Source organism: Cervus canadensis, chromosome 25, assembly GCF_019320065.1.
Source record: "Cervus canadensis isolate Bull #8, Minnesota chromosome 25, ASM1932006v1, whole genome shotgun sequence".
Taxonomy (NCBI): Eukaryota; Metazoa; Chordata; class Mammalia; order Artiodactyla; family Cervidae; genus Cervus; species Cervus canadensis.
Window position 1 is genome coordinate 39,851,339 of NC_057410.1, and position 72,089 is coordinate 39,923,427.

At 37.4% G+C, this 72,089-nt stretch overlaps 1 long non-coding RNA gene across 1 annotated transcript; it reads right to left on the minus strand.

Annotated features, from left to right (window-relative positions):
• Positions 1–7,785: 7,785 nt before the first annotated feature.
• Positions 7,786–39,944, minus strand: LOC122427140. Its single transcript, XR_006265364.1, has 3 exons — positions 39,839–39,944; positions 39,483–39,545; positions 7,786–8,897 (listed from the first exon to the last, which is right to left on the minus strand). It is a non-coding gene; the product is annotated as an uncharacterized LOC122427140 (long non-coding RNA).
• Between the last annotated feature and the right edge of the window lie 32,145 nt (positions 39,945–72,089).

The following is a 72,089-nucleotide window of genomic DNA, read 5'->3' on the forward strand; positions in this document are numbered from 1 at the left end:
TATAGCACTGCACATGGGCATCTCAAAGTACTCACTTGGACATGGGTTACTTTTGTTCTGTAAACATATATAAGCTCCCCCTGAAAAGGCCCCTGTGGCTATATTATGGCCATTAGGCTGAGTTATGGCTATGTCCGCTGGGTCAACCACAAGAGGCGAGCATACAGCCTGTCTGCTGCTACAGCGGCTGTGCCAGTCTGGAGAGAATAAACATGTTTGCAGTTTCTACGGTTCCTCCTGTCTTTTCCCAGCTTTTCTGCCTGTGCCTGGCCTACCATGGGTTCTACAGACTGTGCACCATGAGATACAGCAAGACAACCTCAAAGTGATACAATGTTAGGTCAATTATATCTTAGTTTTTTTAAATTGAAATTGACTCACATATACCTGAAGAGTTCATGAGAGGAATCCAAAGCTGTGACTAGATCCAGGTATCTGACAATGTAAGCAAACATCTGTCTCCTGTCTACTTTTTTCTCTGCTGGTTTCATTCTCAGTCAGGGCTCACTGCCCTCAGAATGGCAAAGATGGTAGATGGAAACTCCAGGTTCCCTTGGCTCTTAATGCTCCTCATCTCAACAAATAGAGATGACCTTTCCCCTACAGAGTGTGTGTGGGGCGGGGCGCGGGAGAGCCCTGGGGAAAGATCTCATTGGTCAATTTGGGATTATGTGTCATCCCTGGACCAATTATTATAGCCCCTCATTGGCAGAGCCTGGGTCTGGAACCTACACTTAGAACTGGAGATGTGGATGAGTCCCAATGAACCACAAAGACTTAATTGGAAAGGAGTGGGTTTTAAGGAAGAAAAAGGACCACAGAGAAGTTAAAACCTCAATTTGTACATAGTTGACACCTCAAACCTAACTAGCCTACTCCAACTTCACATTTCTGAAGAAAAACAAGTAATAAAAATAAAATGAGAATATCATTGGTTAATCCAACTGCCCATGGTGTCATATTTATTTTCTGCTAGTATTTATTTACTTTTTCTTTTGTATAAAGAGGAGATAGAAATACATCCAAATTCTTAAGAACTTACTTTATGGGATTTGAAACCTCGGCTTTTTTTTCCTCTTTAAACAGAGTGATTAAAATTCCTTGTTTTTAAACAGTATTTGCATAAAATCACCTGAGTTATCCTGTTAAAGAGCATATTATGATTCAATAAGTCTGGGATTTGCTGCCTGAGATTCTGCATCTCTAACAAGTCCCCACTGATGCTAGTGTATGTGGTTGACCAGTCACATGAGAGCATCAAGACTTTAAACAAATGAACAAGCAGATGACACCACCCTTATGGCAGAAAGCAAAGAGGAAATAAAGAGCCTCTTCTTGAAAGTGAAAGAGGAGAGTGAAAAAGCTGACTTAAAACTCAACATTCAAAAAATAAAGATTATGGCATCCAGTCTCATCACTTCATGACAAATGGATGGGGAAACAATGGAAACCGTGAGAGACTTCATTTTCTTGGGCTCCAAAATCAGAGCAGATGGTGCCTCTAGCCATGAAATTAAGACACTTCCTCCTTGGAAGAAAAGTTATGACCAAACTAGCAGCATATTAAAAAGCAGAGACATTACTTTGCCAACGAAGGTCCGTCTAGTCAAGGCTATGGTTTTTCCAGTAGTCATGTATGGATGTGAGAGTTGAACCATAAATAAAGCTGAGTGAGGAGAACTGATGCTTTTGAACTGTGGGGTGTTGGAGAAGACTCTTGAGAGTCCCTTGGACTGCAAAGAGATCAAACTAGTCAATCCTAAAGGATATCAGTCCTGAATACTCATTGGAAGGACTGTTGCTGAAGCTGAAGCTCCAATTTTTGGCCACCTGATGCAAAGAACTGACTCACTGGAAAAGACCCTGATGCTGGCTGGGAAAGATTGAAGGCAGGAGGAGAAGGGCACGACAGAGGATGAGATGGTTTGGTTGGATGGCATCACCAATTCGATGTACATGAGTTTGAGCAAGCTCCGGGAGTTGGTGATGGACAGGGAAGCCTGGTGTGCTACAGTCCATGGGGTCGCAAAGAGTCAGACACGACTGAGCGACTGAACTGAACTTAACTGAGGCTTTGACTAAACTTGCGGCACTATTTAAACTGATTACACTAATATAATACCTGAAAGAGTTAATGATACTTTCAAAAGTTTTTAATTTGTGGTCTAAGAATACTTTAGGGAACAGGAGATTCTAGCTGTGAAGCATGTTGATAGCCATACTGAGAAACAGATGAGGTGTTCATTCATTGTGTACTTAGATTTCATTTATTTCTCCCAATAAATTACTTTAATCAAAGCTGTGCCTTGACTTACAAACTACGGTTCTAGACTCATGAACCCCTCTCCTGGATGACACTTAAGACCTAGGAAGCTTGCATGAAAGATCTTTTTAGCAGAAATATTTGATTTATTTATCTAAAATGGAACAGTAGTTAAACTTTTATTTGTATCTTTATTTTTAGTGGAAAAGGCAAACCACAGACCCCAAACAGATAGCTTTAGCCTGGATTCAAATGTCACCTCCACTGCTTCGTAGTTGTGATGCTTAGGAGAAGCTCCTATAAAGCCACAGTTTCCTCAACCGTAAAGAGGGAATAATATTAGTATCTACTGCAAATGTATTCTGTGAAGATTCAATGAGTTTAAAAAAAAAAAAGGGAAGTGTCTGACAGTCTAGCACTTTATCACTACTATATGTTTTGTTATTTTTCTTCTTGCAATTAAAAAATAGTTTCAATATACTTGATACTAGCTGGTAATTAGGAAATCATTGATTGGTATAGACTCAGTTTAAGAATACATAGTAACATTGACTAGAATTAGCCCTTATCTTCTGCCAATTATAAATCATAGCTGAGGTTACAGCTTAAAACACTAGACACTAACTATTCCTCACAGCAGGGGAGAATAGTTAGCAAAATCTGCAATTAGGGCTTTGTTTATACTTCCACTGGGAGGGATGATTTGTTAGTTTAAAAGAGATCTTTTGTGTTGATTACAGGTGTCAGCACATCCAAGTTTTGGCTGTGCTTGAATACCTGCTGTGAGATGCAAGATGCAAGAAAATCAAATCTAATTGTTTTAATTCAAACATATCTTCATTTACAGCATGTTGATTGCTTTAACCTAGGCTGAGCAATTTATGTGAAACCAAATTTTAAAAATCTATGTTTTTAGGTGGCTCCATGGCACAATGGATAGTGCATTGAACTTCTAAAATCTATATTTTTTTTAAATCTATATTTTTAACAACATGAATAATTTGACCTTAATCAATGAATTTTCTTGTTGCTTTCTCTGCTCTTAAAAAATCTCTGCTTCTAAGAAAATCATCTTTAGTAATTAAATGCCAACAGATTATTATATCACTCTTATGTAAATAAAGTATAAGTTTAATTGTACCTTTGGAAAGGACCAGAATATATTTGCGCTTGTCGATATGATCAAAATATTTTCAAAGTCAAAGAATTCAGGAATTAATAAATCAGGCTCTGGCAGAAGTACATTCAAAAATATTGCCAAAGATGGACTAAGAAACTGATATCATCTTACATTCACTCACATGTAGTCTCTACTCTCAGATAGGAGTGCAGAGACAGATTTGAGGGGAAAATGGGTACTTACTTTCATGAAAAAGGAAGCTAGATTTCAAATGAAATCCTGATTTCTATGAAATCGCCAAAAGTCATTATAGGGGAATAAATGTCCTTAAAGTGACCTTACAAATATATACACAGTTATGTTCCCATTATAATTTCACAATATGCTTAAGGTATTTAATATATTAGTTTTTTGTCACAAGCTCCTCAAGATTTAACTTCAAATAACAAAATCACCCAAACATTTTGGACTTCATGACACTGATACAAACTATCAGTTACTGCTACTATTTATTGAATGATTAGAAACAAAATATTAGATAAGTGAAAAATGGAAGAAAACTAACATTTTTTTAACTTTCCAAAAAAAAAAAAATGTCTGTTTTATCAACTGTAAAACTTTGGGACTCTTAGCTCAGGCTATAATAAAATAAACAGCCTAAGACTGTCGTCCCTGTCGAAGTTAATTTGAATCAGACAGACTATTTACCTCTTCTTCAAATTCGTGTGACTCAAGGTTAGCCTATTTTGGAAAGCTGAGTGAGGCAAACCTAATCCTTTTCTGAAGCTCATTAATTGGAAGCAGGACCACACTCAGCAATAGCCTTTTCAAAACTGAAGGGACAAATTAAGAATTTAAATAAGGTGAAAACTCTAAAACAAGATTCTCGCAGTGGCTTCTGTTTATACAGTTACACTCTAAATATAAAGCTGCCACCATTCGTGTTAAATTTCACTAATTCACTGATAAGCTAGAACAGAGAGGAAACTCAGCACTCTGGGTAGTCTTGTCAGTCACTCTGAGAGAGCTCGTAAATAACGCAGGGGGATTTCTACTTTATTGGCAAAACCCTTTCTTTTCAAATCCATGGATAAATGCATAGCGGAGAGTAACATAGATAAATACATGGGCTATTTCCTTGAATTATTCTTCAGTATTACTATCAGATCTTGAAGATTTTAAATATTATTTAAACTTCTCCAAGTGAAAGACATTTTTTACTCTTTCTACAGAGATCTGGAATGTGTAACATTGCTCACAATTGTGTGACTGACCACAATGTCACAATCTTCCACTCTTTCATCTGTCTCCACAATGAAAACCAAATTGCATAATAAAGTGGGTTGGATAATGAAATTCTTGCACTAGTATTTTAAGCCTTGTCTAGATTTTTAAAGTTGCCATTAACCATCAGACATTCTTTCATCAGTTATAACCACCCACTAAATTGCTCAAAGGTTGAATTAGTTACAAAATGACTTTTTGACATGTTTCAACTATAGAAAAGAATAATTCCAGTGCAAATCTTTGTCCATCCTCAGGACTCAATATGCATTTTGATACTGAGAAACACCAATATCCTGTATGCTGAAGTACCTTGAGAAGGACCCAGAAGCAAAGGACAACCTACTTCTGAGGAAGCAGCATGGTATAGCAGAAGGAGCTTTGGCCTTAGTCGTGATACCTGGAATCTAGTCCCTGTTCTGCTATGAGCCAGTTGGACGTACACAGGCAATCAACTGGGCCATCCGCCCTGCCTCCCTGCAAAATGATGGTGTTAAATGATCTCTTTTGTCCCTTCTATCTTGACTCTATGAGATCATGATGTTTGAATGACTTTGGCATAAACAAAAGTCATAGCCTTCAGATCTGGAAGGCCCACCTGCCCTCTCTTCACATTTACTCTCAAAATTCCCAAAAGACCAGTCTGCACACACTATCTCCAAAACCACCCTCTCTTCCCATCTTCAGTCCCTTTCATCTGCAGAATAAGATAGAGGTTATAAATTACATGCAATATTATGCAAGACTGTGGTAAATGCTTACATGTGGTTTAGGGAACAAGGGCCAAAGAGTATCATTAGATTTTCAGAGGAATTCATGGCCTGAAAAAGAATAAGAATTTCTACCCTAGTGTCTCTCCTCAGTCCATCTATATAATCTACCACTATACAATTCCATCTCCTCCTACAGTTTCAAATATCTCTCTTTAAAGAAGATTTGCATGTATTCAAATATTCATATTTTAAATACCCATAAAATAACTGAGGTTTTGGAGTTAAAAAGAATTTGATTCAAATTCCAGCCCTAAAACCCTTTGAGAAATTTATTTAAGCTGCAAGGTATTCATTTTCAACATAGAGATGAATCTTTATGATTCTTTGAAATATTGAATATTCATTAAAAGATGTTTGAGCACCTACTATGTGTCAGTGATGAAAATGAGAGGCTTAGTTTTGTTTGCTTTGTTTTTATATAGGATGGTTAAGCATGATCACTTTGATCAAGTGAACATTTAAGCAGAGACCTAGAAGTAGACAAGGGGTGACCCTTAGAAGTGTAAATTCAGGGCAGAAAAAACAGCAAGTATAAATTTCTCGAGGGTAAATTCTGCTCAGGAGTTCCAGGAATAGCAAGAAATGAACTCGGGGTAGAGAAGTTACAGGGAGTAAGAAGGCTCACTGGGTATCTTGGTAAGGATTTTGGCTTTTTTTTTATTCTGAGGATTATTAGCAAAGGAGTGGCATAATATGACATATGCTTTAAAGGAACAATTCTGACAATTATATGGAATGATAGGCTAAAAGGGGGCAAAAGTGGAAAAAGGCCATTTAGGAGGCAATTGTATTACTACAGTGAGGCATGATGTTTCTTTATACCAGTGTAAAGGTAATGACAAATAGATGAATTCTGGATATATTTTGAATGTAGAGTTTACTGGATTTATTGTGGATTGGCTGTGAAGTATAAGAGGAAAATCAGAGGGGCTCCTGTTTTGTTTGCCTCAGTAACTGGATGAATATGAAAGAGCAGAAGGAAATGAGGGTGAGAAAAGTGAAATCAAGACTTCACCTTTGGCTATACTAACTTCAAGATATCCATACAAATTTCAGGGAATGTCTAGTCCAGTACATTTAACTTAATGAAGACTGTGCTTCAAGACAAGAATGGATGCAAGATCACTTAGGGAACAATTGTAATTAGAAGAGAAAAGAGGGTCAAAGATTGAGACTTGGAGCATTCTTTCTCATGTTTAGAGGTCAGGGATGTGAATTAAAATCAGTCAAGGGGAAAAAAAATTAGTCAAGCAAACCAAAAGGTGTCTCAGTGGGATATTGTGAGAATTTACATAAGCTAAAGGGTATATAAAATTATGAAGCCTGTTTTTTTTTTTTCTTCCAACAATGCCTTGTATACCATAAGCCATCAATAAATAAAACACGTTTCATTCATTGTAACCTCTCTGACCTTAGGCTTATTCTAAACATTTATTTTAATTCATTTAATTTTTATTGAAGGATAATTGCTTTATAGAATTTTGCTGTTTCCTGTCAAACCTCAACATGAGTCAGCCACAGGTATCCACATATCCCCTCCCTTTTGACCCTCCCTCCCATCTCCCTCCCCACCCCACCCCTCTAGGTTGGTACAGAGTTTGAGTTTCCTGAGCCTCACAGCAAATTCCCATTAGTATCAATTGCCCAATGGCCGTTTGTATTTGAATGTTTCACTAGCACCTTAAATTCAACATGTGTGAAACTGGGTTTAATTGCTTTCCCTGTCAACCAAATAATCCAATCGTGTCCCTGACCTTGCCTTCAGTCTCGGCGTTCTCCAGGCTAGGTAGAGTAAAATTAACTTCCAAAGAAGATTTTTCATATTTACTCCGTCGCTCATGCTTAAGTGAAGAGTTTCATAAAGTTGCTTTCTGAAATGTGATTCTATAACACAAACCCAAACTTCTTAACAATGGCATTCAAGACCGTCTGGAATTTACGCTGAATCTTTCCAAACCCTCCCTTGTTTTTAATAGTTTGCTCCAGTCAAACCCACTCTGTGTACAGTTGCCAGGTCACCTCTGTTTAGATTATCTTTTCCGCATCTGTTTGGGCCCTTTATCTTTAGACTATGTGTTGCCACAACAGCAGGCCCAACCTTAGTGGAAGCCAACCCACCCCTCAAGGGCTGAATCCAATAAGACACTCTTCTCAAGCTTCTCATTCTCCAGTCAGCAGGGATCTCCCTGGCCTCTCAGAGTATTTGGCTCCTGTACTGCTGGTGGCTCAGACGGTAAAGCGTGTGCCTACAACGTGGGAGACCCAGGTTCAATCCCTGGGTCGGGAAGATCTCCTGGAGAAGGAAATGGCAACCCACTCCAGTATTCTTGCCTGGAAAATCCCATGGACGGAGAAGCCTGGTAAGCTATAGTCCACCGGGTCGCAAAGAGTCAGACACGACTGAGTGGCTACACTTACTTACTTACTGCATATAGTAGGTCCTACTTGTACCTAGCATGCTTTTAAAATGATTTATGCATGCCCTCATCTCCCTTCCAGAGTTTAAACTTCTTGAGAGACCCTGAATTTCATCTACTGTTTAACTAATTAAACAAATAGGCCACTAGACTGAGTCTGAAGCTTTGGTACCCTCATGAGCAACGGAAACTAAGCCAGAGCCAATTCCTCTGAAGGCAGCGGCACTGGAGAGGACAAAATTTAAGAATAACCAAGCACAAAGAACCAATTAGGCCTTCCAAATAAGGCAACCACTTAAGCTACAGCCAATCAAATAATTTCCTTGTTTTGCTCCTGCATTTACTTGTAGGGGGTGATGTAGAGCCGCAGGTTCCCAATCTTTTTGGCACCACCAGGGACAGGTGTCCCAGAAGATCATTTTTAAAGGGAGGATTGGGGGAGGACGATGGGATGTTTTCTGGAAGATTAAAGTGCATTACATTTATTGTGCCCTATAATTCCATTACCACAGCATCAGCTCCACCTCAGATCCCGGAGGGTGGGGATCCCTGATCTAGAGGATGTGATTCAGAGTTGACCGGGGAACTAGACCCAAGCAGGGTGCTGGGACCCCTCCCCTGTCCTTGGAACGCACCTTCTGCTCACCATTGCAGTGGCTGGAGCCATTTTCAAAGTCTCAGCCTTGAGAGAGCATTGCGTTCTGAGATCACGTGGCTGGTACAGACTGAACCTCTGTATAAAATTCTAAGACACGGTGGGCAGGTGGGAAGGAAGCAGAGATCCACACCCTCAGCTTGCAGCGCCAAGACAAGCCTCCTAGGTAAGTTCCCTCGCTTATTAAACCAGCCACTTACCAGTCTGGAGTGGCTGCCTCTCTCTCTCCTTGCCCTCCTTGTGCTGCGGTCCGCTTTAGATTTCACCTGGGAAGCTGCCAGAGATTTCCCGCCAACAGCGCTCCGTAAAAGCCTTTGCTGGCTGCGACCGGAAGAGTGCGCGCCCAGGCCCAGCCACTTCCGGCTTGCTCCTGCGGGATTTCTACCTGTGTATATATTCAAATAAACTTGAACATGTTAATTTCCCTCAGTTTATCTTTTAACACTTCCACCACTTTCCTAAGGGTCTTTGTAAAAAGTAACCTTTCTGGGGCTTCCCTGGCAAGCCAGTGGTTAAACCTCCAGGCTTCCACGGCAGAGGCGTGCCAAGTTTGGTCTCTAGCGGGAGAACTAAGATCCCACATGCTGAACAGTGGGACCTAAAAAAGAAAAAAAAATTTTTTTAACTGCCTTTTCTAAGTGTTTTTGTAACCTCAATATTTGTTGAACGGTAATCCCCGATGGCTCAGCGGTAAAGAATTTGCCTGCAATGCACAAGATGCAGACTATGGTTGGGATCCTTGGGGAGAGAAGATACCCTGAGTCAGGAAGATCCCCTGCAGGAGAGCTCCGCAACCCACTCCAGTATTTTTGCCTGAGAAATTCCATGGACAGAGGATCCTGGCTGGCTACAGCCCATGGGGTCACAAAGAGTCAGACAGACCTGAACAATTAAGCACACGCAACACACACATTCACAGTACACCAACAGCCTTATTTTACAAAATGAAGTGATGCCCAGTGAGTTTAGATACATACTGAAGGGCACACAATGGTCTTAGCAGAACTATTAGACTTATGCTCAGTTTATTTTTTTTCTACCATGACATCACAGTAAATATAGATATTAAATAATCATATATTTTATTAACAGAGAAGAATTTAAAATTTTTTAATGGAGAAGAACAGAAGAACAGGGCTTGATTATATACTATCCCAAATCAATAATTCTGTCTGTTCTTGAAAAAAGGAAATATGTATTGTCAAATTATGTGTGTGTGTATATATATATATATATATATCTGGTAGCTCAGCTGGTAAAGAATCCACCTAAAATGCAAGAGACCCTGGTTCGATTCCTGGGTCAGGAAGCTCCCCTGGAGAAGGGATAAACTGCCCGTTCCAGGATTCTTGGGCTTCTCTGGTGGCTCAGACAGTGAAGAATCTGCCTGCAGTGTGGGAGACCTGGGTTTGATCACTGGGTTAGGAAGATCCCCCACAGGAGGACACGGCAACCCATCCCAGTTTTCTTGCCTGGAGAATCCCCATGGACAGAGTAGCCTGGTGGGCTATGGTCCATGCGGTTGTAAAAAGTCGGACACGGCTGAGCGACTAAGCACAGCCCAGATACATCCTAAGAAAACCAGTAGCATCTACCTTGTAAAGTCCTTGCAAAATGTCTTTTCATCAAGATTTGCCTTCTTATTCTTTGACTTGTTTAAAAAAAAAAAAAAGCTTTATTGAGCTATAATTGACTCTGAACATACAGCATATATTTAGAATACAAGTCTTTACATATGTTTACAAACATCAAACCATCACCAAAATCAAGATAGTGAATATATGCATCACACTCAGAGTTTTCCTCAACCCTTCCTTCCCGACCCTTTCCTCAACTCTTCAGTACTCACCCCAACCCCAGCCATGCAACCATAAGGCTAGTTTCTGTCACTGTAGGAGAATTTGCATTTTAACAGCAAATTAATATTGACTCAAGCATGTATGTTTTTATCTGGCTGCATGATTATTTTGAGATTTATTCACATTATTGCATTTCTCCATAGTTCACTCATATTGCTGTAAGTAGTATTCCATTGTATGGATATACCAGTTTATCAATTCACCTGCTGATGTAAATTGGGCTTGTTTCTACTTGGGGGGTATTAAAGCTGCTATGAACATTGATGTACAAGTTTTTGTATGGACATTCCATCTAGGAATGGAATGGCCAGGTTGTATGGAAGTATGTGTTTAATTATTTAAGAAACTGCCAAACCATTCTCCAAACTATTTTCCATCCTTATCAGCAGTGTATGGGAGTTCTAGTTCTTTTGCATCTTTGCCTTGACTAACTTGATTTGGTTAGTTTTTAAATTTCATCCATTCTCATAGGTGGTTCACCTTTGAATTTTTAAAAATTTATGTGCCAGGCATTGGCAGCAGGGGTACAAAGATTGATGATATATACCCCTTCTTTCATAGATGTGGCAGCCAATGAGAAAATAAATAAACATAATTTTAGTATGTGGTAAATCCTTTAATATAAGTTTGTAGAAATTCTTTCAGGAACACAGGGAAGAGAAATCAAAGACAGTTTAGGGAAGACTTTTAGAGATTTGCTATTTGAAAGATACCTTGACATTACCCAGCTAGAAAAGAAGAAAAAACAGACATAAAAGCACAGAAGATCACGGCATTTATAGAGACAGGTAAAGGCATGTATGCATAGTGCATGAGTGGTGGGATCAGGGTTGGAAAGAAGAGTAAGGGGTGAATTTTAAAAGAACTTTTCTGCCATGTTAAGGCGGTCAAGTATCTTGAGTCTGGGGACAGGCACCTACAGATCTGTGCTTTTGAAAACATAAAACAGACAAAGCTCTGAAGAATGGGCTGGATGGAAAAGAGGCTGAGCAAGACGACACCGAGGAGGCTAATCAAAAGAAAATGATGAGGGTCTACATTTATGTTTTACTTTCCAAATAAAGAAAAATTCAACCTGATATATTTTTGAGAACTATAATAAAAATTAAAAGTCTTTCTCCCTCCCTCTCTCTCTTCCTCTCTCTTTCTCATAAAGACATTGATTTCCCAAAGGACCGTATTCTTTATTATTCACTTACAGTGGAATCCTCTGAGAGGGAAAGTTTTTGAATCCTTAGCATCCATTTATTCTCCTAGAGATTTCAACTGCTATTTAGTCTTTTAATAAGAGAAAACCCACAAAACTCAAAACTCCTAGCACACGCCCTTAGAGAGTTTACAGAGGGTTTTCATTAGATTACGTACGTCTTACCATCCAGCACCACATTCTCTTCTGTAACTCCATTAAGTAGGAATAATTATTCTTGCAGTATATTTGAAAGTTCCATAGGGCAAAAGCCACAGCATATGGTTTTGACTCTGATCACTCCTCTTAATAAAAAAAAAAAGTTTAAGTGGTGTATGGTATAAATTTATAAGTAATATTACTGCCTGGGGTATATAAAAATTCTCATTTATGACTAAAAATTGCAAAAAGGCCCTTTTCACAAATTTTATTTTTCCATAAGAATGAGCAGTAATTTCACAGTCTAATAAAATGGCTACATGTATGTATTTCCAAATCCATCTTAATATGTCCTGTATACTAGAAAGAGCAAAACATATTTCAACTCTTCATTTACATGCATTCTGAAGTATGTCATAAACATAATCCTAAATATGTTTCCCATATATTAAATAAGATATGTTGCCCTTCAGCAATGATTACTAACCAGTTTTGGTGTAGAAAGGAATAACTACGCGTGTCCTTTTATATACAAAAAAAAACAAAGGAGGCTTCAGGAACAATTGTTGCATTTTACCTGTTTGTTAATGTATCTACTCAACGAATATTTACCAAGGTTCTACAATGTATAAGACAATTAATGGGACTTCCCTGGTGGCTCAGATGGTCAAGAATCTGCCTGCAATGCAAAAGACCCAGGTTCGATTCCTGGGCCAGGAAGATGCTCTGAAGAAGGGAATGGCTACCCACGCCAATGTATACTCTTCTGATGAATTCCATGGACAGAGGAGCTTATGGGCTACAGTCCATGGGGGTCTCAAAGAGTCAGACGCAACTGAGCAACTAACACTGTTGTTTGTTAATGTATTTATTCAACAAATATTTACTAAGTTCTACAATGTATAAGACAATTAGTCGCCGGATAGACCCAGGCCCCAACTTCTTAATGCTTAACTTATTTCATCTTTAAAGCACTCTCTCATATTAAGGTTCCTTAATACTTCTATACTGCAGAATTTCTCAAATTTGTACTATGGACAACCACCAAAATGTCTCCAGATGGTACCACGCATTCCCTTGGGGACAAAATCAACTCACAATGAAAATCATTGCTCTATTAAAACAAAGAGAACTGTGCTTTTCACTTTAAATAATGCTGGCTGGTTGTTTGGTTTTTTTTTTTTTTTTTTCAGGAAATTAATATATGATACAGTATTATTAACTAAGGCACAGATTTTGCTCAAATTTCACAAAATTTTATGCTAGAGTCCATAGTTTTCACACCTTATTCAAGATTCCACATTGTATTTAGTTATATTGAACAGCTTCAGCTCCATGCAACAAATTCTGATAAATCTTTTTTCATTTTTATTCTGCTACAAATATTTTCTAATTTTCCTCATTAGGGCTTCTTAGATACACCCATCATTTAAAACTGTACATTTAATTTTCAAATACATGAGGTGTTTAAAGCATCTTTGATATTAATTTATCATTTTGAGAAGTTTCTTGAAAAATTTGATAAATTTAACTTCTCACTTAAATGCTTTCTTCTCTTCAATCACCCTCTGTGATTTTTCAGTCTTTTAACTTTATTGAGGCTTTCAAAGGCTAAGTCAAAGATCTCTCTTGGTAAATGTCACACTGCACTTGAAAATATGTAGGTTATTTTCAAATATCTTTTGATACTGATTCCTAACATAATTCGACAGAACCAATTCTGTATGATCTCAAAACCTTTACAGCATGAAATTTTTACACCTTATTTTATGTCCCTATGTTCCAGTGTCTCCTGGTTTACAGTCTATGGGAACATTGGAATAGAATTTGTATTCTGCTTTTGTGTGAAAACTGCATAAATCTTAATTATGTTGAATTGATTCATAGTGCTTTTCAGGTCTACTATATCCTTCTACTTTTCTCTTTATTCATTCTATTAATTTTCAAGAGCTTAATATTGAAACTCCAACTAAAAATCTTTATTTACTTAAAAAAAATTGAAATATATAGTAGAACTATATGTAACTTTTTTTGGTATTTTCCAAGTCTCCTGTAAATGTGTTATCATAATTTCAAGATATAAAAAATTAAAAATAAATAATGCTGTTTAAAAAAATATTTAGCTGAATTTGAATTTAATACTATTTCTAAAGATAACCAAAATCTGAGTAAAAAGTAAAATAAAATTCTATCATTTTGATACTTCGTAAAATGTCCATGTTACTTAATAGCTTGATATTTGTTATATAGTCCAAATACTTAGATGACTGAATATTCCATTTTTATGTAGAAAAGTAGTAAGTTTTCTTTTGAAATGTAATGTTTCACATAATTGCTTAAAAAGATACATCTATTTAATTTATTTTCCAAAATCCCACAGTAGCTTAACTGTTGTAAATCAAAGTATGTATATCATAAACATGAACTGCTCTATAATGCAAAATCCCTACACTGCATTCAAATTATTTTATTCAATTTATTTGAATCTGGACAGACTGTGAGTAATCATATCATAAAGATTTGTCAGTTATGATTGAGTAACCAACCCATCTTTCCAAATGTGAACCCAGCTTTATAGTGGTGGAAAAATATAGCTTTCAGATTTTGCATAACATGTATCAAAAAGCTCATAAGATTTTTTAAACATCAGATAAGTGTTTCTGAAAACTGAATGTAAGTTATTTAACTGAATCTAAGGTATATAACTTTCTAGTAACAAAAGTGGGAAGTTAATAAAAATAAAATTTTAAGAAAATAGAAATTACATCCTGCAATTCAAAACAAAGCATAATTTTTCATCCACTTTTTCCCATCCTTTTAAAGGTTAATTACAATGTAATCTTTTTTTTTTATATAGACAAAGTATTATATTTTTAATTTTACCTTTAGTATTAGTCACTCAGTTGTGTCTGACTCTTTGTGACCCCATGGTGGGTAGCTCTCCAGGCTCCTCTGTCCATGGAATCTCCAGGCAAAAAATACTGGAGTGAGTTGCCATGCTCTTCTCCAGGGGATCTTCCCCACCCAGGAATCAAACCCAGGCCTCCTACATTGCAGGTGATTTCTTTATCATCTGAGCCACCAGGGAAGCCCAATTTTTTCTTTTTTTCCTTAAGCTATCTAAAGTGGTTATACTCTTCAGCCTTTCTCTGTTTAAAGTGAAATCTGTTTTGAAATCAGGCATTGTTTAATTCTTCCACTACATGCTAATACAAAACAAAGTTAACCTCTTAGTAGGCAACTCAGTTTTATAAATGTATTGGCTGATGAGCATCCTTACAACTTCCCTATGAAAATCAATCTCAAATTATTGATTTAGAAGCAATGTCTATTTACCTCAGTGAGATAAGATCGTAATTAGAATCTAACCAGCCAAAAGGATAATTAGATATCATAATTTATTTCTTTTAACTTAAAAGTGATTCCTGGCATAATGCAACAAAGAAAATCCACAATGGATTTTCAAGAACTCTAATTTCAGGATGTGTGTTGAAATTGGTCTTCGTAGATAATTTATGTGCATTATTTTCTTATGCGCTTATTATCTTATGTAGCCAAGGAGGGACAGGTGATCAAGAGGGATATTGTTAAACAGGATCAGTTCATTATCTGATCCATTCTGCTTTGGCAGTTGTATGATTCTATGACTATCATTTACTGTAAATTAGGGAGATAATAACTACCACAAACCACACTGTATTCACAAACTGGGTACAAAGCTCTTATGTATAAACTTATACTATTTGAGAAGGCGCTAACATAAATTGCATGTTATTAAGCATGTAGCATCCATGGTACATGAGAAGAGAAGCAAAAGGCAAAGAAGAAAAGGAAAGATATTCCCATTTGAATGCAGAGTTCCAAAAAATAGCATGGAGACATAAGAAAGCCTTCCTCAGTGATCAATGCAAAGAAATAGAGGAAAACGATAGAATGGAAAAGACTAGAGATCTTTTCAAGAAAATTAGTGCTACTAAGGGAACATTTCATGCAAAGGTGAGCACAATAAAGGATAGAAATGGTATGGACCTAACAGAAGCCGAAGATATTAAGAAGAGGTGGCAAGAATACACAGAAGAACTATACAAAAAAGATCTTCATAACCCAGATAACTACGATGGTATGATCACTCACCTAGAGGTAAACATCCTGGAATGTGAAATCAAGTGGGCTTTGACTTCAAGGCCTCCAAGTTCGTAAGAAGCACCACTATGAACAAAGCTAATGGAGGTGATGGAATTCCAGTTAAGCTATTGCAAATCCTAAAAGATGATGCTGTGAAAGTGCTGCACTCAATATGCCAGTGAATTTGGAAAACTCAGCAGTGGCCACAGGATTGGAAAAGGTCAGTTTTCATTCCAATCCCAAAAAAAGGCAATGTCAAAGAATGTTTAAAGTACTACACAGTTGCACTCATATCACACGCTATCAAAGTAATGCTCAAAATTCTCCAAGCCAGGCTTCAACAGTATATGAACCAAGAACTTCCAGATGTTCAAGCTGGATTTAGAAAAGGCAGAGGAACCAGAGATCAAATTGCCACCATCCGCTGGATCATCAAAAATGATAGACAGTTCCAGAAAAACATCTACCTCTGCTTTATTGACTATGCCAAAGCCTTTGACTGTGTGGATCACAACAAACTGTGGAAAATTCTTCAAAAGATGGGAATACCAGACCACCAGCCTGCCTCCTGAGAAATCTGTATGCAGTTCAAGAAGCAACAGTTAGAACTGGACGTGGAACAGACTGGTTCCAAATAGGAAACGGAGTTTGTCAAGGTTATATATTGTCACCCTGCTTATTTAATTTATATGCAGATTATATCATGCGAATTGCTGGGTTGGATGAAGCACAAGCTGGAAACAAGATTTCTGGGAGAAATATCAATAACCTCAGATGTGCAGATGATACCACTCTTATGGCAGAAAGTGAAGAACTAAAGAGCCTCTTGATGAAAGTGAAAGAAGAGAGTGAAAAAGTTGGCTTAAAACTCAACATTCAGAAAACTAAGATCATGGTATCCAGTCCCATCACTTCATGGCAAATAGATGGGGAAACAATGGAAACAGTGACAGACTTTATTTTCTTGGGCTCCAAAATCACTGCAGATGGTGACTGCAGCCATGAAATTAACAGATGCTTGCTCCTTGGAAGAAAAGCTGTGACTAACCTAGACAGCCTATTAGCAGAGACATTACTTTGTCAACAAAAGTCCATCTAGTCAAAGCTATGGTTTTTCCAGTAGTCATGTATGGCTGTAAGAGTTGGACTATAAAGAAAGCTGAGCACTGAAGAATTGATGCTTTTGAACTGTGGTGTTGGAGAAGACTCTTAAAGAGTCCCTTGGACTGCAAGGAGATCCAACCAGTCCATCCAAAAGGAAATCAGTCTTGAATATTCATTGGAAGGACTGATGCTGAAGCTGAAACCCCAATACTTTGGCCACCTAATGTGATGAATTGACTCATTGGAAAAGACCCTGATGCTGGGAAAGACAGGAGGAGAAGGGTCAACAGAGGATAAGATGGTTGGATAGTATCACCGACTCAATGGACACGAGTTTGAACAAGCTTCGGGAGTTGGTAAAGGACAGGGAAGCCTGGTGTGATGCAGTCCAGGGGATTGCAAAGAGTCGGACACCACTGAGTGACTGAACTGACTGAGCTGCTCCATGGTACAAACGGACAGGAACACAACGGCATGTTCTTAACCATCATGCTGTGTTTCTTTCTTTCCTGGTCTCTTGAAGTAAGATTCTGATATTTTATGTTCATATTTTACGCATTTTTTAAGAGTGAGGATGTCAGCACTGGTTACAATAGTAACATTTACCTATTGATATTTCTGTCTGCCTTTGGAAGCATATACAGAGTATTCTTGTCTTTGATGTTGGTGTCTGCAAAGATCCCTAGTAACTGGCAAAAAGAATAACTTCTTGGCTAAAAGGACAGTTTAGAGTAATAAAACAGAAACTTTTTTGTTAGAAAGGCTGTGATTCAATCTTGGCTTCCTTACTTAGCAGATGGTCAACTTATTGACTCCATGGAGACTTCCTTTTATTATTTGTAAATGAGAACATTCTACTTTGCTTCATCCTTTGGTTAAGATGAATTGAATCTGCCCCAATTATTATTATAATATTATTATGGCTATTAACAGTTCTTTCTCTAGCTATTATTATTACTGCTGTTTTTGTTCAGTTGCTAACTCATGCCCTACTCTTTGTCACCCCATGGACTGCAGCACACCAGGCTTCCCTGTCCTTCACCATCTCCTGGAGCTTGCTCAAACTCTTGTCCATTGTGTGGGTGATGCCATCCAACCATTTCATCCAAGTTAAGATTTATTATTGAAGGTGTATTTATTTCCATAAATATTTATTATGATAAAGAAAGATTTCATAAAGGAGATACATATAGCTTGTAGCTACAGAAGATTAGGGAGTAGGGGAAAAATAGCATCTTAGGGACCAGAGGCAAGGCAGTGTTCACAGCACACATGGAAGACAGATTACAAAAAAAAACAAAAACAGAAGTTTATCCGCATTCCATCAGATACACAAACCACTTTCCTATTCAAGGTTGCCTGACATAGTCTCCCCTCCAGCTGCAAGAGTGATTAGGAATCGACCTCAAGTGTTGTTCCCTTACAATATGTTCTCTTCAAGAACAGATAGAGGGATCTTTTTAAAAACATAAATCCAATTATATTACTCCTGAGTTAAAATCTTCTAATGGTTTTCTATCACAGTTAAAGAAACTCCAACCTCCATGCCCTGCCTGTGAGGCAGTATGTGATCTAGCGCCACTATTTTTTCCCGTCTCCTCTCACTCCTCTGGGACTTCCCTGGTGTTCCAGTGATGAAGAACTTCGCTTCCCCTGCAGGGGGCATGGGTTTGCTCCCTAGTTGAGGAACTAAGACCCCCACATGCCACACAGCACGGCCCTCCCCCCAAAAAATGGCCTTCTCACACCTCTTCTGCCCCCTCACACTAGAATCTAGCCATGAGTATCTTTATTTCAGCTTCTCAAGCATCAAGTTTATTCCCTCAGAGCCTCTGCACTCTCCGCCTGGAATTTTCTGTACAGATAATTATATAACACATATGATCATTCAGATCTCAACTAAAAAGTCACCTTCACAGGGAGACTTATCATTTCCTAATGTTTTTCATTATTTCTAATGTACTTGTTTATAATCCATTTCACATCACTATAAAGTCAGGAGGGCATAGGGACTTTTTAAAAACCACATTCCTTTGTAGTGGGAGGGGACAAAGTATGTTGCTGATTCACTTTGTAGGTCTGGGACAATTTCAAAACACAGCAAAATATTTTACATTTCTATTATTTGTTTCAAACTTTTTTGACCCACAAAATGCAAAGAAGAAACACAACAACCTCTTTGAGCCAATTATTTGTATTTTCCAGTTCTTGGAGCTTAACCAACATTTTTAGATATCACATCCAGAACATTTCGGTTTAGTTACAATGTACAGTATTTTGAAAATTATTGGTCAAATACTGAAGGTATGGATACAAGGATAGGTCATATAATTAAAATAAACAACCAAAAAAAAAAAAAAATCCACAAATTGAGGACTGCTTTTCCTGTAGTAGAAAGCAACATTATAGCTTATTACTTAGAGAGAAAGGTGTCTTATTACAAAACCTATAACTCACTTCCTTTGCAACATTAACTGCAAAGAGTTTTATTTCAGCACATGTTACAACACCCTCTAATTCACAAATCCTGTTCAGGTTAATAGAAAAGAAGGTTTGAAATTCCATGATTATGACTGAGCACTCTTTCTTCAGATATTGCCTGTTTGACTATCTTAAATTGGATTTACTGTAACGACTGAAAATATGACATGGTAGGATCTTTGTTCTTATGGTCCAGGACTTTAATTTAACTGTGTAGCTTTGACACGTCATTTTACTGCTTTGAAGCAAAGAGGACAAGTGAAGCCATTTAAAAAGAAAGAGAAGAAGAAAAAAAACCCTAGAAGTTAACTTGTAGTAATAAAGTGAGGAAGAAATTTTTTCGTTTATTCTGTCCTTAGGCCTGTCTATCCTCACATCATCACATTTTCAGGAAGGAAGATTGGCTGAAAGCTGGCTCCAACTAAATCCTTTTTAGTGCTGTTTCATTGAAGGACTGGAAAGTGACAATTCCTATCAAGCAGCTGGTTTTTTCTTCCCCTGCCAGACTCCAGGGCATTCATATTAAACTGAGAAAAACCACAACTCAATCCTCGGTCTTCCACTTAATTTTTCATACAAATTTAAGGTCAGACTGTGGCCTAGCAACCAGTGAGGTGCTTGTAACACGTGAAAAGTTACACACCAGACCGCTCCTCTGAATATGGTCACCACATTACCTGACAACTAGAGAATGTTTTTAAGATGCTAGTAGAGAAATTATTTGGTTCAAAGATGAGTTTTGAATGCTGCACTAATTCTTCTAAGTTAGTTTTTACTTCCTGTGGATTGTGAAGTTTTGCCAGTAAGCAGAGTTGAAAAGTTTAAATTTATTTTTGTAAAAGCATGCATTTCTTTTTCAAACATAAATAATTACAATTAAATAACCTATCATAGATAATTATAGGCAAGTTATGAAGCCTGGTGGGCTACAGTCCATGGGGTCTCAAAGAATCAGACACAACTGAGTAACCAACATTTACTTATAGATATTTAGTGAATAAGAAAATAGCAGGAGAACTATGTATGTTCTTGAACCTGGAATTTCCATTTAAAAGCAAACTATTGTGTTGTTTCTGTTCCTTTTATTTGCTGATGCACATGCTTATTATTTTTCATTAATTGAATAAAAATGGTCCGTGTGTTGTATGACATTTTTCTTCAAGAAACATTCATTATTTGCTTACGTTTTTGATAGAACCTCAAATACTTTATTTTTCAACTTGATAATTCTTGTTCCAATTACTCATCCGAAGGGAAACGCAAATATTAAACTACGTTCGTTATGAGTCAGCTCTTAAGTTGCTCTCAAGTCTTTCGGTTAACATCTTCTATGAATTGACCATGTGATGCCTTAGAAAGTCCTGAACTCTATGTTTTTCTGATGACTAGATTGGCCCCTCAGTAACATTTGCTCATCATCAATATTCTATGAATGAGGTGGCATTTCATTGGAAGAAGCAGATTGAAAACTTGTGTCTCCTATTCTGTCACATCTGGGTAAAGCTCCCAATGCTATTGTTTTTACTTTCTTTTAATCTCACAAAGAAATATTAAAATTGAAGGACTGACCCTGTGTTCAAAGTTATTGTCAGAAACAGTGAAGTCATAGGTTTCTGTTTTTAATAATCCCTCACAAAACACAGAACGTCGTTAATCATAAATGACTGCAGATTCCCTAGATCCTGGCATTGCTATGGGGCCTGAGCATTTTTAAGTGTCTTATAAATTTGATCAGACAACAGCCTCATGACATTGCATAAAAATCTGGCTGTGATGGAAAGATGAAACAACAGTTGAAAGCATTAAAATACTTAGAAACCGAAGATAGTTTTATTACATTTCAATAAAATATGTCTAATTTTCAAGTACTCTTCAACTTTCATGTTTCACTAACATATCAATCAACAACTATTTATTGAGTGAATACAATGTGTTCAGCACCATTAAGCACTGTAGGGAATACAGAGACTTATGAGAAATTTATTCATTCATGAAACACTATTTTCAGCATCTGAGTGCAAGGCTCTATCCTGAGTGCTTTGGAAATACAAATACTCTGTGCTTCTTGAAGATAGTGAAGTGAAGTCACTGTCGTGTCTGACTCTTTGCGACCCCATGGACTGTAGCCTACTAGGCTCCTCCGTCTACGGGATTTTCCAGGCAAGAATACTGAAGGGGGTTGCCATTTCCTTCTCCAGGAGATCTTCCCCACCCAGGGATTGAACCCGGGTCTTCCACATTGTAGGCAGATGCGTTACCATCTAAGCCACCAGGAAAGTCCCGATAAAGTAGACATAATTCCTTTCTTCAAGAAACCTCCCTCCTACCTTTTGTGTGTAAAATTCTTACACATAAGATTTAGAAAGATTACAGGAGAAGTGAAACATGCTGAAGTTCTGATAAAGAAACTCTCTTTCTGCTTTTGTTTTGAGGGAATATTACCTACTTGAGATGGAAACCAACTTGGGTCTTCAACTTGGAAGTCAGGTAAGAGAGAAAACAATGAATGCTATGCTCTGAGTGTTCATGTCTCCACAACATTCCTGTGTTGAAATTTTAATCCCCAAAGTGATAGTATTAGGAGGTGGAGCTAGACTCATCTTCTTCCCTATTAGCTTTAGCTGCTTTTCAGCTTCAATGGCCAACCCCTGATTTTCTTAAAGGGCGAGAGAGTAAATATTTTATGCTTGGGAGCCAACCATCTCTGTCAATACCAGTCTCAATTTCAGTGCAACAGCAGTCATAGGCAATACACAGAAGAACAAGCAAGGCCCACATCTAATACAGAACCTGAAAGCTGGTCCACAGCCTATGTTTTGCTGACCTTGGCTCTAGACAATCAACAAAACTCTACATTTTGACCCCTGCTTTGTACTGTTTTCCAATTTTCAGGGTGTAAATATTCCCACAATGGTGATTTCAATCTACCAAGTCCACATTCTCGCTTGCACAGTTAATAAGAGATGCAACGTAGCATTATCAGTATTTCCACCATTTAGATACAATATGTGCAAATAACCTCAAGAGCATAATGGTAATATACAGTAAAATGATTATGATGTGATGAATTTTGAGTATTTATTACCTTTGTTTTTTAATAAGACTTTTAATTATAAGTTTATAATTTATTTTTAATGGCTGTTTGACAATTTGCTAACAAAATTGTTGAAAGATTAATATTCACTCTTGGGAGTTGGAATAAGCTTTCTCTGTTGGTTGCAAAACTGGCAGAAGGTCTTGAATGTCAAACTGAAGGGATAAGGATGTAATCCAATAGGTAAGATAGAGTTTTAGAAGAGTTTTGAAATTGTGAATTGCATGATTGTGGCTGTGCTTCAAGAAGATTTATCTGAAAGCATTGTTACAGATGAATTAAACTGGGGACAAATTGAAAAACAGAACACTAATTAGGAAGTTTTTAGAGTGGTTAAAAAATATTATAAGAAAGTAACTATAATGGAGACAATAGGAATAAAAAGGAAGACACTAAGGTTAAAGACTACAGGGAAGTAAAACCAATATATCTTGGCTATTGATTGGATCTGTAGTAGAAGGCAATGGGTGGAGTTAAAGATGACTTCAATTCCAAGATTTTTTAACTTGTGTGATTATAAGTATGTAAATTGCATTGATGAAATTAGGATAGTCAAATGTTTATGTGCAATTTACTTTAAGATAACTAAGGTTACATACAGCAAAAAAAAAAATCCTATATAAAAGAAAAAATTATTTTCTCACATAAATTGATGATCAAAAAATTTTCGTTACTGCCTCCCCATTATGAAGTAACTAGAGCCTCTTGATGAAAGTGAAAGACGAGAGTGAAAAAGTTGGCTTAAAGCTCAACATTCAGAAAACTAAGATCATGGCATCCAGTTCAATCACTTCATGGCAAATAGATGGGGAAACAGTGGAAACAGTGGCTGACTTTATTTTTTTGGGCTCCAAAATCACTGCAGATGGTAATTGCAGCCATGAAATTAAAGAACACTTGCTCCTTGGAAGGAAAGTTATGACCAACCTAGATAGCATATTAAAAAGCAGAGACATTACTTTGCCAACAAAGGTCAGTCTAGTCAAAGGTATGGTTTTTCCAGTGGTCATGTATGGATGTGAGAGTTGGACTTATAAAGAAAGCTGAGCATCGAAGAATTGATGCTTTTGAACTGTGGTGTTGGAGAAGACTGTTAAGAGTCCCTTGGACTGCAAGGAGATCCAACCAGTCCATCCTAAAGGAGATCAGCCCTGGGTGTTCATTGGAGGGACTGATGTTGAAGCTGAAACTCCAATACTTTGGCCACCTGATGCAAAGAGCTGACTCATTGGAAAAGACCCTGATGCTGGGAAAGATTGAGGGCAGGAAGAGCAGGGGATAACAGAGGATGAGATGGCTGGATGGCATCACCGACTCAATGGACATGGGTTTGCGTGGACTCTGGGAGTTCGTAATGGACAGGGAGGACTGGCGCGCTGTGGTTCATGGGGTCACAAAGAGTCGGACACGACTGAGCGACTGAACTGAACTGAACTGAACTGAAATTAATTTGAGCAAGGTACTTACTCTTTCTGGACTATAGCTTTCTCAAATTGTAAAATAAAAATTATAATAGTAACCCACCAATAATATTCCCAATAGGTTGTGAATTTTAAATGAAACTGTTCAAATAAAGTACCTAGAACAGTGCTTGGCACAAAATAAGTGGTAAATAACATGTATAAATGACTATTTTTTTATTAGTAGAAGTAAACACTAATGGAATATTCAAGACATATGCCATCTTGAAATTTTTGCAATTCATAGTGTATCTCTGCTCTGCCTGTTCACTTGGTTGGTTCCTCATTCTTCATCTTTCACCTTTAATTTCCACCTCTGAGAAAAATTCTCTGACTACCCAGTCAAAAGTAGGTCTTCTGTTACTTTCTTTGTTCTCACTTTATTCTGTGATAGCATTTATCACAATGTTTAACTCTTATTTATTTGACTACTGTTTTAGTCTATCATTTCTAAGTGACTGAACTTCCATGAAGGAAGAACCAATCTCTTTCTAACTGACCATCTCTCTGGGGTATCTAGGCCTAGACTAAGCACAAATTGGAGAAAAGCTGTAAAACAAGAACACAGATTTTTGCAATAATGTCCTGTGTAGTTTCAGCAATACACAATAAGAATTTTAAAATAAAATGTTTTCAAATGCTCTTTATTAGACTTCGAAGCTGAAATCTAAGTCTTACAGGTCAGCATCGCTTTCTATGGAATCCACAGGTTCATGTATATTGTGTGATTGGCACCATATTAGGAATTGAGATAAGTTAAAAAAAAATTACACATGGTCAAGATCTTATTGTTGGATCAGAAGATAGACTTATAGAAAACGAATTGCAAATAATATGGATAAAAATCACAGGGGCAAATGAATGGCATTCATTCAGCAGTTGTTGAGATAAGCTTAAGTGCCAAAACAATAAGAGCTGTGAGTCATCATCTCCACTCAGTGAGGAATGGCAAATTCCCAGATGGCTTTAGTTTGGTGTGGCTCTGAAACACAAATATTGTACTCTTAAAGGGAAAATGATATTTCAGCATTTCTGTTCCCATGGGGGGGAAAAAAATGAAGAATTGTAAATCTTTGACGAGGAAGTTCATTTTCACCACGCTTTTAACCTCAGTTTCAAATGGCAAAAATAAATCCACTTTGTGTTTGGACAAATATTTATGTTTCTATTTCTAACAAATGACAATGAATTTAGATTTTAAGTTTGCCTCCTTGAAAAATTATTTAAATAAAATAGCTATTACTTAAGCAAGTTACTGAAATACAGTAGCCAGGGAACATAAATTTTGGCTTTCTTTCCGTCTTGTGAGCTGCCAAGTTCAATTTCATAAATTACCCAAGTTTTCTAAAGTGTACACTGAAAGATATTTCCTAAAAGTGTGTATAGATTATTAATAAAGTTTATTAACAAATGTCTTATTTCTTAATGTAGCAAGATGACACACTTCTACATGATGAACTAAACAGGTACATAAAATATTTTCACATGGTTATATATGTGAGTTAGAATGAAGTTAGATATATTTCAAAATCTATTTTTCAATAAAGAAAAGTAACTTTTTCCACTATGGTGTACATATGGTGTACAAATCACTATGGTGATTTATGTTTACATGTATTTTAAAATTTACAGTTGTAATTTATATTTCCTTTATTTTTGTTGGTGTAACTAAGATATTTGAACATCAAATATTTAAAAAATCCTTTTATCTATTAAATGTATGCAAATATGTTTTTAACTTCAGGTATACATTTGAATGATTAATGATTTCATACATTAGTCAAAAATGTGTAATCTTTAATCTCATGATAACTGTACTAATATTGTCCCCTAGGCTGTCATAGTAAAAAGACAACACATGATCAATAACTCTTCCCTAAAAGGGCTCAGCATCAAAAGAATTGTTCATTACTTAAAGCCAAGGGTCTTGTTTGTGCTATCTCTGATGATTGATATTTTTAAGATGATATTCCTCCATCTCTCTTCTAGCATCTGTAAATTTCCATTCTTTAAGATTAACAAATATAAAAGAATTTCCTTATGGAGTAAGACAAAATTGCTATCTGCTTTCTGTTCAAGTCAATGAAGTTGATGCCAAGAAAAGTGCACAGAATTATCGAGGCAAGGTTTTAGCTATTCAAACTGCAACATTTATTTGCTTTCTGTGTTTATATGTATGCAACAAGAGAAGCCATCCATTTTCTAACTTCTATAGAACAGTCAAATCAGGTCAGAGGAAAGCTAGAAAGAGAATTTCCATACTCTGTATGTTCATTATATAAGCAGAACTGTGCTTGACTTTTTCTTTACAACAAACCAGTGAAATAATAAAAATTATACAGAGACCATCGATTTTAAATGAGTTACGGAAAGAATCCTGCAATACTTAAAGGGACAAGGATCCAAGACTAAATTTGAAAGCTATTCTGGCTCTTTCCTTACATTCCCATCCCAGCAACAACCCACCACCACCACACACACACACAGACAGAAATCATCTTATAGTTAACCAGATAAATCCGTCTCTCTTAAATAAAAAGTTAAGTGGTAATCTTAAAAAATACGAAGTTACAAGAAAAAGTTAAAATTACAAAAAAGTTAAAACTAAACATGAGAAAAATTCACTGGAATAAAATCCTCTGGGGGAAAAAAATAGCTTTGACTAGATGGACCTTTATTAGCGATGTGATGTCTCTTTTTAATACACTGTCTAGGTTTGTCATAGCTTTTCTTCCAAGGAGCAAGCATCTTTTAATTTCATGGCTGCAGTCACCGACTGCAGTGATTTTGGAGCCCAAGAAAATAAAATATATCACTGCTTCTGCTTTTTTCCCTTCTATTTGCCATGAAGTGATGGGACCGGATGCCATGATCTTAGTGTTTTGAATGTTGAGTTTTAAGCCAGTTCTACAATCTTGGGTATAAGAAATGTCAAACTCATAGTCATGAGTTGAACCGTGTCCCCCCACCTTCAATTCACTAATCCTCAGTATCTCAGAATATGACTGTGTTTGGAGATATGTCCTTCATAAGAAGAAATTAGGGTTAAATGAGTCATAGGAGTGGGCACTAAACCAATATAAATGGTCTCCTTATAAGAAGAGGAAATTAGGACAAAGACCATATGAAGAGAGAGAAAGAATACAGTCATCTACAAGCCAAGGAGAGGGGCCTTAGAGGAGATCAGTCCTGCCAACACCATCTAACTTCTACCCTCCAGAATTGTAAAACAATAAATTTCTACTGTTGAAGCCACCCAGCCTGTGGCACTTTATTATAGCTGCCCTAGCAAACTAATGCAGTAATATTGTAAGAAGAGTGTGTGGAATGGAAGATCTTGTGATCATTTAGGAAAATACAATCTTCCAGAAAAAGTATTCTGAAACAAATAAGCAGCAACAAAATGAAAGAAAGAAGATTAAACATTTTTGAGTAAAGAAATACTAAGAATTTCTACATGGTTAAAAAAAATTATCAGAAGCAAAAGCAGGAGATAAATGTCAAGCAGAGAGTATAATTGGAGCTCTCATTACACACAAAGGACTATCTCATAGATACTATCTCATTAATAATAAATCTCAAAAAGAAAATAGACTAAGGATGTGAATTGATATTTCCTGAAAAAATTAATACACGTGATCCTTAAACATGTGAAATGATGCTCTACCTAAATAATAGTAAGAGAAAATATAAATTAAATTCTCATTTTCCAACTATAACTTTAACAAAATTCAAAGTTTGAGAGCACTTTCTGTTGTCAAATCTACAGTGAAACAGGTTGTGGGAGAGGAGAATGAGATTTCTATAAGGAGTAAGTTAGGAATTTCTACTAGTTACAAATGTATTCACTCTTTGACCTACTAATCTTTGGAATTTATCCTATAGATTTACTAGCACCCATATGAAATGATGCACAAGCTTATTCATTGTGGCATTTTTTTGTAACAGCTTAAGTTTTAAAACAGTATCTTTATCCATATTTAGAGAAGTGATTAAATAAGCTACTACATGCACATTCAATGGAACATTATACAACTGTAAAAAGAATAAAAAAGCCCTTTATATACTAACGTAGAAAGAACTCCATGATATATTTAAGTGAAAAAATTAATTATAGAACAATGTAATATATTGTGTTAACTTTAATCTTAAAAAGATAAAATATATATCTGTGTTTTATTTGCCTTGTGTTTGAAGAAACACTGGAGGAACATGCAAGAATCTAAAAAAGTGGCTAATCATGACAGTAATGGACAGAAACAGACAGAAAAGATAAATACAAATGTATTATTTCTGTACTGTTCTGATGTTTGAGCCACATGGATATTTACACAAAAATTACACTAAATTTTAAGAAGAATGATGGAAAGTACCATAAGAATTTTCTACTCTAAATGAAATGAAATTTAAGAATTTTGGAAGAAAAATATGTTCTGTTGGCAAAAAAAGTATGGAAAAGACTCGCTTAAACAATTGAGAAATTCTTTACTCCCAGGTATTTCAAAGAATTCTGCAGGCTACTTATTGTTGTTAGTAACCAATAAGGTAGTTAATATTTGACAGCATGTGCCCAATGTATCCAAATTTAGTTTCCTCTTTTTCTTTCTTTCTAAAAGCACCTATTACTACCTTAAAGAGCAAAGTTTGATAAACCTTATTCTATGTATTAAAATGGCATGTTAATAAAGTGTTCAACCAAGGCAGCAACCTTGGAATACTACATTTTTGTGGTGATTTACTTAAATTGAAGCTTAAATATTGTGGCATTCTTCTACAGACGATCTGCTCTTTTAAAGACTAGGTAAGGGGCTTTCCTGTTGGCTGAGCAGATAAACAATCCACTTGCAATGCATGAGAAGAAAGTAGCTGTGGGTTCGATGAAGGGAATGCAACCCACTCCATTATTCTTGCCTGACAAATCCCATGGACAGAAGAGACTGGAGAGTTTCAGCCCATGGGGTCACCAAGAGTCAGACACGGCTGAGCTGCTCAGCACAAGGAAGTGTTACAGAGGTGCAGAGAAGGTAGTGCCCTTTTTGGTTAAGGTGATTAGAAAAAGATTATTTGTAGGAGTGTGAATCAGCCCTTGAACTAAGGTAATTGATTGATTGAACCAGTAGGTAGGTAATTGATTGAACCAGTGTAATGAATGAAAGTTTCAAAAATGTCACTCTAAGCAGTAAACTGTGGGAAACACTGTCACAAAATGGGTGTCTTTCTGGGATCTTACAAAAAAATCTGTTGGCCATTTTTTTCTTTCTCTGCATGAACCAGTACTATACCGTCTTATTTACTATAGATTCATACTAAGTTCTGACATTTGCTATTACAAATCCTTATTTCCTGGTCTTCCTTAGAAGTCTCCTAACTGATCTTAGACATTCTATCAAATTCCATGAAATTTTTTTTTTCAGTTTATTCAGCTGAGTAACTTTTAACCAGATTTATCTGGGACTTCTAAGAGCCTGTTTTTAGTAATAACCAATATGCCATGCAGTATGGCATGGTGGAAAGAGTCATGGGTCTTCTCACCCTCTATATTTTCTACCCAGCTGAAACCAAGTGATGTTATCTTTAAACTCCATGAACCTCTGATTTTTCATTTATAAAATATACATAGTAGCATTTATCCCATAAAGTTGCTTTGTGAATTAAAAGTTATATAAATGGTAAACTTATATACCCATGGAAGCTTTGGTTATTTATTTTTTTATATCCAATATGTTTAGAAAAAAAAATCACGGAAAGATAATACAAAGCCTCAAGGTAGTTCTTGATTCGGAAGTGTGTGTGTGTGTGTGTGTGTGTGTGTGTGTGTGTGTGTAATTCGATTAAGAACTAAAGCATAGATTAAAAAACAAAACTAAATTCTAATATAGTAACTGAATGGTAAAATGATTTCAGAAAAAACTATTTCTCATTTGAGTAATATACAAAATGAGTTATACTTTTAAATTAGTATTTGTAATTAAAGTGTGTGTGTGTGTGTGAGTGATAGTTGCTCAGTCGTGTCCAACTCTTGGTGACCCCATGGACTGTCGCCTGCCAGTCTCCTCTGTCCATGGAATTCTCCAGGTAGTTGTGCATAAATTTTTATTTATCTAGAAATAGATGTCCATAGCATTTGCTGCTGCTACTAAGTCACTTCAGTCGTGTCCGACTCTGTGCGACCCCAGAGACGGGAGCCCACCAGGCTCCCCCGTCCCTGGGATTCTCCAGGCAAGAACACTGGAGTGGGTTGCCATTTCCTTCTCCAATGCATGAAAGTGAAAATTGAAAGTGAAGTCGCTCAGTCACGTCCAACTCTTAGCGACCCCATGGACTGCAGCCTACCAGGCTCCTCCATCCACATAGCGTTTAAAACCTAGAAAATTGACTCTTCAATCTCAGGCAGTAATTCACCAGAGAAAAATATACAATTCTGCTTTCAGAGAGCCGTGATTGATTGTTAAGCCCAATCGAACCTATCATTTAGTCAATTTTCAGAATCGCTGCTCTGAGTATAACTTTATAGTCATGTCTAAATTTGAAGTAAAATAAATTATTGTTGAATTAACTGACAATTTTTCCCAGAATGATTTGAATTTAATGCTTATACTGATTGAATTAATGAATCCCTTGGCACAGCCAGAATATAGCCAAAGAATAAACTCAGAAGAAATTATTATTCTTTAATCGAAGTGTTTTTCAAAATAGCAGGTCATAGCTTCAAAGGTTCCCACCACTTTCATTTTCTCAAAAGGTTAACAGTCAATGGGATGCTGACTAACCAGAAAAACTGTAGGCTTTAACTTATATCTTATATTGTGAGGGGTTCATCATATTGTCCTGGGCACCCTGGCAAAGACAGGGGAGTCAAATATTTGTCTTTCGCCTAATGCTAGGCTCAACAGTCCTAAAGTTCTTGAATTCCCTAGCAGGGTTAGTTAGAGAGTGTCTATCATAGATTGTTAATTCTCTAAGAAAACATTTTAAAGTGGCTTCTAATTGGCCTCATGCAAGGGTATAAGATTAGTGAGAAGAAGTCTACTTAGACAGAAAGGGGTTAAATTAGACCTGGAAACTTCCTGTAGCAATTTATGTAAAATTCTACATAAAATTCTTCTAAATGGAGTATGGAGTTTAAACCTAACAGTATTTTAGATACACAGAGCTTACCTCTGTGCACCCACACTCACGAAAGTTTTACTAATTATTTTAAATACACACAGAATAACAGCAACATTTTTTCAAGACTCTATTTAATAAATGTAATAACATGATGACCATGAAACTTTAGGCTTTGTATGACATCATGCATGCATATGTGTGTGCGAAGTCTCTTCAGTTGTGTCCAAATCTGTGTGACCCTATGGACTACAGCCTGCCAGGCTCCTCTGTCCAAGGGATTCTCCAGGCAAGAATACTGGACTGGGTGGCCATGCCATCCTCCAGGAGATCTCCGACTCAGGGATCAAACCCGCGATTCTTATGTCTCCTGCATTGGCAGGCATGTTCTTTACCTCTAGCAGCACTCGGGAAGCCCCCATTACATCATAGTTCTAAACAAAGGAGCATTCATTCATTATATTGTTTAACAAAGATTTATATTTTAGCTTTATGCCAAGCACTAAAAATAGAAATATCCAAAAGATATTCTTGTTCCCCTTATGAATATTGGTCAAGTAGGGCAGCATACAAAAAATATGAATAGAATATGGAGTAGATTAAAAAAAAGCTTGGAGGGATAGCACAGGGAACTCTTCTCAAACTCTGTAATGACTTATGTGGGAAAATAATCGAAAAAAGAGTGGATATGTGTGTATGTATAACTGATTCATCTTGCTGTACAACAGAAACTAACACAGTATTTTATTTTCTTTTTTGTCTTGTTTTGAACTTTTTATTTCGTATTGGGAATAGCCAATTAACAATGTTGGTGACAATTTCAGGTGAGCAGTGAAGGGACTCAACCATACATATACACATATCCATTCTCCCCCCAGAACACTGTCCCACCCAGGCTGCCTCATCATATTGAGCAGAGTTCCCTGTACTATACAGTAGGTCCTTGTTGGCTATCCATTTTAAATACAGCACTGTGTACCTGTCCATCCCCAACTCCCTAACTATCCCTTCCCCTCAGCAACCATAAGTTCATTCTCTAGGTCAGTGAATCTCTTTCTGTTTTACAAGTTCATTTGTATCATTTGACTTTAGAGTCTGCATATGAAGGATGTCATATATTTCTCCTTCTCTGCCTTACTTCACTCAGAATGACTCTCTGAGTCCTTCCATGGTGCTGTCAATGGCATTACATCATTCTTTTTAATAGCTGAGTAATATTCTATTGTATATATGTACCACAGTTTATCTGTTCCTCTGTCAATGAATATTTATGTTGCTTCCATGTCTCGGCTATTGTAAATAGTACTGCAATGTATATCGGGGTGCATATATCCTTTTGGATGTTTTTCTCCAGACATTTCCCCAGGAGTGGGATTCCAGTATCTCTCTATTTTTAGTTTTTTAAGGAATCTTCATCCTGTTCTCCATAGCGGCTCTTCAATTTACATTCCCACCAACAGTGAAGGAAGGTCCCTTTCTCTCCATACCCCCTCTAGCATTTATTGTTCGTGAATTTTTTGATGATAGCCATTCTGGCTGGGGTGAGGTGATATCTCACTGTAGTTTGGATTTGCATTTCTCAAATAATAATTAGCAATGTTAGTCTCCAAAATTTACAAACAGCTCAAGACACTTAACGGCATCAAAACAAACAACCCACTCAAAAAATGGGCAGAAGACCTAAACAGACATTTCTCTGAAGAAAACATACAGATGACCAATAGGCACATGAAAAGATGTTCAACACATTTTAAATTGACTATACTCCAATAAAAATTAAAAAAAAAACAAACCTGTAGGTTCACTAAAGTGGCAGAGCAAAGCATAAATTAAGATGGGCTGATGGCAGAAAAGGAAATATTGAGGAGTCTTTAGCTTAATGGTCCAAGGTGGAGATTATGAAGCCCCAGAAGGTACTAGCAGTGAATCGGGAGCTATCACCTGAAAGTAACAACAATGGTGATAATCACGACAGTAAAAGCTAATACTGAGTGCTGACTCTTTGCCAGGTAACATTCTAAGATCTTTATATATAGCACATTTAGTGTTCAGAATAACCTCAAGATGTTTATTCAATTTTTATTTCCATTTTACAGATGTGGAAACTAAGGCAATGAGCAGTCAAGTATCTTCCCCAAGCTCACACCAATAGTAAGTAGAAGCCCTGTCAAGCTGAAATTCAAATTCAAACGAGGACTCTAGAGTCTTGTCTTCATAACTAAGAATTCCATGGAAAATAAAGAGTAACATGAGTGCTAGATGTTTCTCTTAGATGATTCCATGGATGGTGTGCAAGTATTAAAAGTATAACTTGAGGAGAAAGAGCGTGATGGGAGTGAAGAGATAATTAAGTTTAATTCTTGTTCAATTTGGGGGTCTTGTCAGAGATAAACGGAGTAGACTGCTCTTAGAAACAGGAGTTTTAACCAGAAAGAGGGTTGAAAATGAGATAGATATTTGGAGGGCATTGTACTGACGTCATAAACTCACCCAAGAGTGAGTGGAGTCAGAAAAGATTCCAGAATGAAGTTAGGGATTTAAATCAGTGTTGCGGAGACAAAGGAAGATGACTGTTGGACTGCACCCTGAAGGCCTACGAGCCTTGTAGTCACCCAGCCTGGAGAGCAAAGAAACGACCTAGAAACAGCAACATCCATGGTTTACTGGACAGAGGGTCTTACATGTCTGAAGCAAAGCGTCTTGAAACAACACCCTGCTGTGTAAGCAGGCAGTGGGAAGGACATGGCAGCATCTCTTCTCCAGGGAGAAAGAGGATACCATTTACAAGGGGAATTCACGGCCCCTGGCTCATCAGTTACCAGGGAAACCAGTGGCTGGGGTAAACACAAAGGTACTTACTGATTAACCCCTATAATTAAGATGAGTGGAGAGTCAAGTAAGTGACTGGTCAAGCAGGGCTGTAAAGAGAGCAAGATAGCCATCTTGAGTGGCCTGACCATATGATGAGCTGGCAAAGAATTCTAAATCGAAATGGTCAGAGAAGAGTTTTCAAATGAGGAGGCAGTGAAGATGCTGAGGGATTCAAGGGAGTGTGAATATCATGCATAGATCAAGTAAAATGAGGAATGAAAGGTGATGCTTCTTCTTCTTGCATCTCCTGCATTGGCAGGTGGATTTTTTTTTTACCACTGCATCACCTGCCTGTCAGTGAAGGAGATGCAAGAGATTTGGGTTCAATCCCTGGATCAGGAAGATCCACTGGAGAAGGAAATGACAACCCACTCCAGTATTCTTGCCTGGAGAATTCCATGGACAGAGGAGCCTGGTGGGCTACAGTCCTTGGTGTCCCAGAGTTGGACATGACTGAGCTGCTGAGCAGCACAGGGCAGCAAGAGCAATTTCAGGACAAAATTAAGATTTTAGTTAGCTAAATAGTAATCCTAAGTATCTGAATAAGTAACTAAATGCTTGAAATAGCACAGACGACAGACTAATTACTTTACATGGTGATAAAGAGGTTAAAAAATGAACACAATATCTTTTCAGTGCTCTACTTTGAGCACACAATCCTGATCATGGGTTTCTATGCTCATCTTTGCTACCTCTATCAGTACTTTGTACCTGTCCTGAATCAAAATATGTTATGTAACCAAGTACCTATGCCAAATTATAGAAAGCAGTTAAACAATCACATGTGAAGAACTGATTCACTGGAAAAGACCCTGATCCTGGGAAAGATGGAAGGCAGGAGGAGAAGAGGACGACAGAGGGTGAGATGGTTGGATGGCTTCACCAACTCAATGGACATGAGTTTGAGCAAGCTCCAGGAATTGGTGATGGACAGGGAAGCCTGGTGTGCTGCAGTCCATGGGGTCGCAAAGAGTCATACGTGACTGAGCGACTGAACTGAGCCGAAACAATCAGAAGCAGTGATGCTATGAAAAACAAAACAAAACAAATAAACAAAAATGTTAAATTCATGAACGGAATTGCAAGGGTAAAGTTAAGCAAGTCAGGTAATCATTTAAAGCCATCACATTTATTCAAACCAGATTATTTATCTCTCCATAGGCTCTCAACCTTAAGAAATCACTGAATGTTAGAAACTGAAGAGATAGGGAAATCAGGGCCTTTGGAACTAAAATAATCTGCCAAAAGTCACAGAGCTTTTCCTGGCAGAATATAAATTGGAACACATCGCCTGAGTTGTGTTGGTGACACTATACCAAGTCCTTACAGACTTTGTAGTCTAAATCATTTGAACTTGTACCTGAAAACTCCATATACCTCAGTAAGTCTGCTACGTTAAATATTTATACATAGACTGATACAGAAATTGAAACATTTGATCATGCTTATGACTAAATATATTACTGAATATGCTACAACTCTTTATTATTATTCATGTACCTAGTAGGTAAAATCAACTTGAGGCAGGAAGCAAATGGGCCCACCAGGGTAAAGCAATTGGAGGTTAATTCTCTTCTGACCAAAACTCCAAGATTAATGGAATCTAGAAAGAGGGTACTAATCAATTTATTTGCAGGGCAGCAATAAACAGACATAGAGAACAGATCTATGGACAAGGGGGAAGGGGAGGAGGGAGAGGGTGAGATGTATGGAGAAAACATGGAAACCTGCAATACCATATGTAAAATAGATAGCCCATGAGAATTTGCTATAGGGCTCAGGCAACTCAAACAGGGGCTCTGTGACAATCTAGAAGGGTCGGATGGGGAGGGAGATGGGAGGCAGGTTCAGAGGGAGGGCACATGGGTATACCTATGGCTGATTCTTGTTGATGTTTGACAGAAAACAACAATTCTGTAAAGCAATTACCATTCAATTAAAAATAAAGAAAGTGGCACACACACACACACACACACACACACAAAATAGCAGGGAGGAGGCTGGACCCTGCACAGACCACATATTTCTTGTTCCCAAAGTCAGGAGACATCCTCGACCATACATGTGCAGAAAATGCTCCTTGGAGGCCAAAGGGGCGTCATGTCAAGGGATGTTCTACCCAGACACCTTTTCACTAGGATCTCTCTTGGCTAAGAGATATGTGTGCACACATGGGAGGATCCTGAAGTGAAGTGAAGGGAAAGTTGTTCAGTCGTGTCTGAGTCTTTGTGACCCCATGGACTATATAGAATGGGGTCTATTCTAGACCCCATAGAATTGGACTATATAGTCCATGGAATTCTCCAGGCAAGAATACTAGAGTGGGTAGCCTTTCCCTTCTCCAGGGGATCTTCCCAACCCAGGAATCGAACCGGGATCTCCTGCATTGGAGGTGCATTCTTTACCAGCTGAGCTATCAGGGAAGCCCTGGGAGGATCCTGAGATACACCAGATGACTGTGAACCAGGTAAATCAGAATGATTGGCCAAAGGAAACCCAGAAGAAATACCCTATAAAAGTGATTCAAACTACTACTATGAGGGTGTGACTTAGCAACTCAGGGACTCTCCCTCTGAGTCTATCCACAACTACTGTACTCTTTTTCCTCCTAATAAATACTTCACTTGCTTCACTACTTTCTGTCTTTGTGGAATTTCTTTCTGCAAAGCCAAAGGGCTGGGGCCCTTGTCACTAGCCACTGATCGAGTGGCCAGGATCTGGTTCTTTCACCACCACGACCCAGCCCAATCTCTGGTTGGGAACCAAGCCCTGCTCCAAGCTGTTGCAGGCCAAGGCCACCTGAGTTCAATCTGTTAATTAATGATTATTCTCAAAGAAGATGTCTATTTCCAAGGAGTGTTCAAAAAGATAAATCCTCATGACTGATTACCATTAGTTTCTTCACATTTTGGCACAGTGTTTATCCTCTATAAATAGCTGAGGAAAACCTGCAAAAGAAGAATGCTCTCAAGGACTGGAAATTTTCCTCCTTAGCAGTGTAAATATGTCTATGGGTAGGCCTTATATTCCTTCATAATGTATCATCCAAGAGTGCTTCTGAATTCTCTAAAAAAAAAGAAAGTGTACCTCAAATTTAGGGAAACTAGGTTATTTGACCAAACATTTGCTTCCAAAGAAAGGAATGAGGAGAAAGAATCCAACACTTAAAACCTTTATGTTTTTTAATACATATACACCATGGAATATTACTCAGCCGTCAAAAAGAATTCATTTGAACCAGTCCTAATGAGATGGATGAAACTGGAGCCCCTTATACAGAGTGAAGTAAGCCAGAAAGATAAAGAACATTACAGCATACTAGCACATATATATGGAATTTAGAAAGATGGTAACGATAACCCTATATGCAAAACAGAAAAAGAGACACAGAAATACAGAACAGACTTTTGAACTCTGTGGGAGAAGGTGAGGGTGGGATGTTTCAAAAGAATAGCATGTATACTATCTATGGTGAAACAGATCACCAGCCCAGGTGGGATGCATGAGACAAGTGCTCGGGCCTGGTACACTAGGAAGACCCAGAGGAATCGGGTGGAGAGGGAGGTGGGAGGGGGGATCGGGATGGGGAATAAGTGTAAATCTATGGCTGATTCATATCAATGTATGACAAAACCCACTGAAATGTTGTGAAGTAATTAGCCTCCAACTAATAAAAAAATTAAAAAAAAAAGTGATATCACTTTTTATATATAATGTAGTCTATAACTGTATATGACTATGCTAGTTAATCCAAAGAAGCCAGTGTTTTTGTTCTGTGTACTTGTCTGTATTTCAATTAAAATCTTCATTTTTAAAACTGGAATAAGCAGAAACCACTGTAACTGCTATTGTGAAAGTGAAAGTCACTCAGCTGGACTCCTCGTGAGCCCATGGACTGCAGCCTGCCAGGCTCCTCTGTCCATGGAATTCTCCAGGCCAGAATACTTTCAGGGTAGCCATTCTCTTCTCCAGAGGATCTTCCCAACCCAGGGATCAAACCCAGGTCACCCACATTGCAGGCAGATTCTTTATCATCTGAACCACCAGGGAAGCCCAAGAATATTGGAGTGGGTAGCCTATCCCTTCACCAGGGGATCTTCCTGACCCAGGAATTGACCCAGGGTCTCTTGCATTTCAAGTGGATTCTTTACCAGCTGAACAACCAGGAAAGTCCATAATTGCTACTGTACAGAAGTAAAATTTGCCATCCCAAAATGTGTCCCTTTGGCATGATGATTAATTCAGGCTGATTATTTTTAAGAAGCAGAAGACTCGGGAAGTCTTTTTATCATCCCCTTCACTGCCTAAAAGAATTTAAACAAAGGGCTGGAATAGAGTTATCACTGAGATACCTATTAGAAATATGCGCCATGTATGGTGGGGGGCAATGGTGATCAGAGTCCACTCTGTGTCCCACAGTCTCTGCATGGCCCAGCAAATATTTGTTTACTAGACATTTGCTTTCCCATCACCGTGTGAATTACTTTCCTCTCCTCTGAAGTCCCAAACCACTACCTGTCCACCCCCCCACCCCACCCCCACCGCCAATTCCTCATTGGTCTTCAGATGAAAATGATATTTAAGGTGAGTATTTCAGCTGTTTTGGTGAGTTACTCAGTTTTCCTAGGTCTGTCCCATGTGTATATGTTATTAAACTGTGCTCAATTTTCTCCTATTAATCTGCCCCATGTCAATTTAATTCTTAGACCAATCAGAAGAACCTAGAAGGGCAGAGGAAAATTTCTTCCTCCCTAACGTTGTGACTGAAGTTTGTATTTAAGACTCCTTAATACAAGTCATGAAGTAAAACTTTTTATTCCTAAAATGCAAGCGAAATTTTTAAGATAAAAAAAAAATTATGGATAAACATTTTAGTGGTTTTATCACTGAAACAAAGGTATTTTATTTAGGTAAAGAAAATGAATCTTTTTTGCTAAGAATATAGTCACTATTGCTCATTAAAATCTCTTAGATTGACAACAAGCTCAGAACAAGGAGACACAAATCACTTTAGAGGACTAGGGCTAGCAGTTAGTAAAATTAATGGTCAGGAATGACTTGGGAGGATCTGAAAAATAAGAAAGTCTGCATTAAGATCAATTATAAAAATGGCCAAGTAAGTAAAACTTACAAAGGCCAGGGGTCGGGCTTATCACAAAGAAGAATCTATATTGGAATTTGGGAGTTAGAATTTCTCAGCAAACTCGTAATTTCAAAATGTCAAATTGGAAACTTTTGCTCCAAAATAAGCTCTCCTGGGGAAAGTATTATGAGTTATAATGCCTAAAAAAAGAAGCTATTACTTTCAGGTATGTCCATATAGTAAGCACTCAATAATGTTTGTTGAATAAGTAATAAAGTGTCTCCTTGGCATCAATTGTTGCCCTAGAAATGTTTTGCGTTGCATTTTAGAAATTCTAATTTTTTTCCTGAGGTATTTGTGTTCCTGATGTGCTCAATTAAAAAAGGCTGAGGACAGAAAGTTACTAGAGAAACGCAGCTCTACTTCACTTAGTTATCTTACCCAATGCAGTTTAGGGGAGATATCCCAGGAAGTCTCTTCAGCCACATATTTTCATTACTTCACCTTTCAAGATAAAAGGAATGAGGAGAAATTAACCAAGAGAAATGAAAAATATCACTGTATACAATCTATACATGTATGACATGGGTAAAGACCAACCAAGGCCAATCATAACTAGAGAACTTGATGCCAATCTAGCAAGAATGTTCCCTAGAATAAAGTCCTACACTTTTCCAGGTATTTCTCTGGTGTTCTCAGAGTCCCTTTTTTCTTCCCTCACAGTCTTTACTTCTCTTCTCCAACCCTGACTTCCTGGCTTCCAATAATCTAAGATTTCATACTACCTATCCACTCACCCCGTCTCCACCTCCAAGTATAACCAGTATTTTCCACCGAGAACTTCTATTTAGTAAGTATAGCCTTTTTAATAGAAGAGGTTTACTAACTGAATACATTGTGAATATATCTCCATATGAAACAAACCATATAAAGTGAATTATCAGCTAAAAATTCTTCTCTGAGGTAATTTGAAACCAAAGTCAGATTTGGCTGAAGTACAGAAGATCTAGTTTTCTTTAACCTGAAAATATGTAGTAGTTGAATTCCACAGAAGGATTTGGCAATGCAGTAATCTGTTTCTAACCAGGGCCTAATTTCTTGCTATTACCAGTGGTTTCTGGTCAAAGTATTACAGTCAGCACATTGTAGAAGACATCTGGGAGAGGAGCTTGCTGAGTGCCAAACTGGAATTGGAATTTCATTCCTGGTAGCCTATCTGCACGTATCTCTAAAGGCATCCTAGTTCTGACACTGTGCTAAACACAAACAAAGGAGAAATCAGAGTAGAAAAGCAATCTGTATCCATGGTTTGCTCTCAAACTGGCTTTCTCCACTTGAGCGAAGAAACCAACATACAGAACAAATGCTGCGCAGAGAAGGGAGGGAAACTTAAGACATTGTACAGTGCAGCAAACTCAAAAATGTAACATTCACAAACCATTTTTAAAGCCTATAATTTGTGCTAGAATGATTCAGAGTGACGGGCCTTTCATACAGCTGAGCCTGGATATTATACCAGAATTCAGCCTTTCCTTTTACTTTCTCAAGGCCTCCAAAAGCTAATTGGCTGCACTGGGGCTCCACGTATCTGTTCACTGACTTCTTTTTTTAAAGCACCTACGGCTCAGAAGCCTATTAGGAGCCAGCATGGCACAAAGACAAGGATGCCAAGATGAATAAGCCATGGCTCCTGACCCCTAGACTGCTTGTATTCAAATCTGGGTACAAATATTTGCTAATGATTTGAATTTAAGCAAATTATTCAATCACTTTAAGCCTCAGTTTTCAGATTTTTAAAACACAAAGAAAAAAATGTATCTACTTTTTAGGAGCTGTTGAATGATGGTATGAGGTGAGACGCAGATCCAGGGTTTGGCACGGCATCTGCCCCATAGTGAGTACTTAGTATGTACCTTACTGTCAGGGTCAATTCTATACCTGATATACAGTACATAGTCCTTTATCCCGGAAAATACTATTGCATAAAAGGGGCAGCACTACAGACTTTTTAAATTATTATTTTAACTTATGCCTCTTCAAATGTAGAAAGCAAAATGTATACAGACTATCTGTTATGTCTAAATTCTTTTTTCTTTAAACAGCCCATTCTGGTAAAGCTTTCCTAGTGATAATATTCCGTTCATTACTGAATCGGTTGTAGAGCAAATCTAAATCTGTAGGTTATAATTTTGAAAATCACAGCTCAAGTAAAATTGCTTTTTATTGATTTTTTAAAAAGAAACAGCATCATATAATTTTAATTTTCTGCAATAGCCTTAGTAACCTAGAGTTTAACAATGCCACATGACATCTTTTAAAACTTAAAATAAAGATCTATTGATTTGTTCACTTGCTCTTTTACTATAAGAAAACAAAGACTCTAACTGCGAGTAAATTTCAGCTGAAGACTCTGAAAATAAGATTTTGGTTAAAACATGTAGATATTATCAGTTTTTTTCTATATTTTCTAATATAGGTTGTTGATTAAGTTGTCACACCATCAATTTGCCATATTTAAAAATAACTTGTATTTATGACAGAACATTAAATATTTTGGAGGGATAAAACTTAGAGTTATAAGTGTTAAAGGATATTTGAAAAAAGTTATGAAATGATATGAAATATTGGCCTCTAAGTGGAAGAGTAGAATCTTTGATTCTAGTATCTTTACTTCATTACACTCATTTCTTTTTTTTTTAACTTCTACAGGAAACATAGCCCAGTATGAGATTATACAATGGGGCCCAAAACATATTACTTGGTTTGGAAACCTTTGTTTGCTCCCTTGAACTGAGTACCAGGAAGCACATTTAAACAGGTGTTAAATGAAAATGACCTCCTTTAACACACTCATCAATCATTTTAGCATCCAATCCCATTCATGGTTGGTACATGTTTTATTAAACTTTTTATTTAACAATATTTATAAAATACTTCATTAAATTGTGTTTTATTTTATAGTAAATGTTATTCCCTTGTGAGTATAATTATTGTGAGCCAAAATTATTAAAGAATTAAATCAGATTTCTATGTAAATCTTAAGATCATTCAACTTATAATTTAATACTAAAAACAGAATATAAAAGATATGCATGACCTATGTATATAAAACACATAAACAAATTATACAACACAAAAGCAAAGAGCATAATAATCACCCGACACTGAACACAGCATTAGATAACCCTGTTTATAAATCTGTAGCACTCAAAGTCTGCAGATAGTTAGCAATTTGAGGGATTCTGTAGAGAGGGACAAGATGGCACTGATTCTATGGGGCCAGAGAAACATAAGTCTGCCCTTATTCACAATTTGCCTAAAAAATTGGGGCCTGGACAACCATCCCATTTCCTTATATCTTTTATACAAGATCATGGGTGTTTTTAGAAATGAATCTGATCATAAGTATCTAGAAAATTCATGAAATTTTAAAAAACCTTCCTTTCCAATTTCATCAGAGAATAAACACTCGAAAGAAGATTTGCAGTTTTCATTTTAAGCATCCTGTTAGCAGAAAGAACAACTAAAGTCAGCTCCACCCTGAATATTTGTATGGACATTCTTCAGGGACTGACCAAAATCAACATGATGTTCCTGGATTGCTGGACTTGTTTTGTGACCCATCAATTGGTCTTGCATCTGAGTCGGCCGCTAATCTAGATAGTGACTCATTCTCAGAAAAGAATTAAGTTTTAAATTTTGACATAACCTTTATTTTGAATTGGGAAATACTTTTAAAAGTGTGATGTAATTAGATTTCTTTGCAACATTACTTTTGTTAGGCAAAACATATTTTTAGCACATTAGACAAATATTATTGGGTTGACAGCAACAATCACAACATATACAAAGAATATCCATTTCCTGTAGGTAACAAGCAATCATCAGAAGAAGCCATACTGTGTTTACCATGGGACTCAAACAGTTTTCATCCTCAAACCATCATTTATGTTTTCCCAGGTTAATTTTGTACTGATGAAATTTCGTTCATTGTTTATGCTCACTTCATAACAGTGTCCTTGTAACATTTGCATTATTCCAGGCATGCAATGCCTGTAACATATTTAAATGAAAGGTCTAAATCACAATTTTTTTTTCTAAGTTTTTAGATGCTTCTTTAATTTTTCACTATCTTGATTCTTTTGTCTCTGGTCTATCTCAGTCTATGTTGACATATATCCAAAGCAACACGTCAAAAAGTTTTTCTTTGTGTAATTAAAAAATATGGATAGTGGTTTACAAGCCTACTTAAAAATTTAGTTGAGCAAAATCTTACCTGACTTAATTTTCAAATGAACGTATCTAGTGAACATCTCTTTGGGAATTCAAATGATCTGTTTCCAACATTTGTAATATTTGAAACATTATGGTGAAAATAATTATATCCCTATCAAATATAAACACAATCCTAAAGTTTCAACTAGTTTTCAAAACTAAAGTTTCACAATACTAAATTTCATAATACTGAAATTCAACACAATACTAAGTTTCAAAATAAGGTTTAGTTTTTATATAACTCATAGTGATATCAAGTAAAATAGCCTCTATGGATTTGAGTACTTCTTCAGAGAAGGCAAACTCACTGTGAAGACAGAATAACATGATTTTTTTCTAATTAAAGCAACCTGAAAAAGTTATACAAACTATACTTGTTAGTATGACTAATGCATATGGCTATATATATAGAGAGAAATCAGTTTCTTGTTCTCTGCACAGTTTTGGTTTGCATAATATATCAGTTAAGGTGCTTCCAGCTCTAACTGCTACAAAATTAGCAGAGGGCTAAAGCTTTGTTCAGTGGAGGAAGGTATGGCAACCCACTCCAGTATTCTTGCCTGGAGAATCCCATGAACAGAGGAGCCTGGTGGGCTACAGTCCATGGGCTCACACAGAGTCAGACAGGATTGAAGTGACTGAGCACACACAAAGTCTTGCTATTGAAAATGAAACCCTGGACCAGCATCATCAGTCTCACCAGGGAGCATGTAGACTTACTGAATTATAATCTTAAATTTAACAATATTCCCAAGTGATTCAGATGCATATTATAACTTGAGAATCACTGACCTGATCAATGAGATAGTTCACTATTTCACAGAACTGGAAGGTAGGTTGCAGCTTCCCAGGCAACATCTCTCTAATTTTCTTAACTTCTCACTCATGTTCCCAAGAAGGCTGCCACAGCGCTGGACATCGTGCCTTCACATGACCTTGTTCAAAGACAGGAAGGGTGGTTTCTCTTTTTGTGTCTCTTTTTGACAGGGAGGAATATCTTTCACAAAATCCCCGAAGGCAAACCTCTCGGGTGTAATTGGCCCCTGCCTAGTGATTCCATTAGCAAGAGGGATGGAACTGTCTAGACTGGCTAAGATGTACCAATATTCATTCTGCGGCTAAAGTGGGGCCAACTTTCCTGGGTTCGAGAGCACACTAGATTAAGGCTCTTCCACTGAGAAAGGGGTGGACAAAGTGGGATGACAGATGGACAGACATCCACAGTGACAGCCAAAACTATTTTGCTTTTTCTGGTTCTTTATCCAACAAAGACAAGCCGTGAGATTTGCAAATGATACCACAGGAATCCATTTCTGTGATAATGACTGTAATTTGAATGTCAAATAAAAGTCTTTTTTTAAGACTTATAAGGATGCTTGTCTCTTTGTATGATCTTTTTATAAACACAGCATACTACACAGTGTGACCATACAGAAGTATTTTTTTTTTTTGCGCTGTCATGCCTGTTATGCACTGTTATTTGTACATTGAGCAAATAAGAGTAAATATTCTCCCAAATTTAATTTGTAGATAGTATACAAAGCAGAAGATAGCAGGATGTTTATGTTGAGTAAGCTCCATTCTCATAATGTTTTAAATCTCCTAAAACAAACAGTTTGACATAGCTCACTTTTGAAAGCATTTTGTGCTACAATGAAATGAGTTTACAGAATTAATTAATTTAGCCCACAAACACTGAAAACTCACCATGTCCGGGCATTCTAATTGTACGTTTATAGAGATTAATGAAATAGCCAAGATCAGGGACCTTGTAATTGCATGAAAAGACAGAATAAATAAACAATCAACAATTAGAAAACAACCACTCAGAGAAAAGGAAAAGTAATATAAATTAAAATAACAGAGTGTTGAGGTAAGGAATAGACTTAATTAGATAAAGAAAAGTTTAGAGAAAGTCTTTATAAAATGACATTTAAGTTAAAATTTAGAAGGTGGAGTCTGCAGACTATGCCACCTGTTTTAATGTACCCTGAGTCAAGCAACTTTTTTTACATTAAAATTTTTTTAGAAAAAAAGAATACTTCATTACACAGGAAAATTATATAAAATTCAAACATTAGAATCCATAAATGAAGTTTTAGTGCAACATAACAATGCTCTTTCATTTGAAGCTTTTGCTCTACAATGGCTGAATAGTTGCAATAGAGACTCTAGGATCCGAAAGCCAAGTTATGTTTACCACCTGGTCCTTTATAGAACTTTGCCCATCCTTACCTAGAGATGAGCAGAATTCAGTCATAGGAGGAGGCAGCGAAAAGGCATTTCAGGCTGAGGAAGGGGCACGCACAGAAGTTCTCAAATAAAGCCAACCAAGTATCGGAGCCATAGTGACAAGTTGGGACACAGAAAGAAATGAAACAGGAGAGATGGCCAGGGGCCAGGGTATGTAAATTCCTTATGCCATCCAAGTGTGACTACCATTAAGTGCAAGGGGAACCCTGCGATGGAGTTTAAGTAAGGAATTATTCGATTGCTTATATTTTAAAAAGATCGTCCTGGCTTCTATGTGGAAACTTTATTAGAAGAAAGCCACAGAAGACAGAACTCCAGATGGAAAGTGACTTAGTGGTAAAGGCCAGGGAAGAAGTGATCATGGCTTGGTCAATGAACGGCTGGTTACAAATCTTTGGAGAATTTCAGAAGTTAAGCATAAGCATTTAGACACTTCCTGGAGCATTTGTTATTCCTGTGACACATAAGCATTTGAACAGGAGATTGGTCTCCTGGTATAGGGTGGAGGCCAACTCAGTTTCTGTGGAAATTATGTGATAAGTTGCATGTGTTGGGAACTGCAGGCCAGGTATAGGTATAGGACCATGTTATACAACATGTGATATGTTAGGGTGGTTACTCAAGTGGAGCCAAAAAGTGGAGGAAAAAAATGGAGAAACTATAAGCAGTTATCTACTTATGTACTATGCTCTGGACTTCATAAAACTATGACAGGTTACATTTGAGAGTAAGCATTTCATTCATCATCAAGAAAGAAAAAAAACAGAGGGTGAGGGAGAAAGAGAAAGGATGGAAGGAAGGAGGAAAGAAAGAAGGAAGGAAAGAAGGTGTAAGGAAGGAAGGAATAAAAAATATAAAGATATCTTCTTTGGAACTCTGTCATGACATGACTTCTTGTACTTTGATTTTAGTTATGCATCAAACAGCTTTAGATGGTCTCTTCTGTTCAGAGAAATAAATTTAATTATTTTACCTTAACTCATGAGAAAAAAAAACAGTGAAGTTTCATAAATCATTTGCAAAGTTCTATGTATATTGCATTTTTTGGTTTATTTTCCCATTGTGTACTTATGAGAATTTCAGAGTGAATATGCACATATTTGGCACACAGAATGCTGAAATTCTTATACATTATTGTTGGAAAAACGCTGGTTAAAAACTATTTGAAATGATCATACTCATTCTTGCAATCGGGTCACTCATAGCAACTTCTCTGTCAGTAAAACCTTGTCACAATAGAATATCTCAGGGCCAACTGCTGAAGATTCTCTTTAAGGAATGTATTTAAAAATGGAATTGATAATAATAGCACATTCACCACATCGTATAGATGTGTGCTTTTATTGTTAGTATGCTGAGCACAGTGTCCAAGTTAATGGGCAATTCATTTGAAGTTTAGAACTTTCATCAGAAAGTAAAGGAGGTTAATTGATTTATACTAACACAGATAAAGCGACTTTTGTGGAGTCATGAATTGGTTAAAGCAAATTTGTCTAAGCATGCTTCTAACCAGGAAAGATATTAAACACTGAATGTCAGAGTAAGGTTCTGAATGTGAATTGAGAAGAATGCTCCATATTTCAATATCATATAGGGTACATAGTAAATATAGAAAAAAGAGCACTGGATTAAAATTCAGGAATCTAGAATTCCCCTCTATAATTTCTTAATCATGAGACTTTGAGAAGTTTCTTTTAAATTCATTGTACCTCAGTTTTTTCAACAGGAAGATGGGGTAATTTTATTTAGTCTGTTTGGATTGCAATGATCTAATGTAGCTAAATGAGATAAAGATTGAAAACATACCTTGAAAATTATTTCCACACTATTATAAAAAATGAACTCACTAAAACAAGCTCCTAGAGTCAATATAGTTACTAATCTACTGCAAGAAAAAAAGGAAAGCTATTCTGGGCACAAAGGTCATTGAAATCTTTCCATGGGTGTCTGGGGAGGAGCAGGGGTATATAAATCATCTCCTACCTACAACGTCACTGTTTCTTCTCATGCTGACTTCGGAATTGGAAAGGTTGCCCCATCTCCAGGTTAAGCTCAACTCTTAGACATAAGACAGATGAAGCAGGTTATCAGCAACCAGGGAGGCCAGCTTATAACTTTTCAGGTTACAACAGGATCGTTCCAGAATTCCACTCTAAATCTGGACACATGTATTTTGCATAACTTCTATTTTTTATATAGCTTCTATTTTCAAGTATATATATGGAGTGGGGAAGTGAGGATTTAAAAAGTACCATTTTGTATTGTGTTGTAGCTCTCTGTACCCCACTGGGAGCAAAAGACAGAACAGATGCTGAAACCAAACCTGTGTAAAAATCAGGACTCTGGGCCAGAAGCTAAAACACTCTTACAAATAGGAATCACAAATCTTTTCTGAGGTAACCTGGGTTATAAAGAAAACAGAAACCCTCCTTCTTAAAAAACCATAAGAAATAAAATGCTATCTTTCCAGTTGAGGTTACAGATGTTTGTGACCTTGGAGCTGGCAGCAATGGAAAAATCATGTCAAGCTTCAATATGTTACTCATGTGGTAGTTTTTCCGAAGGAATAAATGCACATGTGATTCTGATGACCTCATGTGAGATATCAAGGTGTTACCTTAGAGTGGAAGACCAGCAACTGTTTACTGGAAACCTTTCACAGGCAGAATGCTAAAGATATTGCCCACACTATATAAATTACAGAGGGCTTTCCAAACTTATAGCCGCCTGCTTTTAACTAAAGCTAAAGCCAACCTTGGCTGTGGAACTTTTGCTGCTTTGACCTGCGATAGCAACAAAAACAAGGCATGGATATTGACTTTCCGAGAAAGAGAGCAGGAAGTATTTTCCAGTGAGATTATCCTCAAGGGATATTAAATAGTAAAGAAGCAACATATATATTTATGTTGCATCTGTAAATAAAAAGTTCCTCTGGGACAAATCAAGTAGGCAATCAAGTATTTGAAAAACAGAAAGCAGACACATGTAGTAGAGTCACTACACACAATGAAAATTAGAGTAGAATAACAATAAACTGAAATAGGCTTGTCTACCCTAGATGCAAACAGTAGCAAAAGTCTGGAAGCATTTATCCTTCCTTTGATTAATTTTTACCTCTCAGGATGTTTTAAAAGGATGCTTCTAAAGCCATTTCTTGAGACAAAAGATAGAATCCTGAAGCTCATATTCCAGCTTCAGAAAAATTAGCTTTTTCCAAAAGTCTAAGCATTTAAAAATTTTAAATAGTTTTGAATGATAATACAAATATTTAATATATATTCAAAATATATATCTTTGGAATATAACAGAAATATTTGATATATACTTTTAAATATAATGGGGCTTCCCTGATGGCTTAGAGGTAAAGAATCTGCCTACAATGCAGGAGACCCGGGTTCAAAGCTTGGGTCAGGAAGATCCCCCGGAGAAGGGAGTGGCTACTCACTCCAGTATTCTTGCCTGGAGAATTCCATGGACAGAGGAGCCTGGCAGGTTCCAAAGAGTCGGACATGACTGAGTGACTAACACTTCCACTTTTAAATATAATATATATCCAGAATATGCTATATCAATATAAATATATATACACTCACATGGATTTTGGCCAAAAAATAAAAAAGCTGTCATGCACACTTGTATAAGCAGTTGATAATCGACACAGTTATTCCAGGTGACCCAAGTAGCTGTCCATGGACATCTCATATGTTTGAATTTTTTCCAGCCAGGTCCTTGTGCTGGTAATGCTCAGTGTAATAGTCAAGATATAGCTCCCTTGACTACAGTTATAATAAAAGCAATAAGAAAAAGAATATTCAACCAGACATGTATTATTTCAAATAATATAGCTCTGTTACTTTTTTTAAAAAGTCAGTTGAATCATCTTAATGCCTCTGAACAATGACGACTAGCTTAATTCCAAGAGAGATTTTTCAAGGGATAATTTCAAGAGACTAGCTTTTAACATTTATACTATGTTGATACACTTCATTCACATTTTTACCTGCTGTTAAGTCAGTATATGGGAAAAACTATAAAACACACACCCTCTCACTTTATTTAAAATAGCGTTTGCTTTAAATTATGAAGGAATAATGTATTTGTTTATATGTTGCACTACAATTATTTGCATTGTTTTGTTACCAGTTTTAACCAGTGGAAAGAAATCCTGGGCAGCATAACTCAAAGACTCTATTTTTATTATGAGTTCTCCCATTTTAGCCTGGTGGTCTCTAGTCACTTGATGTTGCCCAGCTTTCATTTTTTCTCCTTGTACCTATGATTTTGAACTTATATTCCCTCCTCTCTTTTAGGAACTTGTGCAGTTATGCACTTTCTTACTTTAGTCTTTAGAATCTTTATTTCTATTGGTTTTTTCCCAGGTTCTCTCCTAAATATGCTTATATGTCTCCTTTGCTGAAAACATACAAACCAACATACATATTCACAAGCAAAAACTAACAAAACTTTTTCTTGATCGTATCTCCTCATAACTTACCATCTTATCTCTCTCTAACAACCTCAAATTCTTTCCTCAAACATGTCTTCAAACACCAAAAACATGTTGACACTACATGGAATGCTTAGCATGTTCTTATCCAATGACCTAGAATTCTATCCCCAGATTAAATACTCCAGAGAAACTTTCACACTTGGGCAACAGGTGACATATAAGAATTTTTGGTAAATTTTGTTGGTAAAGCAAAATTCTGGAAACAAGACAAATGTCTAATAGATGAATAAAGAAATTCTGATATCTTTTACATTGGACAGCTATACAATAATAACAATTAATTGACCTCAGCTGCAAGAATAAGCCTGGATGTCTCTCAAAACATGTTGAATGAAATAAAAGAAAATCATTAAATAATATATGTAATAAGGTTGCATTTATATAAAATTCAGAAACTAACAAAAGTTAACAATGTACAAATTAAAGCTCGTGTGTCTCCTCAGACAACACATTTCCGTGTGCTAGACAAGAGTCTACTTTCAGACCTGAGAAAGGGTCCCACTTCCTGCAACAGTGCTAGTGGTAAAGAACCCATCTGCCAGTGCAGGACACATAAGAGACACCAGTTCAACCCCCGGGTCAAGAAGATCCCGTCGGAGGACGGCATGGCAACCCACTACACTATTCTTGCCTGGAGAATCCCAAGGACAGAGAAGCCTGGCAGGCTTCCATGGGGTTGCAAAGATTTGGACACGACTGAAGTGACTTAGCATGCACGCACCCATACTTATGTTGGGCTTCCCCGGTGGCTCAGATGGTAAAGAATCTGCCTGCAATGCAGGAGACCCAGGTTTGATCCCTGGATGGAAAAGAAACCCTGGAGAAGGAAATGGCTACCCACTCCAGTATTCTTGCCTGGAGAACTCAATGAATTGAGGAGTCTGGTTAGCTACAGTCCATGGGGCTGGAAAAAGTCGGACACAACTGAACGACTCACACTTTCACTTTTTCATACATATATTAATAATAGAAAGCAAGACAAGTAAATAACATGCACAAAATTCATAACAGTAATTACATACATAACATATATTGAATATGTTGTATGTGTGTATGTGTGTGTGTGTGTGTGTGTGTATTGATGAAAGGGGAAAAGATACACAGTAATAGAAGCACAGACTGCTTCAAAATGATTGGTAATATTCTATTTCCAATAAGGAGGTGAGGTGGTTAAGTGTATGAAAGTTATATTGAATTTTTGTGGGTATGATCTATTTCACAATTTAAAAACTCTGGTCTGACTTGTTTCTATCCCTTTATATATATCTCAGCCATTTCTTTCCATTTTCTTATGCCCCCCACCAAGATTTGATGGGTAATTCCAACTCATATTCTGAGTCTCATCTTAGTTGTTTCTTCTGAGGGAGGTCTTCCTTGATCTAAAGCAGGTCAGTTCCTGTATTATGTTAGCCCATATCTTTTTTTTTTTAAGATTGTGAATTTTATTTTTTTATTATTTTAATTTATTTATTTTAATTGGAGGCTAATTACTTTACAATATTGTAGTGGTTTTTGCCACACATTGACATGAATCCGCCACGGATGTACATGTGTTCCCCATCCTGAACCCCCCTCCCACCTCGCTCCCCATCCCACCCCTCAGGGTCATCCCAGAGCCCCGGCCCTGAGCACCTGTCCCATGCATCGAACCTGGATTGGCGATCTGTTCTACATATGATCATATATATGTTTCAATGCTATTTTCTCAAATCATCCCACCCTTGGCTTCTCCCAGAGTCCAAAAGACTGTTCAATACATCTGTGTCCTTAGCCTTTCTTAACACTCAACTTAAATACCTGTTTACTCCTCCAGGCTCTATACTCCATTAAGGAACACAGTACTTAACACGAAACCTGACCCAAAATGAATGATCAATAAATATTTCTTGAGTTGAATTATTCTCTTTTGGAGTAAACTTCTTATAGGAGCAGTTTCTAATCATCATGAAAGTTTTTCAGGTCAAATTTATTCTTAATTACTCTTGAATATGACTTCTGTCTTCATACATCTGCTGTATCTGCTTTCAGAGAGGTCACCAGTGACTTCATAATAGCCTTTAGTTAGTGTAAGTCCTTAACCAATTTGACCTCTCTGGGATATTTGATACTCCTAAAGAGAGCATTTGGTAATTTGCTTAACCTTTGCTAAATGTTCTGTATGTGTCAGAAAATGGGAAAATGCTTCCTTTAGATTCCATGACAGCGCTTTCACCTAGGTCCTCTACTTCAATTTTCTCCCCTTCTCCTTGAGCTCTGCTTGCTCTCTTGCTTTCAAGAATTTTTCCCAGCACTTGGCTCTACCTATTCTATATTATTCTCACTGATGATTCTCTCTTAGTTCAGCTAATCATCAGTTCTCGTGTGTGCAGTGTGTTTAGTCGCTCAGTCATGTCCGACCCTCTGCGACCCATGGACGGTGGCCCGCCAGGCTCCATTGTCCATGGGGATCCTCCAGGCAAGAATACTGGAGTGGGTTGCCATGCCCTCCTCCAGGGGATCTTCCCAACTCAGAGATTGAACCCAGGTCTCCCGCATTGCAGGCAGATTATTTACCATCTGAGCCACCAGGGAAATCCAATCATCAGTTCTTAAACTATTACAATACCCTCCCTGCGGCCCACCACCTTTAGTTACTCCCACACCAAGGCATCTTTCATACTTACCTGTCTTTAAAAAATCCACTGTAGGACTTCCCTGGTGGTCTAGTGGTTAAGAATCTTCCTACCAATGTAGGGGACATGGCTTTGCTCTCTGATCCAGGGGGAGGTGTCCACATGCTGCAGGGCAACTAAACCCGGTGCTGCAACCAGGGAAGCCTGTGCACCCAGAGCGCATGCTCCACAAGAGAAGCCACGGCGATGAGAAGCATATGCGCCACAACAAAGAGTAGGCCCTGGGTAGAAATGGGGACCCAGCACAGCCAAAATAAATAAATAATAAACTAATTTTAAAAATTAAACAAATTAAAAAAAAAATCCACTCTTGTTTCCTGCTTCAAATGTTGTAATTTCCTCTTACTAGTCACAAAATGCAGCTTAAATTCATGCTCAAATCATAAGGCCTTTCACAATATCTGACAGATGTCTCTGCAGCATCATCTTCAGGTGTTCCCCATTGTAGCCAATGCTCCATCTGCCCCCAAATTATGTGAATTTTTTTTAACACATCCTATACTTATTCACATGAGGGGCTCTACTCATGTTACACTTTTTGCTAAAAGTTCCTTTTGCTCTGCTTCTTTATTAAGAAAATTCCAACCTCAATGGTCCTAAATTGGAGGAGCCAGGGGAAAGTGGTGGGGGTGGGGGGGGGGTGTCGAGGGGAGCCAGGAAACAATTTGAAAATCTAATAAAAAAGGATATCACACACCTTGTCACATAAATACTTGTATGTACAATTTAACATAGAATTTCATGAAATTTGTGCTACCTTATCTATTTTTCTTGAATGCAAATGAGTCGCATGAGTCGAATGTGAAAATATTATGTAAATGTGAGGTATTCGTCCTCCTTCCATTGAAAAGAGAAAAATCTTGCCACGCACTTGATTAGCTATAAATAGATCCCACGTTACATGGTTCCCAAGGAATTTGGAATAAATGTGAAAGTCTGGATTGGTCACGTTTTAAAAATAGATGATATCGCAGCACTGTTTATAATAGCCAGGACATGGAAGCAACCTAGATGCCCATCAGCAGATGAATGGATAAGGAAGCTGTGGTACATATACACCATGGAATATTACTCAGCCATTAAAAAGAATTCATTTGAACCAGTCTTAATGAGATGGATGAAGCTGGAGCCCATTATACAGAGTGAAGTAAGCCAGAAAGATAAAGAACATTACAGCATACTAACACATATATATGGAATTTAGAAAGGTGATAACGATAACCCTATATGCAAAACAGAAAAAGAGACACAGAAATACAGAACAGACTTTTGAACTTTGTGGGAGAATGTGAGGGTGGGATATTTCAAAAGAACAGCATGTATACTATCTATGGTGAAACAGATCACCAGCCCAGGTGGGATGCATGAGACATGTGCTCCGGCCTGGTGCACTGGGAAGACCCAGAGGAATCGGGTGGAGAGGAAGGTGGGAGGGGGGATCGGGATTGGGAATAAAGACCTGCAAGAAAAAAAAAATAAAATAAATAAAAATACTGTTGGATAAAAAAAAAAAAGAAAATGTTAAAAGTTTTGAACATACTCTCTCTGGCTGTTGATTTTTGTTCATGGCCTTAAAGTGCTAAAGGTGAAGTTTGGTCATTTTTGGTTTTTTAAGTCATGGTATGTTTCAGGTACCCTTTTTTAAAGTGAGCAGAGTACTTTGGGACAAGTTCATTCACAATTTCTCAAAAAGAAGTCTTCTTGGAATTTTAGATGAAAAGTTGTTATATTTATAGCTAGGCATCTCTATGGTGTTTTACCTTTGTTCTCAGGAACACGGTGTGATGTATTGAAAAGATTTTCTTTACTAAGGCTCTTCATGCATTTGGTTATTGCTTCTGCTTGGTATTTTGTTTTTTGCTGTTGCTGCTCTTGGGAATGACTCCCAATTATCTTTGTATACATACATTAAAAAAAAAATCAAGTAAAAAAAAATAAATAAATAAATAAAAATAGATGATATAGTCTTTGTCCAGGTCTGTAGTATATTAACCAGTTGGCCATCTCATGAAACGGTACAAACACTTCCTAAAGTCAAATTAGAGGGGCTATTAGAGAGTGCTAGGCGTAGTGAGGATCAGAAGATAGTCACCTGAGGAAAGCAATAATGCATGAGATTTGGAAAGCTAGAGGTGAAGACTGTACAGAGGTGATAAGCCATCATCTCTCTCAACAACTCTAGCCTCTAAGCACAACAATTAACCACTCTACAAACATGTATCATGAATTAACCCAAGTTAGACTTTGTACTAGACACTAAGAGACACAAAATAATTAAAACGGTCTCTAATCTTGAGGGTGAGCATTCTTTCCATCTAGTTTCCTATGAGATACATTAAGTGAATGATTTATTTCTCACCCCTGCACATACATGCTAACATTCATTTAAAGGAGACAGGCTGGTGCTACATACAATTACGAGTTGGAACAACAGTGTCATCAACTCTGGTCACATTGTGCTTGGGCGTGTGTGCTTACTTGCTCAGTCATGGCCTACTCTTTGTGACTCCCATGGACTGTAGCCCACCAGGCTCCTCTGTCCATGGAATTCTCCAGGCAAGAATGCTGGAGTGGGTTTCTATTCCCTTCTCCAGGAGAACTTCCTGACCCAGGAATTGAACCCAGGTCTCCTACATTGCAGGCAGATTCTTTACCATCTGAGCCACCAGGGAAGCCCTTGGTTACTTTAATGAGTTTGAAATACAAGAAGGACACCAAGACAAGATAGCATAAATAAAGATAACACAAGATAGCACAATAAAACCTGCTAGGAAACAACAAATACACTTTTTCCACACAAGCGTGACATGAAATATTCAATCTTACTCACATAGACAAGCTACTAATTATGAGTTTGCTGCATTGTCATGAGGTCTCTAACAGCCAATTAATTAGGCAAAAGGAAACACTGCCTGGTTTCAAGAGAAGGAAACTCTCTGAGTGGCACCAGCAGGCTCTACTTTCCGAGGTATTCCACAGCAACAGTCTATAGACATCCTCACCCCTGAGAAATGCTGAGCGCATTTTGGAAGAAATGTTCTCATCACTGAGCAATTAAACCACGGAATGTTTTACTACATCTGAGAGGAAAAATGTGTTCACTGAAACTGAAGCTGAACATAAATAGTTTTCTAAGCTAGATTTCACATTTTTGATACTTTGCATAACAAAATTAAGCATAAGCACTTTGAAAGTTAGGTTAGAAAAAAAAATAAAAAGGTTATGGAACAGTAGCTATAAATTAGATGTGGCCTTTTTGTTAAGCAGTCTTGAAATGTCCATTTGCTTAATATTAAATGCAACTCCGAATTTCTGAGTCTCTTTTTGTATTTTATTATTTCCTTAATGTTAAAAGCAACACAATCAGCTTTATACAAAAACTCTATAGCATAGTGAATACTCTCAGAACAGGAAAAATATATATATACCTGTGGTTCTTTATCATTATTTTTAGCCACACATACCTCCAGAGAGGAAATATTGTGAGTGAGTATGAGAAAGTGTGTAATCACAAATCCAAAAAAACCTAAATTCTCAGGGTGATTTTCTTTTTCAAAATCACAGGGAATGTCCTTTGGATAGTATTATACCTATACTTTTCTGAAGGAAAACAAATATAATCTAGCTTCAGTTGTGTTACATAGATAAGCATTAAAAAACAAGTGAAAGGAAGAAATAAGTAAAATGGAATTTAATATTGAAAATGACTATGAAGCCTTCGATTTTACAAAATACATGCTGTTCATTTAACTTTTACAGTAGTAAGAATTATGGAATTTTAATCTCAATTTTACCAATGAGGAAAATAGGCAAGCCTTGAAGGAGCTAAGCAAGTGGCTTAAGGTCAAATATTTTACAAGTGTCAGAGTTAGGGTTTTACTATGCAAAGTCCAGTACACTAACCCATTTAACATGGTAACTGAGAATCTCATCAAGATAGGGAAAAATATCTCTTCAAGAATGGGAAAAATATCAGTCCTTAAAAAAAAAAAAAAAAACCTCAAAATGAACAATCCATGAGGACAAATCACCTAATGTAATTTGCAAGAATGAGAAACAGCATGATACCCTGTATGTTTTCCTCCAAGGACACCCCCCAACCCCTCCCAGCCCCGGAGACAGGATACTCTTCTCAATAAATACAAATCACTAAATAAAGAACAGATCTTCTTAACACTTTCCAATAGAATGTAAATTAATGGGGAGGTAAAAAACTAAATTTAGCAAGATTTTGTCATCCCCTTGGGTAACATTAAACCGAAGATAACAACTCTGAATTTGATCATCTAGCAAGTAGTTCTCTTACTGAAGAGACACATGGTCTAAATCAGTACCTCTTAATACACATGCCAAAGGAGACCCAGGAGAGCCTTCCACCAGCCAGCTTATTCCACAGCTGCTGCAGCCATCCCTCCCCAATCCACCGCGGCAGGACCCAAACCCTCTCCCTATTCTCAAGCAGTTAGCACACCTTCAAGTCTAGAACTGGGGAAAGGAATCAGGAGTTCATCCATCGGTGATATTTCTGCACATATTCTGTTTCCTTTAGCCATCTTCAGGCTACCACAAAAAAAAGCAAACCTAGTTACTTAGACATTCGGCCTAAATTACAATACACAATTCATGAGTCATAATTAAGCAAGTTTTCTGATAAGCTCTGAGAGAACAAATTGTAAAAGAAGATGCATAAATTAGACCCTAGGTATGCAGGGAGAATTAAATCTAGTTATCCAGGGTTTTTTTTTTTTCTTTTTTTAATGCACTGTAAACTTACAAACAATAAATTTAGAGGCTAAACCAGTAATTCAGCAGATGCAAAGTTTTTGGAGACACCGAGTAAGTAGAATTCAGTCTTTAGCAGAGTGGTGGCCACGTAGTCGATGTCAGATATTTGTTGAATGACCTGGGAAAACAATTTCAGGATAGCTTGAACAATTATGAGAACAATGCTGATGAATTACTTCAGTTTAATCCATCAGACATTTACTGAGTGCCAGCTAGGTATACATCAATCAACATACCATGCATGAGGAAAATTCAAATAAAAAAACCAGATAAAAATGGCAGATTTTCCTAGGAAATTGCATCCTAATATTTTCATTTCTCTGTTATGGGATGAGTCACCTCTATCAGAAAATATTAGCAGATAGTGAGAAGAAACCTGACATTCTGAGGTTCAGGAAGAGGGAACTAGAGAAATTAAGGTATCTGTTTTTTAAAAAGTATATGTGTATTGTTCATTACATGTTATGTAATATGCTGTAATATATGATAATTTAAAATTATGTAGCATATTTACTCTTTGATAGTTATTTTTGCAAAGTATTTTTGCTGTCAAACAATGGGATTTTAGGCAAAATTATAGCAGAGCAGTTATTTGAAAAAATATATATTTTTAGATAAAAGAGCATGTTAGAAAAATATAAGCCAATGTATAAAAATTATTATTGATTTATTGTGATAATGTTTACAGAGAATGACCATTTTATATTTGATTACAGCTATTATTCTCTGAACCCTCAGTGAAATGCTTTTATATGTGAGATGTGTTAAAACTCTATTAAAGAAGTTAGTCAATTATAGATAATCCATTGGCTAAATGAGGCTTCTATCAACAGACTAAAGTGGTAGCTGCGGGAAATAAGATTGTAGATTGAATCTATTCAAGAGACTGTGTTCTCTATTGACTGGTGCTTAGAGAACTTGATCATTTAGTTTTAATTTAGAAACTATAGTTAGTGTCCCAAAACTCTACTTGAAATTTTCTTTTTCACAAGGGAGCCAAATTGTTACTTCCTCATAACCGCCCTGCAATTTTCAGGGATTACTCTAAGTGTGAATTGTCAAGTATTCCTTCCAGCTGCCTCCTGTCAAGCTATAATCCCACCCTGAGCCTTGTCAGAGGTCACTGAGCTCTTGACTAATGCATTTCATTAGAGAAAGAGAGTAGGATATCTCCACCACACAAATGGCAGGAGACATACAGCAGAACTGGGCACTACTTACACACACACACACACACACACACACACACACACACACACAAACTTTAAATCCATGAAATTTTAAAATGTCTCTTTCAGTAAATTTTCAATTATTCAGAACAAAAGTTACTATATCAAATGTTTATCATCATGTGGCATTACTTTTCAGCATCTGATATATTTTGGAATTAAAACTTTCAAGCTGTTAACAGTGAGAGATTAAAGATTAATCATTGATAAGAAAAACACTTATGCCAACAAATCTGTTTCTTCTTCACAGTTGCCCCCTAAATCGATCTTTAGGATATTTAAATGTTCACTTTTCCCTGATAGTTATAATATGTTGTTAGATTTATTTAAACTTCGAAATCCTTCATGTTGAAATCTACTTTCAATGAAGGTGGAAATTTTCAAATATAGTAGTAAAATTTAAATTTAAATAAAATCTGTCTTGTGAAATCCTTTGATACATGAACATTTGGTTCTCTTAGTAAGACATAATTAGGGAAAAAATGTGCTCACCATCAGCGTAATAGGTTTTTTAAGAGTTTCTCTTTAAGCATACCACCAAGTATTTGTTCTCTGTTTGGTCTTATATTTCTCTAATTATTCTTATGATTTAGTCATATAGGAACAATCTTGAAAAACTATTCTTTAGTTAGAAAGATATGAATGCTCATTATGAAACATGCTAAGAAATACTTTTTGTTTTGTTACTTCCATTGTCAAATTAAATAATCTTAACAAAAGGTAGGACAAATATGCATCTATGAAATAATTTTATGTTGAATAAGCTAAAACAAACCTTACTCCTATATAAATATCACTTATTTTTGGAAAAGTATCAAAACTTTTAATCACACATATTTAAACTACAAAATTAGGCTACTTTGTCAAGAATTGTAAAATGAAATAACCTGTATCTCACTACCATCCTCTCTCCATTTACAGTAGGTTATCACTTTGAGAAAAATCTTTCCTTTAGGAGATGTTATACTTAAATGTCACTTAAAAGTATCATTTAGAAAGAAAAAAAAGATAAAGTACATCAAAACATGTCACAAAATTTTAAGTTATATATTTAAAAATTAATGTTTTGCTTGCCCATCTGAAATGGCTAGAGTCTGCATTTTTTTCTTGAATTAACTAATTGAGTCCATAGTTGTCACATGGAATTACCTCTATAGGGAAATTTGAGTGATGCATCTGTTCCCTCGTTTTTTAACAAATATAAATAGTTTAGAGCAACAATGCCTTTGGTAAGTTTATATCACTTTATTATTGTATTCTCCATTTCCTCTTCAAAAGGGAAATATATATTATATATAATATTATATATCTAATACATATCTCCTAATTCAGAGACTAGGAGCCAATTTAAAACCTCATAAACATCACAATTAAAATTTACTGTGGCAAAACTAGTAAAAATTTTGGCCGAGTCTCAGTAATATTGATACATTCTAGTCAAAGAAACCCTAGAGTGTGCAATTATCTCTCAATCACAGTTTAAAAAGTCATGTATCAAATCAGGGCTTAAAGTAATATCCACTGGTTTCTCATAATTACTTAAGGATCTAATTTAAAGAAAAAGGTTGTAAGTTGATGTCATTCAGTTTTCCTAAAGACATTCTCTTTTCAGAATGTTTTAGACACCCAGAGAATTATTTCATTTCATTTTGAGATGGTATCATAATTTCTTTCTCACCATAGTTTGTAGTCACCTTCTGGACCTCCACGGCAGTGGAACTGAATAACATTTTTTTCCCCCCTAAAAGCCCAAGGCTTCAAATAGGGATCAAGAGTAAGCTCTTCTCAGCAGAGGGCTCATGGGTCTGTGGAATTTAATTAAAGTTCTTCCAGTGGTCTGAAACGTTCTCAGTTTTCTTTCTCTCACCTATATCTGGTAATTAGTTTAAAAATTTCTCTCAAGGAAACTCTTTAATATTCAATATCACATGGGAAAATGAATTATGTTCATACTTAAAGTAGATGAACTACTGGAAATATAGAATGTGAAATGTAAGTCAGTATTAAAATGCTAAAATAAATGACCATGTTACAATATATTTGTATACAGATATTGGACTGTAGACTTTCTAGTTCATATCAGTTGCAGCACAAGAAATGACTGAATTTGTCACAAGTCCCAATTTCAATTGAGATTCTTTCTCACTGAAATAACCTCAGGCAATGGTTTCTTAAATATTTCAAATATAAAATGGTGGTTTTATATTATTAAATTCAAATGAAAGAACTGTAGTTCTGGAGATATTTTCTATCTTCTTAGTAGATTAATATACTTGTATGGTAGAAGTAAATGAGGAATCAGGAAAATGTGTATTGTGAAGAATGAGGAACTAGAGATATTTAAGCAGGAGCAAGAAAAACTTGGGGCTTCCCAAGTGGCGCTAGGGATAAAGAGACTGCTTGCCAGTGCAGGAGACGTATGAGACACAGGTTCAATTCCTGGGTCAGGAAGATCCCCTGGAGGAGGGTATGGCAACCTATTCCAGTATTCTTGCCTGGAGGATCCCATGGACAGAGGCGCCTGGTGGGCTATGGTCCATAGGGTTGCAATGAGTCGTATACTACCGAAGCAACTTAGCATGCACGCAAGGAAGACTTGAAGGCCAGCAAGGTAGGCACCAAAGCTTTTTTCATCATGTAAATGGTAGAAAAGGTGGTATATGCACTGTATTGTACCAACCTGTAGAAATAGTAACAATGAGTAGGAGTCAGAGAAATAGACATTTTTATTCAATTAGAAAGATCAAAATTGTTGAACATGGGGGAAAGATAATATCAAAACACAGTAAAGATCTCTGTAATGATTTAAGGAAACTGGATTGCAGTCAGTCAAGAATCTAGAGAGGTGGAGAAGGGCATGGCAACCCACTCCAGTATTCTTGCCTGGAGAATCCCATGGACAGAGGATACTGGTGGGCGACAGTCCATGGGGTCGCAAAGAGTCAGACATGACTGAAGTGACTTAGCACACACGCAAACCTTTAAGACACCTGTCAAGATATTCTGGGTTCAGATACTCAGTAAGAAAAAACTTGAGACAGAACAAGAATGAAAAAAAAATGGAAGTGTTTTGGCAACTGTGTGGATGTGTGTGTCTTTAAAGAACACAGATGGCTCTGCCATTAGAAATCTGTGCATCCATTACTATGTATAATTTTTATTAATTAAAAGTAATTTTCTCCCCACTTCCACTAATTGTTAAACAAATACAGAAAATGCATTTACTTTGGTGTACCTTTGTCAGAATCAAATAACACAAAGTACATAAATAGCAAGTATGGATTCAAATAACATGTTAAGTACGTTAAATGGTGTTTAATAAATGATCGCTATGGCCCTAAGTACCCTAAAAAAAAAAAATCTAGAGAGGGGCTTCCCTGGTGATGCAGGGGTTAAGAATCTGCCTTCCAATGCCATCCAAGGGGATGCAGGTTCGATTCCTGGGTGGTTGAAGCAGGACCCCACATGCTAAGGGGCAACTTAGCCTGCGAACCACAGCTATTGAGTCTGTGTGCCCACTAGAGAAGGTCATGTGCCTCTGTGAAGAGCCTGTGTGCTGTATCTAAGACCTCATGCAGCCAAATAAATACATAATTTTTTTTAAAGAATCTACATAGAGATTTCTGCAAAGGGAGAGCGCTGGGAAAATACAGCCTGTAAGGACCCCTTTTAACCCCAAAATTCTTTGCTTCCATGTTTAGATACACAATGAAATGCAAACAAACTCGCAACTGTGAGGTGAAAAGAACTCTGGAAACTGGTCTTGTCCCTAACTTTTGCTATAAGTCTGAATTGAAAATCTGAAGTATAACTAGAATAAAGAAAAACCTTTTCTAGGAAATTTTAAAATAAAAAATGGGAAATGAGCCTATATGTTTTGATTTTTAAGAATATAACTTTCTTGTCTTCCTTCTTTCTTATTGCTTCTCTTTCTTTCTTTTTTCTTAATTCAGGCTGGAACAGGGAAAATACCTGTGCGATTAGGACATTTTCTTATACCAGTAAGCAATGGGTGCATCATAAATAATGAAAACACGTTAAAATAATACAGAAATCATCTTGAAAGGGGCTACCAGTGACCAAATCTCTAAAATTTTAATATCAAAATAATTGATAGAAACAGGTTATAACACATTGCCCACCCCCCTCCCACAAAAAGAAGAAGAAACTTGAGACCATATTTGCAATAGAGATGCACTAACTGAACTTTCGTTGAGGAATAGGATATTGACATCATGAATACAAAATATTTTTCTATCATAGAAAGCAAATGTTTAACTTTGCCGTAAAGGCTTCTTCAGCGAGGTGACCAAAATGAGTATCATCAGAATAGAACTAACTGAAATTGTATACCACCTAATAGGGTGCAATGAGACAATCCAAAGAAATGGAGGAAAAGAATAGAATGGGAAAGACTAGAGATCACTTCAAGAAAGTTAGCGATACCAAGGGAACATTTCATGCAAAGATGGGCTCAATAAAGGACAGAAATGGTATGGACCTAACAGAAGCAGAAGATATTAAGAAGAGGTGGCAAGAATACACAGAAGAACTGTACAAAAAAGATCTTTACGACCCAGATAATCACAAATGCCCACTCACCTAGAGCTGGACATCCTGGAATGTGAAGTCAGGTGGGCCTTAGGAAGCATCACAATGAACAATGCTAGTGGAGGTGATGGAATTCCAGTTGAGCTGTTTCAAATTCTAAAAGATGATGCTGTGAAAGTGCTGCACTCAATATGTCAGCAAATTTGGAAAACTTAGCAGTGGCCACAGGACTGGAAAAGGTCAGTTTTCATTCCCATCCCAAAGAAAGGCAATGCCAAAGAATGCTCAAACTACCACACAATTATACTCATCTCACACGCTAGTAAAGTAATGCTCAAAATTCTCCAAGTCAGGCTTCAGCAATATGTGAACCGTGAACTCCCAGATGTTCAAGCTGGTTTTAGAAAAGGCAAAGGAATGAGAGATCAAATTTCCAACATCCGCCTGATCATCGAAAAAGCAAGAGAGTTCCTGAAAAACATCTATTTCTGCTTTATTGACTATGACAAAGCCTTCAACTGTGTGGATCACAATAAACTGTGGAAAATTCTGAAAGAGATGGGAATACCAGACCACCTGACCTGCCTCTTGAGAAACCTGTATGCAGGTCAGGAAGCAACAGTTAGAACTGGACATGGAACAACAGACTGGTTCCAAATAGGAAAAGGAGTATGTCAAGGCTGTATATTGTCACCCTGCTTATTTAACTTATATGCAGATCACATCATGAGAAACTCTGGGCTGGAAGAAGCACAAGTTGGAATCAAGATTGCCGGGAGAAATATCAATAACCTCAGATATGCAGATGACACCACACTTATGGCAGAAAGTGAAGAAGAACTAAAGAGCCTCTTGGTGAAAGTGAAAGAGGAGAGTGAAGAAGTTGGCTTAAAGCTCAAAATTCAGAAAACTAAGATCATGGCATCCGGTCCTGTCACTTCATGGGAAATAGATGGGGAAACAGTGTCAGACTTCATTTTTCTGGGCTCCAAAATCACTGCGGATGGTGATTGCAGCCATGAAATTAAAAGACGCTTACTCCTTGGAAGGAAAGTTATGACCAATCTAGGTAGCATATTAAAAAGCAGAGACATTACTTTGCCAACGAAGGTCCGTCTAGTCAAGGCTATGGTTTTTCCAGTGGTCATGCATGGATGTGAGAGTTGGACTATAAAGAAAGCTGAGCGCAGAAGAATTGATGCTTTTGAACTGTGGTGTTGGAGAAGACTCTTGAGAGTCCCTTGGACTGCAAGGAGATCCAACCAGTACATTCTAAAGGAGATCAGTCCTGGGTGTTCATCGGAGGGACTGATGTTGAAGCTGAAACTCCAATACTTTGGCCACCTGATGCAGAGAGCTGACTCATTTGAAAAGCCCCTGATGCTGGGAAAGATTGAGGACAGGAGGAGAAGGGGGCAACAGAGGATGAGATGGTTGGATGTCATCACCGACACAATGGACATGGGTTTGAGTGAACTCCGGGAGTTGGTGATCGACAGGGAGGCCTGGTGTGCTGCGGTTCATTGGGTCGCAAATAGTCGGACATGACTGAGTAACTGAACTGAACTGAATGATATGTTAATTATGCAAAATCTGAATCTAATTGGAAAACATTAGACAAATCCAATTTTAGAGACATTTCAACTAAATAAATTGCTTGTCATCTTCCAAAGTATCATGATCATAAAAGTGGGGGAACTGTTCCATAATGAAAAAACTAAATCCTAGATCGGGAAGATCCCCTGGAGAAGGGATAGGCCACCCATTCCAGTATTCTTGGGCTTCCCTGGTAGCTCAGTGGTAAAGAATCCACCTGCAATGTGGGAGACCTGGGTTCAATACCTGAGTTGGGAAGAACTCCTGGCGAAGTAAAAGACTACCCACTCCAGTATTCTTGCCTAGAGAATTCTATGGACAGAGGAGCCTGGAGAGCTACAGTTCATGGGGTCACAAAGAGCTGGACATGACTGAGTGACTTTCATAGTGAAATGACAACAAAATATAACACATGATTCTGAACTCGTTTCTTGTGCTATGATGGACATGGTTGAAATAACTAGTAAAATTTTAATGAGATGTTGGTTTAGTCCCTGGGTCAGGAAGATCCCCTGGAGTAGGAAATGGCAATCCACTCCAGTATTCTTGCCTGGAAAATTTCATGGGCAGAGGAGACTGGCAGATTACAGTCCATGGGATCCCAAAGAGTCAAAGATGACTGAGCAACTAAGTACATATGCACAGTATTACCAGTCTAGCCAAGCTCTTGTAGGGATTGAATGAATCAACCCATCAAAGATCTCTAGTATAATGCCTAACATAGTTGATATCCATCATCTATTGCATTCATTTACCAAATCTTTATTGAGTAATGTTCGAGTCCCTGGCATAAAATATGCACTGGGACTACAAAGATGAATAATACACATTTGTATCCTCAAGGATTTCATAATCTAGTGGATAAATGCACATTTTATGATATATGGAGATAAAAAAAGAGAGAGATGTATCAGGATGAGTTTCCCGGGTGGCTCAGATGATAAAGAATTTACCTGCAATGCAGGAGACTTGGGTTCCATCCCTGGGATGGGAAGATTCCCTGGAGAAGGAAATGGCAACCCACTTCAGTATTCTTGACTGGAGAATTCCATGGACAGAGGAGCCTGGTGGGCTATGGTCCATGGGGTCACAAAGAGTCAGACACCACTGGGTGACTAACACTCATGTATCATGATATCATGAAAAATATTAGGATAGAGCCATTCAACAAATACCACTTCTGAAATGTCAGAATAAATAAAATCATCACTCCATTCTAATTCTAATATTAAATATCAATCATTTTCTATTATTTTATGAGTGCTATAGAAAAATATGCTTGCGAGATGACTATGTAGGAGAAGCATGTTTTGTCAAATAATACAGTCTTCATTTAACAGCATGATTTGGGGCTCACTACATCTGAATAGGGCTTCCCTGGTGGCTCAGAGGTTAAAGCATCTGCCTGCAATGCAGGAGACCAGGGTTTGATCCCTGGGTCGGGAAGATCCCCTGGAGAAGGAAATGGCAACCCACTCCAGTATTCTTGCCTGGAGAATCCCATGGACGGATGAGCCTGGTAGGCTACAGTCCACGGGGTCGCAAAGAGTAAGGCTGTCTCATTCTACTGTGTTTTAAGTAAAATAATCACATTTAATACTCACTAAGGACTGTGTGGTGTTGGAGAAGACTCTTGAGAGTCCCTTGGGCTGAAAGGAGATCCAACCAGTCCATCCTGAAGGAGATCAGTCCTGGGTGTTCATTGGAAGGACTGATGCTGAAGCTGAAACTCCAATACTTTGGCCACCTGATGTGAAGAACTGACTCATTGGAAAAGACCCTGATGCTGGGAGGGATTGAAGACAGGAGGAGAAAGGGGACAGAGGATGAGATGGTTGGATGGCATCACTGACTCAGTGGACATGAGTTTGAGTAAACTCCGGGAGTTGGTGATGGACAGGGAGGCCTGGCGTGCTGCGATTCATAGGGTGGCAAAAAGTCAGACACGACTGAGCAACTGAACTGAACTGAACTGAGCTCCTGTCTTAGAAAGTCTTTCCTCTATACTTGTAAACCTTCTCCTTCTCCAATGCTATATTCCCAGCGGAATCTTTCCTAATGTCCCTGTCAAAAGTTCACCTCAATGTATCCCTGCATTCCTTATCTGTCTCCTTATTTCCTCTTTTTCCTCAGAGCACTTCACTAACTTGTACATGTTTTTGTTATTTTTGTCTATTAAGTGTGTCTGCCTTCCCCCACTAAAATGTAAGGTTCATGACAGAAGGAATTTTTGTTTATATTGTTCACTGTTCTTTCCTGAGTACTGAAATAGAGGGTCTGGCACATACTAGGCTCTTAATGAATACTTTTCAAATGTTTGATCAAACTTGCCTCATGTAGCAAGAGGCAGAATCAGAACTGAAACCCAGTGATCTGATTCCAGAGTCTCTGCTCTTACTCTTTGTATTGTACTTGTGAGATTACCTTTAGCTCATCTCCATCTCAACCCTGAACATAGGTTCTTTTCATCATTCCTCTCTGGAAGCTGGACCACTTCCTAGAATTTCTTCGGTGTTGCAACTCTGACGATATGTATAAATTGAATTAATGAATGCAAAATATTGTTATAGAAGAGTGGGTGTAAGAGGGGATGTACTCCTGAAGGAGCTCAGAATATGTCAATTAGGAAGATAACTGATCGTATGTCAAGTCATGACGAAACTACATATGGTTCTAGAGTCAGTGCGTATGTATATGTGCTCCTGAAATACATCCAGTAAATTTGGTAAACGGTTTCTAAGCAATAGAAAACTTTATACTTTACAGATTATCTGTAACATACACACAAAAACATTCTACTCCTGCTCCCTCTAAATTGGCACTGATATTCCATAATATTCTCCTCCCCAAATATAGACACACCTGCATAGGTTAGTATGAAAGCCAAGTTGACAGCATGTTTTATGCACTAGCTTATTTCTTGGCCAAAGATTTGTTTTCTGTCATGGAGACCAGGCTTTGGAGCTGTTTTTAATGCAGCATAATAGAACACATATAAAGAGATCTCAGCCAATTTAAAAAGTGAATATTGAACACCTTCTCTGTCCAAGGTGCAATGAGGCTAGAAAGAAGGGCAAAACATAGTTGTGTCCAGGAGTTTGCAATTTGGATGAGGAAAGAACACATTATAATATATACATAAAATAATTATCAAATAACTGAGACAAATTATAATCCTGACTGGAGAGAAGTAAAATAAAAAGATGAAATTATGAACCAAAGCAGTTAAGGAAGGCTCTGTGAAGGCATGAAAAAGAACACTTGGTAAGCACCTGCTCTATGCCAGGTGCTTTGCATATATTGCCTCACTTAATCATCATAGTAACCATATGGGTCTGAATTATTATGTTACATTTCTAGGTGAGGAAATTGCATTGAGGTTAGTAGAGCAAGAATTTATTGCCAGGTTATTGCAACCATTTTGTATCTTCGGTTTGGTATTATGTTCCTGGCTGAAGATACAAAATGATTATTTTCTGCCCTTTTTGAAACATCAGTCTTAGCTGAAGGGGTTGGTAACAAGGCAGGTAAACATAATTTCAACTGAATGTTGAATCATACTAATAGGACTAAGAAGCTTCTACTCAAAATTCTGTGGGAACAAGAAGCTTCTACTCAAAAATGTGGGTCCTAAGGAAGTTTTTCTGGAAGAGGAAAGTCTTTACTGAATCTTGAGTGATGGCAATGGTGGTACTGTGATTTTCCAGACAGAGGAGACTGCCGGAACAAAGTCAGAGAATTCTGATACTGGATGACATGACATTAGTCAAAGTCATGCTAACTTTTATAACAAACCAACCTGAAAGTGTAAATTGGCTCAAACCTGATTCAATTTCATTTTTCTCATACTTGTACTATCAAAGTAAGTGCCCCTGATGTCGCTCCTCTGAAGGTGATGACTTGGGAACCCAGGGTCCTTCCATCTTAAATCTCCACCATCATCAATGTGTGGATTCCAAAGTCTTCAAACTTTTTGGCTTCAGGTTGAAAAAAGGGTAAGAAAACCTACAGAAGTTTCCTTTCAGGGCTGGAAGCAACTGACCTTACTTCCATTTGCCTAGAACACCATGGCCATTCCTATCTGCAAGAGAGGCTGGGACTTAAATATATATATATATTTTTTTTTTTTGGAAGGAAAAATTAATTTTTTTTCACACATTAGTGATGTCTGCCAAAGTATATAAACTCTGTATTGCTGTGGAATAAAGTTCAATGAGAAAGAGAGGAACAGCCCCATCATAGACAACCTTTCATTTCATGATAAATTTCAGTTCCAATCAACAAATATTTATTGAGCATAGCCAGATACTATATTCTGTAGTAAAGGGCAAATAAATCACACGTTTGGCCTTCAAGGTGGTTATATTTTAGTAGGCTTATACTGAAAAGTACATTGGTAAGAGAAGCTTTGATTTTCATCTTGTAGGTGATGGAGACATAGGGAAGGGAGGAGCATTGAAGTAACGGGATGGCATGATCTGATTGACTTCTACGTGTATCATTTAGAACAGCAAGCATGATACACTTGAGAGCAAAAGACTAGAGGGAAACATAAAATTTTGACTTAACATAGGTGAGTGTGAGTGGAACGGAAAGAAAAAATGAAAAGTAAGAAGTGACAATTTACTACATATGGAGAAGAAGGAAAAGGAATAGATGACTAAGTTTCTGACTCGAGTAAGTGAGGGGATCGCTTTACCAACAACGAAGGTGTGGAATGAGGCTTCCCAGGTGGCTCAGATTTGGTAAGGAATTCACCTTCGAATGCAGGAGTCAGACACGGGTTTGATCCTTGGATAGGAAAGGTCCCCTGGAGAAGGAAATGGCAACCCACTCCAGTAATCCTGCCTGGGAAATCCCATGGACCGAGGTGCCTGGCAGGCTGCAGGAGTCCATGGCGGGGGAAAGAATCAGACATGACTTAGTGACCAGACAGCAGCAACAAACAATAACTAGTATGGAATACAAAAGGGAAATTTTATCTAGGCGATAGGATAATAGAGTGAATTCAATTTAAAGTTGAGTTTGAAATGCCTGTGAAACACTTAGCTGGAGATATTCATTTGAATCTTAGGCATAGTGGTAAACTGCAAATAGCCCGCAGATATGCTTCCGCCTCAATGCCTGGTAAAAAAGACTTTTTATGCTAATTCACATGGTAAAATGGACTTTGCAGATAGGAATAAATTAAGATGCTTGAAATGGGAAGATAATCCTGGGTTACCCAAAATAATCCAATAAGCAGAGTGGCATCACAGGGTTCTTTGAAAGAAGATATCAGAGAGAGAAGATAAGAGGATGGAAGCAGAGGTCAGAAAGAAGAGAAAATGCTACACTGCTTGCTTTGAATGTGAAGGAATACAAGAGCCAAGGAATGCAGACTTGGAAGAAGAGGTGGGAACGGCAAGGAAGCAGATGCTCCCCTCCAACCTACAGAAGGAACTAGCCCTACCAACACCTTGACTTTAGCCCAGTGCAACTGATTTTAGACTTCTTACCTCCGGAACTGTAAGAGAATAACTTTGTGTTGCACTAAACCATTAGAGCTTATGACCCTGATAGCAGCTGTAAGAAATGAGCACGGGCACACAGATTCACGTCCCAGGAATAAACGTGTAAGTAAGTGACAGTTAAAACCATGAAACTAGGTGCACAGCCAGAAAATGTGAGGAAAATATAGAGGATAGCATCCTGGGAATTACAAAACTTTCAGAAGAAAAATACTTATGAGGATTGAGCATACTTCTGATACTGATGAGTAGTACAGTATCAGAAGAACCAGAAGGTCATGGCATCATAGAACTCAAGGTTAAAAAGAGAATCAGGATGGAAAGAAGTTATTAGCAGATTCAAATGCAGGGGAAAGTGTTCCTAACTGAATGGACATAAATTTCTTGAATGGGAACATGAAGGTGTTAGGTTGGAAAATAGATTGGAAGAGAATATCAACTCGAAGCATATATATTTGGAAGTATTAATGATTCTGTGGACCTTTCTGATTTGAAGTTTTCATATTAAATCGGATTCAGGACTTAACTCCACTGTGGGGGTGAGATAGGGAGGGAAGAGGTTTCCCATACCTTCGATAAGCAATGTTCTAGACACCAGCGAGGTGTCCCACAATTCAACTTAATTCTGACACTATCTACCTAGAGATAGCATCAGAGTCCACAAGTTAAGGGGTTAGAATTACCAGACTGACACCCCTCTCTCCACCCACTTCAGATGCCATTTGCAAGCCTAAGTTGTTACCTGCTCTTCTAACTGACCAGCTACAGATCAGACGTTTCTACAGTCTCCTCCTTGGATCTTAGACACCAGTAGCCAAGTCCAGATTGTCACTTGTCCTTCTGAAGGAATGCCTATGAATCAGCGGTTCTCAAAACTCCCTCCTCTGGGTTAGTTAGTACGCTAGGGAGGCTCACAGAATTCAGAAAACATTTTACCCACTAGAGCACCAGTTTATTCTGAAAGGATATATATAACTCAAGAATAGCCAGGTGCAAGAGATATATAAAGCAAGGTCTGGGAAATGGGCAATCACATTTCATGATCTCTCCAGCCGTGACACTCTCTAGGAATCTCCATCTGTTCACCAACCTGGAAGGTCTCTGAACATTCTCCTTTGGGGTTTTTATGGAGGCTTCTTTACAAAGTCAGAATTGATTAAATCATTGGGTATTGACTATTGATTCGCCTTCCAGCACTTCTCCCCTCCTGGGTTGGGGGTTGGGGGTGTGGTACTGAAAATTTCAACCCTCTGACCACCTAAGCTGGTTCCCCTAGCAACCAGCCCCCATCCTTAGGTTTACCTAGTGGTATGTATCTCATGCATGCTAAGTTGCTTCAGTTGAGTCTGACTTTTTGCAACCCTATGGGCAATAGCCTGCCAGTCTCCTCTGTCCATGGGATCTCCAGGCAAGAATACTCAAGTGGGTTGCCACGCCCTCCTCCAGAGGATCTTCCCAACCCAGGAATCGAACCTGCATCTCATGTCTCCTGCATTGACGGGCAGGGCCTTTAACACTAGCGCCACCTGGGAAGCCCAAAACTGGCCTAATAGTGGTATGTTTACCTAGGGACTTTCCAAAGGTTGCCTCATTAACATAACAAATGATACCTTTATTGTTCTTATCACAAGAGGTTCCAAGGGTTTTAGGAGCTCCAAGTCAGGAAC